Here is a 72,089-nt window from a genome sequence, read left to right as displayed (position 1 = left end):
GCCACATGTACATCCACATGCATCTCTCATTTGACATGTCAGTTAATTTAATACACATCGGGAAACACATCACCACTTAAAAAAATTTATATGTAAAATTTATGTTAAAACTGGAGGGAAAAATAAGCGGTAGTGATAAAAAAATTTCCCTCCAAACTTATTCTATAATGACCCAACTATTTCTAAGACCTTAACTCCTTGAGTTCGGTAGGTGCCATCCGGTATGGTGCCCTTAAGATAGGCTAGGTGCTCGATACTAGTTCGATTGTGAAGTCAATTTCCCGAGTTGGAGGCAATCTTGGTAAGTCGTTAGGAAATAACTCTGGAAATTCCTTTATGATGCGGACGTCTCCAACCTTTAGTGGTGTTTCCTTTACCACATCCGTGACGCTGGCTAAGAGTGTGTGACATCCTTTTTCTATCATCCTCTGAGCTTTGAGAGATGAAATAAGCAGCGTACGTAGTCCTGAAACTTTTCCCATAAAGCATAGTCTCTGTTCGTCAAGAGTCTCGAACATCACTTTCTTGCGTTTGCAGTCGATGGTTGCGCCATGCCTTGCTAGCTAATCCATACCCAGTATCACGTCGAAGTCTTTAATCTCTAATTCTATCAGGTCTCCTTCTAGTTCTACATCCTCAATTTTGATCAGTACGCCTCGTACTATCCGTGATGATAGGACTATTTCACCTGAAGGCAATTCTGTTACAAACCTAGTTCTAAATCTTTCACAAGGTTTGTCTAATTTCTCTATCATTCCTAACGAGATATATGAGTGAGTGGCTCCCAAATCAAATAATACTGAACATACATTATTGAGGATAGGAATCTGACCTGTGACCACTTTATTACTAGCTTCGGCTTCTCCCTGGGTCAAGGCAAAGACTTTGGCAGGAACCATCTTGTTGTCCCTTTTCTCCTCATGCTTGAGCTGTGGACAATCTTTCCTCCGGTGACCTTCCTGACCACAATTGTAGCATCCCTTGGTGTTTGCACGGCACTCATCAGGATGTTTCTTTTGGCACTTAGAGCACTGCGGGTATTCTACATAACCCAACCTACTACCTCCATTGTTCGTCCATGCTCTTTTATCGTTGTCAGACTGCTTATTGTCAGGATGCCTTCTCTTCTGTCCATTACTATTGTTGCTAGGCTACTGGTTGTTGTGGTTGTTGTTCTGACCATTCTGAGGTTGACTCTGCTGTTTAGGCTTAGGCTTACTGGCCTCCTCCTTAGTAACATTCGCCTGAAGCCTTTCTACTTCTATAGCCGTTTCTAGAACATCGACATATGTAGTAGTTCTAGGGTTTCCTAGCTTAACCTCTAGCTCAATATTTGGTCTAAGTCCTCTAACAAACTTGGTAACCCTCAGAAAATTGGTTTGAACCAACTCTGGTGCAAACTTGGCTAGTCGGTGAAATTGTCGAGCATATTCTGCTACCGTCAAGTTGCCCTACTTCAGACTGGTGAACTCCTCAACCCTTGTAGCGATGACTACCGAATTGTAATATTTCTTGTGGAACAACTTCAGAAATTTGGTCCATGTCATGGTGGCAACATCGTGAGTCTGCTGAACTAAGTCCCACCATATTCTAGCATCCTTCTTAAGGAGAGACGAAACGCAGGATATGCGGTCCGTGTTGCCGAGATTCATGTGTGCTAGGATCGGCTCTACATTTCTGAGCCATTCTTCCGCCTCGAAGGGGTCTATTGTCCTTTCAAAGTTTGGAGTGTGTTGCTTATGAAACTGCTTTTAGATTGGCTCCATGTACTGAGCTGGGTAGGGCGCATAGTTTGCCATTGGCCATCCCCCATACAGACCTACTTGTTGGGGTGCCATTTGCTGAGGTTGTGGTTGCGGCTGAGGCTAAGGCTGAGCCTGTTGTCGCTGTTGCTGCATCAATTCCTCCATTTGTTGTCGAAGTTTGACGATGTCTGCAGTGTTATGAACCGGCGGCGGTGGTGCATTTAGGTTAGCAGCAACAATGGTATCTCTCTATAGTAACACTAGCATCTTGGAGGCTTTGATCAAATGCTTGAAGAATGAAGAAAATGGCTGAGCACTAGGTCCTATTTATAGAGTTTAAGGAGTGAAACTAACCCCTTTTAATTTGAATAAATAAATGATTATAAAATGAAAAAGATTTGAATTTTCGTTCAACTGACGCCCAGAACTCGGTCAAAATCGTTCAAAGGCAGGTCTAGGTGGTTAAGGGTAAATTTTAAAATTCAAAAATCAAACTTTCAAAAATACATACATGGAGCCGATATATCGCCCCCCATAGGCGATATATCACCTCCCCCTGTATTCTCGAGCCTCGTTCGATCGTTCGTGCAAAGTCGACGTGTTTTCCGTATCTTTTGTAGGCGATATATCGACCCCTATGCTGCGATATATCGGCATACATTGGTATATTAAACACGTATTTGCACTTTTCAGTATAATTTAAATTGGATAAGTAGCTTTGACTGAGTCATAATACGATCTTTACAGCTGCTGGAAGGTTCTAGAACTTCTAGATATTTCTTTTATTAAAATTATTCATCAAAATACTTAATTCCTTAATAATCATGATTATGACAAGTGTCATGCTCTTAATGGTTCTACCTAAACCTTTGGTTATAATAAATATATTTCTATGACCAGCAATATTAATCAAACCTTATGTTATAATTAATATTCTTAAACTAAACTTATAAAATCCATAACTGTTGCTATGAGTTTCCAACTAAGTCCCGACTTGAACCAAAATCCACGGCAGCTAACATAATTCTAACAAATACTAACTACCACTACTACTATCCATCTAGCTAGCTAAGTAAACATTACGGGACTCTGCATATTCATAGGTAAACTCATTACCTATGAATACTAATGGTAGGTAATGATACTTTTTATATCCTTGCGCCATATCTATAAGAATTACCTACTAATAATCAGTTACAATAAATAAGCATAGGTAAAAGATATCTTTAGCTACCAATAAATATATGTAGGTAACAAATATGTGGGTAAATGTCAGATTTGTTGTAGTGTCTTTCAACTGACATGATGCATAGGCAATCACCTTCCCTGACTGCATAATAACACAACATAAACCCTGATGTGAGGCATCACAGTAAATCACAAACTTCTCTTAATCTGTCAGGAGACTCAAAACTGGAGCTGTGATCAATCTCTGCTTCAATTCCAGGAAGCTATTCTCACACTTATATGATCACACAAACTTCTGATTCTTGCATGTTAGTTCATTCAATGAAGTATCAATCCTTGAGAACCCTTCCAAAAAAACCCTGTAATACCCTGCCAACCCAAGGAATCTCCTAATCTCTGAGGCATTCCTTGGCCTTGGCCAATCTCTGACCGCCTCAATCTTGGCTGGGTCCACCTTGATCCCCTTCTTACTGACAATATGATGAAGGAAAGTTACCTGAGGTAACCAGAACTCACATTTCTTGAACTTTGCAAACAATCTGTGTTCCCTCAGTCTTTGTAGAACCAACCTCAGATGTTGCTCATGTTCTGACTCTGATTGAGAATAAACCAGATTATCATCGATGAAGACGACCACAAACTGGTTTAGGTAATCCTTGAACACTCTGTTCATCAGATCCATAAAAGCAGCTGAGGCATTAGTCAACCCAAACGACATGACTAAGAACTCATAATGCCCATATTTAGTACGAAAGGCAATCTTTGGTATATCTCCCTCCTTGATCCTCAGCTGGTGATAATCAGATCGAAGATCTATCTTTGATAATACCATTTTACCCTGCAACTGATCAAACATATTATCTATCCTTAGCAGATGATACTTGTTCTTGATTGTCAACTTCTTTAGTTCTATGCAGTCAATACACATTCTCAGAGAACCATCATTCTTTTTTACAAACAGGACCAGTGCACCCCATGGTGAGAAACTGGGTCTAATAAAACCCAAGTCTAACAGCTCCTGCAGCTGTACCTTTAGTTATTTCAACTCTGATGGGGCCATTCTGTAAGGTGCCCTAGACACTGGCTCCATCCTTGGTGCCAGTTCAATCAGAAATTCAATATCTCTGTATGATGACAACCTTAGTAAATCCTCTGGAAACACATCCAAAAGCTCACAAACTAATCTTGTCTCCTCTGGTCCCACTTGCACGACCTGAGTGGTATCTATGCTAAGAATCCTATACACCCACCTTGCAATAGATCTCTGCCCCTCAATACAGATATCATAGGTACACGGGGTCCATGAACAGTGCCAACAAATACAAAATGATCCTCACCTTCAGGCTCAAAGTTATCATTTTTCTTCTGCAATCTATGTTTTCCCCATACTTCACTAACCATTCCATACCCAGAATCATGCCAAAGTCGGTCATAACCAACTCTATCAAATCAATAGATAACTCTCTGCCCTCCACTGTCACTGGTAAAGATTTGCCCTCCTAGATACTACTAACTCTCCAGTGGGTAATAAGGTCCCGAACCCCACAGGATAATAATCACATGGTCTTCACAACTATCAATGATTCTACTAGCAACAAAAGAATGTGTAGCACCAGAATCAATCAAAACAGTATAAGAGGTTCCAGCACTAAAAAGCTGACCTGTGACTACTGAGGGACAAGCCTTAGCTTCTTCCTATGTCAATGCGAACACTCGAGTTGGGGTCAAGTTGTCCGCCTTTCTTGGTTCTTCCTTTCTTGCCTTCGAGCAATATTTCTTTAGGTGTCCCACTACCCTGCATAAGAAGCAGGCCTTTGCTCGACCCTACCCAATATGGTGCCTTTTGCATCTGGCTCACTCTGGAAAATTCCTCTAGCACTCACTACCGCCCTGGCGACCTATTATAATACCACGTGGTCTCCTGTTAGGGCCTGAAGCTGGAAAGACATCAGGAGTCTTCCTTTTCTGATCACTGGGGCCCCCGCCCCTACCTGAACTCATAAATGGAGGTCCCACCCTCCTAGTGTCTCTCTTGGCCATGGTATTGCACCAAATGTTATTCTTTGCGCTCTCAACTATGAGTGCTTTCTCAACAACCCGTGCATAGGTAGTCACTCCTGGCACAGTGGTAATACGAACATCCTGGGCTATCATAGGTTGTAGCCCCTGGAGAAACCTCTCACTTCTGGTCCCATTAGTGGGCACCAGTTCTTCGGCAAACTTTGCCAATCTATCAAATTGCAAGGCATATTCAGTCACTGACATATTCCCATGAAGCAATTTATTGAACTTTTCAGCTTTTGCAGCCCTGATAGCATCATTGTAGTAATTTTCATTAAACAGGGTCTGGAATTCTTCTCAACCCAGGGCATTAACATTTCTGGTCTAGGATATCACTTCCCACCGAATTCGGGCATCCTCCCGAAACATATACGTGGCACAGGCCACCCTCTCGTTACCAGACACCCTCATAAAGTCTAGGATGGTGGTAACCATACTCATCCACTATTCATCCTTAGCCGGATCTACACTACCCTTAAATATTGGAGGGTGTTGTTTCCTGAACCTTTCATAAAGAGGTTCCCATTTATTCCCAGCCTCTGGCGGCTACTCAATTGTTGGCACCATCACATGTGGTGCCTCTGGCAAGATGTTCCCTACTGAAACCTGTTGCTGTCTCAGGAGGCGGATTTCTTCTTCCTGCCTTAATACCCTGGCTTGCAAATCAGCAAGCAACTGCTGCTAGTTCTTAGGAGCTAGCTGAGGGGTCTGACCTTGGTTGCAATAATCAATTCGACCAGTTAGGTAGTGATAACTAAACTTCTTGCTGCTTCACGGTCCAAGATCAAGCATATAACCATTCACATTCAATAGTCATGTTAATAAGCATGTCGATTCATATTCATATCCAAGTATGGTGCTAGTAAGCACGTCCTGATATCCTTAACCAATAACAATGCTAATAAGCATTTTCTGGCATACATGTATCTATGACAGCGCTAATGAGCGTGTCCTGACTTACATGTCCACATAACAACACTAATATGTGATTCTTTGGCATTCATAAGCAAAATCAGTGCTAATAAGCACGTCCTTTTATATCATGCAGCAGTCAAGGGCCAGACCCTATCAATATATCTCATGCTACCTAATGAGACATGCAGATAAAGCATTTATATCCTATTTAAGCAGTTAAGCACATAACCACATAAATAGTTACCAAACCCTGAGTCGAGCTTGTGTTTAGTGGCGAGTGTACATGCCCAGCCTGTCTTCAAGAACCCTTAACCTTGACATGCTCTGATACTAAGTTGTAACAAGCTGGTTAGCCAAGACAGTTACACTATGTATTTTAAATAGTGCTTAACTCGCTAAATGAATCATTAGGCCATAAACATGCATTTAAGTGTGATTACTGGTCCAGGGTTAAAAATTTCGGTTAAAAGGAATGGCTGTTTCATTAAAAATGTTAAACTGTACATGGGATCCCACAATTCAAAAGTGACAACCCGTCGACCTAAGCGGCAAAAATATGGTTACACCTTAGTTCTTCGTAGACACCTTGGCCATGGTGGTCAAGCGACCACATATGTACACATCACCACCTAAGCTCTCCAACTCATGGCTGGTCCAACTTTCCTTTCCCTTTACTTACACCACGTAGCACCCATGAGCCAAGGCCCAACAAGAAAACTTAATACAAGTGCATGAACAATATATACAGATTCAGATGTATATCTAGCATGCCCAGCAGTAATAACCTACTCATGCATGCATACAGGTACAAATAAATGATTATGGAATCATTCTGGGGCTCGCAGCCCTAATTTGATGACCATAGAGTTAACCCGAGGTTCTTTGCCCTAAATAGATGACTATAGAGTCAACCTGGGGTCCTTTGCCCTGAATAGATGAGCATAAAGTCACCCTAGCTTTGAGTAACTACCCATAGAGTTAGTCAAGTGCTTTGGTTTTCTACGACCATTGGGTCGAATGAGCGTGTAAAGCTCTCTTGATTAAATCTAATCATATCGACCAACGCTCAACGCGCTATTCCCGCCCTTGACTCATAAGTCAATGCTTTACGACCAGCACTCAGCGCTATTGCCATCCTTGACTGATAAGTCAATGCTTTTCTCAAATATATAATGCAAACGAGCATTCATCATATAAAAAAAATATCTGTGTATAGAGCACTCAACATGCTTCATCAATAATCACATGCATAATCATAATCATGCGCATTTATAGGGCCAATGCCCAATTAAAACCATATTTAGTATTCGGGCCAAGCGCTAATCATGTATGTTACATAATGGGTGCAGTTTTCTTAACTCAAGTCCAAGCGTAAAATAAATAAGAACGACCCTCGAGCACGATCCTGATCCCCTAGCAATAACCTTGTGGCAATCAGAATCTTGTGATCCGCAAGGTGAAAGACCGAGTAAAAAGTTGTGCAATCCCACATCGCCTAGGGAAGGTCAAGTGTGATGATTCTAAGACTGTGTAGATATGAGACTGCACAGTTGAAGATGGCTTAAATGGATTGATGAGTGCTACCTATGCCAACAAGATGCATCTTCTTTTTGGTAGCCCATCACTTGAGAACTCCAAAGTTAAGCGTGCTTGACCTGGAGCAATCTTATGATGGGTGACCTCCTGGGAAGTTTTCCCAGGAAGCGTGCGAGTGAGGACAAAGCACGCTGGAAAGACTCGTTTTGGTTTGCCGGGCCAATCGTCATTCCAAGAAGCAGCCATAGTGACGTGGGGAGTTACAAACCTAGTCACAACCAAGTATAGAAACCCATCAATAATGAGTAAATAAAGGCTTCTGGACCAAGTCCTAGCCTACGGGACGTTGAATCCTACCAAACCGGGTAGTAGGATCGATCCCAAGCACTTAGGTTTAAGTTTCCATCACTAAAAACCCATTTTGGCCATTTTCCCCTTTTGGGCCGCGGCCCCAAAAACCTGAGTCGCAACTTGCTCAAGTCAGAGGCTTAGCCCCTTCTCTGTCTGCGCCGCAGGCAACGACACGCTTATAAGGCGTTGCAGCCCAAGGTGCCCCCAACAGCCAAATCTTCCTCCTCCTTCAAGCCTGGGCCGTGACACACAAGAAAAGGGTTGCGACCTAACCACGAACACAACCAAAAACTCCATTTTTCCCATTTTAAATCCTCCCAAAAACCTATCCAAACATACCCAAATCTTAAAAACCAAGTTCCCAATCATCTCAATGGCCCAAAACCTTCAAAACTCAAGCTTCAAATCATTCAAAAACTCCTCAAAGCGTAAAATCCAAATTCAAAACGTAGGAAATTTTAGGAAACGAAAACTCGGAAATTCAAAGCTTAAATTACCTCTGATTATGTCTTCTCTCGCTAAATCCTTCGGCTAATAAGCTTCTAATCTTTCCTAGAATTGTTATGACTCTATCCTTGCTTGCATTCGAGTCCTAAAACTCAAGTTTCCTTCGAAAATGCGACGAACGATAAAAAGGGATAACAGAAGAAAGAGAGAGAGAGAGAGAGAGAGAGAGAGAGAGAGAGAGAAAATATTTTGAACGTATATTTGTTTCTATTAGGTTGCTTCAAGCTTAAGTAACCTTAAGTAAGACCTAAGGCTTGGGGTCCCAAAAACATCCCTGGGGTAAAATAGTCAAAATTCCAAGAATTTCCTCCTGATCTCCCTAACTCCCAATATATCATCGAATATTCATTTTCATTACCCAATATCCCGGTAATGTACTAAATACCCGAAATACCCCTTAATGTCAAGTATTGGTCTCATTGTGACTTTTCTGCTAACTTGCTCCCAAGGATCGCCTCGTGCTGAGAAACCAAAATATATCCACATAATAATGTGGTCTCACACATATATCACATATATGCCAAATATACTCATAACTGGCCAAATTATTAAAATTGCCCTTCTAATAAGAAACGGGCCCACATGCTTAATTAATACACCTAAACATGCATATCAGGTCATATAATAATATAACTCACATAATCTCATAATTACACGCATATATAACACATAAACATGTAATTTCCATAATTTTTCATCCTGACCCCCTAATCAAGACCCTAAGCCTTATTAGGTAATTTTGGACGTTACACTTACGTTATATGACACTTGTCCAATTCAACTTGGGATACGATCTTACATGATTTATGTTATATTGTCTTTATTGTTATTGATTTAAATTACTGGTTAAGGTTATGGGGTTGTGTCCTACACAACTCTTTTTGCTGGGCTTTGGATGTGGTTACTACGCAATAAGTTGGAGAGCTTTGGCAGATGGCGTACATGTTAAGGATTTAACGACCATAAGGGATCGAGCCTACATTGGAAATTTACTAAGTATTTTTAGAATAATGTTTTAGTTTATTGATTGGATTTTTAAGTTGTTTATTTTATTTTATATATGAAATCTATGAAACTCCAGAGTTCACTTCTATTAAACGTTTGAGTTTTATTTACGATCAATTTCTATAAATAAAAGAGTATTTTATTTTAAATTTCAATTATGGTAATTGTCAAATTAACGCTTCAAGAAATTGGGATGTTACATTGATGGAGTCACAATTGAAGAGAAAAGACGAATGGTACATCTTGAACAATTGTACTAAAATCAAGGATTATATGATTGAGCATATGAATGAGTTGGAAAGACAGGGTGGTTCGAATCCGCAACATAAACAAGAAGCGGAGTTTCCTGAGTGGTTCAAAACATGGGTTAGTATTTCAGAAATTTCTCATAATTATATTGATTAATAAATATTTATGGTTTTAATTGTATTTTTTTATATTTTTAGATCGATCAACTACGCCAGTCAATGCCTTCAAAGGTCTCTGATGAATTATATGCTCTTTCAAACAAAGTCAATTCTACCATCTTTTCCTATCCGAGTATAATTGTGAATGGGGTGAAATATATTATTCATAGTTGGGATCTAAAGCTGAAAAGCATAGAATAGTGGTATTATGGTCCCAAGTGTGGATGATGTAACTTACTATGGGGTGTTGGATGAAATAATCAAATTTTCGTACATGATGGGTTGCCGCGCTATACTTCTTAAGTTTAAATGGCTTGACACAAGTCGAACAATAGAAGATCCAATTTTAACAAGTGTGTCCATAAATGATGAATGTTACAAGGATGATCCTTTCATACTTGCATCCCAAGCAAAATTGGTATATTGTCTAAAAGATGATAAAAACAGGACTGGTAAACACTTATATTCCAAGGAATGTGTGGGATTTTTCAAACATAGATGTCGATGAGATTGACATTTCCAATGACATACCAATATTGCAAGAAGATAATTCTTCCGGATTCAAGTTATGGGTAGAGCTTCCAATATTAGACAATGTTCAATATAACCGTGATGATGTCAATCCAACTGAAGTACGGGATTTTAATGAGTTAGGTGGCACAACCTCTAATAACTTTGTTGTTTATGATGATGAATCTAATGAAGAGGGTTTATTCGACAATGGTGATGATGAAGAACATTTACTTGTTGATAGTGATAGCGATGATGATCATGTTGTAGTCAATGATGATGATGAGGAGGATGACTTGTAATATAGAAACAAATTTTGCAACTTGTTTTTTAATCCAATGAACATCATTTCTAATTATTTATTCATTTGTTAGACAAATGACTAAAAACCAACATATTAATTTCGTAAAATTTAATGACAATATAAATATGTAGGATGTCGGCTCCAGAATCTAGCAATAGCCAGGGAAAGAAAAAAGTAAGGGGATCTTACTACGATGCTAATGTTGAGAGAGAGATTGTGATGTTGCAATCCAAGGGGATTACCCATATGAAAGTGGAGTTTGATCCAACGACTGGAAGATCCATATATAAGTATGAAAAATAGTTCAACAACACCATTGCTCAATTGGTGCGAGACATCTTATCCCTTACTTTGTTTCAGTGGACTGATGTGCCACATACAGATGTTGCGACCATTTACTAGCGATTATCTGTAAGTATCTTACTAAACTTTAACATAGCACTAAAATAATTAATAAAAATGGTCAATATATATTATCCAAGTATTTCTAATTTTAATTGTAGGAGAAGTTCACTTTTCCATTGGAGGATAAAGTTGTTAAGGACAAGATGGAAAAATAAATAATGATGAAGTATTTGTCTGACTGGCGGTATAATATGAGGCGATATATATTGGGTTGAAATTGGAGGGGAGAAGGACAACGAAGTGGCAAAGGCGAAACCATTTACATGTGTTTCTTAACTTGACAGGGCGATGTTGTGTGATTATTGGTCTTCTAAGGAACAACAGGTAAAACTATAATTATTTATACTATTTTTTATTATGCAACTACTAATTACATTATTATTATTATTTCCTGTAAAACAGAAAAGGTATCGAGCCAAAATGCCTATACCGGGGGGACACGACTCCAAATCCATTGTGGCACATATTCATGATAACATAAGTTGTACGAATTATAAATTTTTATTGTTTCATAATGAATTTATGTGTATGTTATAATATTTTTTCCTTTCTAGGTTGATGAGTCTGGCCAATTTCCGAGCTTAATCGACATGTTCGAACAACTCCACCAAAAGAAGAAAGGTTGGCTAAGCGAGGAAGCAGGGAAGGCGCATGTAAGATTTAATTATTTTAAAATTGATTAATCATTATTTATTTTTATTTTTGTCTCTTATAATCTTAATTAATTAACTTTAATATTTTTCCAGAGGAGATTACTCAAAGGCGAGCATCACAAAGTACCCATACTGCCTCGTTTGCTGCATCTTGTGTTGGTGGTTCTGATGTCCCACTACCTCCGGACTTGGACACAGTGTGTGATATTTTAGGTCCTCGATCCCGCTATGAGAAAGGATTTGGGCCATTACCTAAGTTTAAGGCAACTGGAGGACAACGAGCACAGAGTTCGTTGTCCATGTCAGGTAGTCAACCATCTGTCGATGTAGGCTATCTTCGGGAGGAAAACGAGCAACTCAAAATAAAGCAGCAACCCCTTGAACAATTTATGCTCGCTCGATTCCAATACATAATACAGCGCAAGCAATACATGACGAATTACATGTAGCAGATGCAAGCAATGGTACCGGGAATGAATTTCCCGCCCCCATTTCAGCCCCCGCCCCCACTAACATTTAATTTTAATGGTGTTTCAGCTAGACAGGCATCCTATTCAGTCCACTAGGAATACAACGACGATGATGAGGATGATTTCGCCAAATAGATGTACTTTTATTTTCACTTTTAATTTTAAGAGAATTTATTTTATTTTGTTAAGTACTTTTATGACATTTACTTAATTATGTATTATTAGTTTGTAGTTTTTTATGACATTTAAAGAAAATTATGTAGTTTTTTTTATAATATTAATAAAATTAATTAATTACCAATAATAAATTTTAAATTGATTTTATAAATATATTAAAAACTTTTCCGGCGCGTGTATTTTCCGCCGGCAAAAGTAATTTTATTTTTTAAAAAACTAATTGAAAATGCTTTTTCCGACGCGTTTTTTGCGTCAACAAAAGTTAACCTTTTTCCCAGCCAGACTTTTGTCGGCGGATAAATAACCCCCCGGTAAAAATCGTAGTTCTCCGACAAAAAGATAGTCCCTTGATTTCATGGGTCAGTTTTTTGTCGGAGCGATGTTTTTGTGCCGGCGACTTATTTTCACTGCCAAAAGCACTTTTGTCGGCGTAATTTGAACGTCGCCGACAAAAGATGGTGCAACGACCACTCTTCGTCGTTCCCTTTCATCGATGCAAAAGCGCATCGGCAAAAGTAAAATGACTTTTGCCGGCAAAAACCTCATTTTTTGTAGTGTATATATTTACATGAAAATTAACTTTATGTTAGGAGTAGTGTTATATTATATATGGTTAAAGTACTAAATTTGATACCTTAAGGTGCTCAACAATACGTAATATTTATTATATTAAAATATGTGATATCCGATATTAAATTACACCAATAACAGTATGCTAGTTTTTTTGTGGTGTTGGGCACCAACGGTGTTCCTTAGCAATTTCCATGTAAAATGTGTGTAAGAAAAAAAAAACATTAAGCAAGATATTTTGACCTGCGTACAATTCTCTTAGAAGCAGTCCTACTTTTATCTTATGTGTATAATCTATTAATTAATTTATAGTAACCGGATTACTCTGCTCACATCTTTTATTTTCACTCATTAAGTAAGAATGATTCTTCCTTGGATTGAAATTAATGAATTTAATACTAGAGCACTTTTCTTGGTTAATTAGCCCTGATGAAACCCATAATTCCCTGAATGGTTCATAATAATAATAATTCTATCACAATTATGCTTGTATGATATGCCATATGTAAAGATCATTAACTTGGAATGAAAGAAATGAATACAATAATAATCATTTTTGGATAACTAAGCATTTTTTGGTGTCGTGCACGTACCAAATAATAATTCTTATATAGCAGCACGTATACTAAACTTAAACTTCAGAAAAATTAAGAATATGTGACTTTTACTACTAATTAGTAAGTCCAACAAAATTATATATATAGAAGATTAAAAACACATATATATTTATAAATATGCAAAGCCATATAAACCAATAATATAACACACACATATATATTACATAATAGAGTCATATTTGTCTTAAATTGTCATTAACAATATGAGTGAAAACGAGGTCATGGTGTCTGTAGAAGAGCTCACCCAGAGGAAGACAATCAAAAACATTCCAGCTGGGCAAAGCCATGAAGCAGCTGATCAAAGTTCTGTGATGGCCATTTCGGAGACTCGGAAGAAGGTTACTACTTTCGTCAACAATAATGGAATAGACGTATGCTTAAAGTTGGACGAAATAGAAGAAAAATCGAGAACAGAAGTAGTACCAGATGATCAAAAACCAAAACCAAAACCAAAGATACAGAAGGTGCCCGTGGCTGATCTCCAAGGTCATGGAGAGATCAATTTCATGAACAAGTACTTTCAGCCCAAGGTGGTGTCGATTGGCCCCATTCATCATGGTAATCCGAAGCTGGAGCAAGGGGAGAAGTACAAGACTGAGTTGACAGCCGAATTTGCCAGAAGCAGTAAGAAATCAATCCACCATTTCTTTGATATCATTAAACAAAATATTACCAGTTTGAAGGCACTGTTCGATGAGGAGTTGCTAAAAGACTATGATGATGATACTCTGAGCTTGATGTTGGTCGTGGATGGATGTTTCATACTTCAGTTCATAATCAGCTATTGCAAAAACGAATTGACTGAGAGGTTCAACATTAAGGTCGATCATTTACTCCTCGCTCTAAATGATTTGTTCTTGCTTGAGAACCAAATCCCTTTTGAAGTTCTCACGCTGTTGATGAACAGTGCTGCTGCTGATCCTGATGATGGCGGTCGTCTGATGGAGTCGATGAAGATTTTGCTCGTTGAATTCGTTATTAATAACGTTATCATGGCTCCGACCGAGTGCAAGAATGAAATTCAGAAGAATAATCGGATCATGAAACTCATTGGTATGCAGCCAGAAGCACCAGATCAAGATAACAATAACAAACAAGAATATTTAACTCATCTTCTTGAGCTTCTCCAAATCGTTGCTGTAACTAATGATGATGAACAAGATAAGACTACTGCAGCTGCTCATGCAATAATAAGATCAAGAGTAGAGCAAGATCTGGCAACACAAGTACAAGAAGGTCATCAGATGGTCAAACAAGTACAAGAATATCCTGCGAAATCTCAATCGGTTCGAAACATTCAGGAACTAAAAGCGGTGGGGATCGGTTTGAAACGAAGCAACAAACGCTGGTCCTTGAAAGAAATAAAGTACACTGATCTATACATCATGGGAGGTTTGCTCCAACTTCCTCGCTTAGTGGTCGACCACTTTACAGGCCATAAATTCATGAACTTGATCGCTTACGAGATGTGTCCCGACAATTTGAGGACGGACTACGGAGTCACCTCCTACGTATGCTTCATGCGTTCACTCATTGATCATCCCAACGATGTCAAGGAGCTAAGGTCAAAGAAGATTCTGGTGAGCCTTCTCGGTTGCGACGAACAAGTAACCAAACTGTTCGATGAGATAGTGAGTAGTACGTCTACTGAGTTGGTGCCTAACCCTAATATGTACAAGGATGTCAAGGATGGTATACGAAGGCAATACGATAGGAAGTGCATGATGGCGTCTATTGCCGATGCCTACGACGCTCATTTCAGTAGCCCTTGGAGTGCCATGGCTTTCGTTGCTGCAGTTTTCGCACTTGCTGTGAAAATCTGGTGTACAGTCATCAAAGCAGAATGATATATAGAAGTAACTAAACTATATATATGATTGTTGATTTGAAATAATAATGCACACTAATTTCCCATGCATCTTTTATATATATATATATAATGTTGTATCATAAATTGTACGTGTATCTTTATTTTTCATTAGTAAAATTTGATCGATGATCACGTTGATCGATCGCTATATCTATATATCTGTATGATTAATTGCTGATGACTAACGTAACGTGCTTTTTGTTTCCATACACATATTAGGTGTTTAATTTTAGGAAATAAACCATTTTAGTCTTCCCACTTCATACAAAATACTATCTTTCAGTTTCCATAAATATCAAAATGGTACTCTTATTTATTTTTTTCAAAGACTCTGTTACCCTCACCTATATATTTTATCTATAATTAAAATTAGTTTTAATTTAATAAAAAAATAAGAAAATAAAATAAATTAAATTAAATATTACATTTTATTATTATTTAATATTTAATTTTAACTTAAATAAATTTAGAGTATTATTATTTTTTTAAAATATATAAATTTATCTAAGTTTATTTAATTTATTAAATAATTATAAATAACTTTAATTATAAATAAAATATATAAGTGGGGGTAAAAGTATCTTTGAAAAAATAACTGACTATAAATAGGTCAAGGATACCATTTTGTTATGAACAACAAAACAAAGAGTACTATTTTGGTATTTTTGATAACTTGAAAACATCTCTATACTTTCCATAAACTTAAATGTTGACCACGATTTTGGCCAACGACGAATAGACGTCAAAACTACAGTAAGCATTGAATAGAAAATACGACACCAATAATTTTATAGTGGTTTCAGCCCCAATTTATTGGTTATAGCCTAATCCACTTTGAGTTGTGATATATAAAGCATACACTTAAGATCAGATGGACCTAAGCCAACTGAGTTTCTCAAATGTAAGTAGAAAAATACAGAGTTTCTCTCTCTATAAAATACAAGCTTTCTATCTCTAACCTCTCTCAGAAAATGCCCAAGAACGCCCCAAGTAACAGTCCCAAAATCTCAAAATTAGAAAGACTCCAAGTCTCCAAAGGATCTCATCCTTAAAATGGTGACATGAGCTCTTTATTTATAGGCTTATGGATCGTACATGAAAAATATCCCGTTTTGACGAGGTCCTTGGTTGTTTCAACTAACTTTAATTAATAAAATAATAAATAAATCCAAATTACAACAATATAGCTATTACTTCGGGATATCTAAGAGATTCGCGCGGTAGTTACGAGTGATTCAGGTTGAAGTTGTTACTGAGATTCTACAAAGAAGTCACCGGGCAGTTAACTCCTGAGATTCTGACACATCCGGTCGAATGAAACCCATTTCTAAGATGACTGGTTGGATGAAACCCATTTATGAGATGGCTGGTCGGCTATATCACATTACTGAAGTGACTAGTCGGCCAAAACACATTACTGGTCGGATACTACTATTTTCTGAAGTGACTGGTCGGACATAAATTTTTACTGGTCGGTCAAGAACCTTACTAGTCGGACAGAAACCTTACCTAGTCGGTCAAATTACTTCCTGATCAGATAAACCAATTTCGTGACCAGTAATATCACAACTCCGAAGATTAATTTCAAACAGTTTCACTTCTTTACTCAACACATTTATTGACTATTAATGCGTCATTTATTGACCATGCATTTTCACTTGTCCCATCCTATTTCCACGTCATCGAACGAAATTTTGGGATAACATTTGCCCCCCAAGTTTATTATATGATTTTCTCATATGATAAACTTTTTCTCTAGCTGATAGTTATTCGCGTCGTCCAAAAGCTTCCACCCGGTCAGTAACTTTCACTTTTGAAGTAAACCCACGATTGAACTTTTCTGTCCATAAAAATGGTAGTTATCAGTTTCCCATTTCCATTGCTCTTTCGGTTCATGGGTATAGGATAATCATTGATTTTATCTTGAAGCTTGTTGAACCCTTGAAATTCAACTTGTTGATCTTGTTTGCATAGCCCAAGAATAAGAAAATATGTTTATGCATTACTCTACGATCCATACCCTTTAGCCCCTCAAACTTGTTTCTTTTGTCGTTCCTAGCTGATCAGATTCCTTTGGCCCCTCGAAACCCTAGTTTCTTAGCTACTTGGACGCCTGCCTTGCCACTCGGACACCACTCCATATATATGCCCAACCTCTCAGACATGTAGCCTTGGATGTGCCAAGCTCCTCGAGAATTCCCCATCCGCTCGGCACCCCTGGCTCCTCGATATGCAATCTCTTCAAACAACAGCCATCGACATGCCTCGCCCCTCGGCACGCGGATCCTTGGATGCTTGGACACACGGAGCCCCTCGGATGCGCACCCCCTCGGCATGCCTATCTCCTCGGATGCGCACCTACAGTAGCTCCTCAGACACCTCTCGATGCCTGGCTCCTCGGATGGCCAGCCAGCAACTCCTCGGTCCCTTCTCAACTCCTCGACAATTTCTTGGCCGATCGGGACATACGCCCATCTTTTCGAACTGCTCGGACACACCATATCCGTTCGGTCACAAGCCTGGCTACTCGGACGCACGCCTAGCCACTCGGACACCATAGCCACTCGGTCGCACGCCTGGCTGCTCGGACACCACAGCCTAACTGCTCGGACGCATGCCCTTAAGTCCTCTGGCTTGTACAAAAACTTTATGGTTCATGATTTATGCACCAAAAATTTCTGATTATTATTGTTGCTCTCATACATTTTTACCTGGGTAGTAAAATATTTTTACTGCTCAGATAAAATGTTCTACTGGGTAGTAAATATTTTTTCTTTGCATTTATTTGTTTGTGTTTGTTTTTACTCCAGAGACTCATCACTATTATTCATGCTCAACGCCGAGCAGTAGACTATAAGGATCTGGTCAAGGTTTTGAATGATCAATTGGTGGAAGCCCAGGCAAAGATTAAAAATTTGACCAAATCTAAAGAAGATCTTCAATCCAAGGCCAAGCAGTCAGAGAAGACCATTTCCGGGCGGGATGGATCTCTAAGGGAGTTGGCTGATGAGAATAAGAAACAAATCCAAACCATCAAGATGTTGATTAACCAGCTAGAAAAAAATGACTCGTGAGAATGAGGAGCTGAAACAAGACAAAGAAGTTGATCCGGCCTATTATGAAGAAATTTGCTTCAACTGCTTCTATCATATTGGGAAGTTAAACAAGCCTCTCAAACTTGTTATTCTTTCTTAAGAAGCCAAGGCCGAAGAACTCCCCAACTATGAAGCCAAGGCATCTGAGGAGGCTGCTCTTCCAGCCGACATTGTGCTTGCCTCTCCTGCTCTATCATTCCGACCAGAGGAGGTTCTGGATGCTGACGATGGTGTTGACCAGCCAGGGACTAATTTACCCGACCAGTAGACACTTATAACCGACTTGAGAGCTTCCTGTCCAACAACAGAGTTTTCTACTCGACCAGTGATACATGCTCAGCCAACCAGGGAAGTTGTATCTACTCTCCCGACCAGGAAAACTTTACACCTGACTAGCTGAACTTTGTATCTGGCTAGTAGTGTACTCGTTTTTCTTATACTTTTGAGAAGACAACTGATGCTTAGCAGCTTTGATATTTTTCTCGTAACGCCGAGCTATTGGCATTTATACTTTACTTTTCTTTGCTAACTTGAAACATTCTAAGTCTTTTTAGACTTAAAACATTATAAGTTTTTTTGTAAATAGTAAAGTCACTCTGATGTATACCTTATATTTTCGCATGAGTAATTAGTTTTCTAACTTAGAAATTCTAAACATTTCATAAGTCCCTACTAAGTATACTTTCTCACACTCTTATTGCTCTAACATTTTATGAGCATAATTTTTATTGTCACACGAATATTTGCTTCTAACTTGAAATTTTGAAAAATTCCAAGTTACTTAAGCTTTGTCAAACAAGTTAGCTTAATGGCCTTTTTTTACTTCAAAAATGTATAAGTCAGCCTAAAAACAGATATCTTAACTCGTGCTCTTATTGCCTGTGTTAAATTATATACCAGTATACCCTATGTGCCCCCCAAATGATCGAGGGTTGAAAGATCCTTGGTCACTTGCTACTTGACCGAATCTATTCGAGCAGTTAATTAATTGAGAAACACATAGAATATATGGAAAACATTCGAGCAGTTGAACACTGCTTGAACATACCGACCAGTTGAACATTGTTCGAAAAATTAACACACATGCATATTTGTATCAAGAATCGACCACGCTGCGCGTAGTCTCTTTTATTACTCGTAAATTAAAAAAAGACAAAACGTGTTTAATAACGAGTCTTAAACAACAAAAATTGTTCAAAAATAAATAAATGACTGGTTAGCAAATAACCAGCTCATAAACCAAACTCAAATAACAAGTTAAATAACTTGAAATTAAGCTACCACTCTAAAAGCGGTATTTTAGTGATAATATATCCTCAGATCCTCGCCATTCCAGTGGTTCCTAATCAGGCTCCGTTCACCAAATCTGATCCTAGCACTCCCGCTCATGTCGAAGTGTCTGGGCATACCTCTCCCTTGCTTTGTTACTATCATCAGCCAAGTGTGGACCTCCACATATAGTGTCTAAGGTAAAGTCCACAGGCCCCGGTTGCAAGGGTGGAGATCTCTGTCGTTTGAACCCAGGATTGCTGCTGCCTCCTTCTCTTTGGGATGTCTCTGCCCAGTACTTTTTCAATTGGCCTGATCAGAGAAGAAATTATATCTCATCTTTGAGGTGATTGCATTCATTCGTGTTGTGACCATAATCTCCATGGAAACGACAAAACTTATTCATGTCTCTCTTACTCATCTCTTTCTTGATGGGTGGAGGTTTCTTGTAGGGAACCTCTTCATGACTAGCAACATATATTTTTGCCCGGCTGGCCGAGAGAGTGGTGTAATTAGTGAACTGAGGCTTATACTTGGTTGGCTGTTCGTTTGAACTGGACTTAGCCTTCTTTTCTTCATGGCGGTCAGACCCGTTATTCCCACGTTTCTTTCCACCATTCTGATCGTTTCCACCATTCTTAAGAGGGTCAGCTGATCCGTCCAGATTGTTTATGCCATTCTCCTCTTTCTCGATTGCATCATCCATTTTCATATACTTGTCCGCTCGGTCAAGAAATTGTTGAAGTGTTGAAATTGGATTTCTATGTATACTATCCCACAAAGGGCTCCGGTAAGTGATTCCAGAGGATATGTCAACCATCTTCCCCTCGTCTCCTATGGAAGTTGCTCTGTTGGCCTCTCTCATGAATCTCTATATATAATTCTTTAGAGATTCATCTTTTCCTTGTTTGATATCTGCCAAGTGGTTGGCATAAACTGGTGGAGTCTGAGCAGGACTGATTTGTCTACAAAACTCCTTCCTGAATGCTTCCCAAGAGGTAATGGAATTCGGTTTAAACATCCAATACCACTCCTGGGCAGTATCTGAAAATGTGGTTGGGAAAACTCTACAACGATAATCGTTACTTACCCCAAGTAGCTCCATTTGGTCTTCAAATTTCGCAACATATCTTATGGGATCTGCCTTTTCTGTATATACTGGCAGCACCGGTGCTTTATATTTTTCCGGTGACTGGGCTGCTCTGATTTGGGCACAAAACGGACTGCCACTCCTATGGTCTACCGCATCCATTCTGGAAGGTCGTTTGATAAACCTTGCACCGCAGCTGTTAGCGTGTCAAGCTGGGCTTGGATGGCTGGTGCAACCGATGACGTTCCAAGGTTTTGACCTCCTGGTCGGGCGTTTCCATCTGGAGCACTGTTGTCAAGTATTTCTATTTGACTGGCAGGGTGGGTCAGATCTTGCCCTTCGACCGGGACAATTTTCCTCGTGTTGGTGACAGCTTCATCCTTCTAGGAAGCATGTTCTCCTAGCCGATCGAACACCATACTTTTTTATTTTTCAGAGGGATTACTACGCGGGACCTGCTCTCTCCCACTACGCTACTGGCCAAAATGTAGTGGCGGCTTTTCGGTACGTCCTGGCCAGTCTTTTTCTTTTGACCGGTCGGTCTGATGACTGTCACCCTCGTCTCAACCATGTCCATCTTTGTAGCTAGGAGTTTTTTTATCTTGAGGAGCTTTGGTTTGGTTGTTTTCGGACAGAGTGTGCTTACTATCCGATCGGTAACTCTCTGATCGGGAGGTTTCTGACCGGTGACCTCTAGATTGGGTTCTAGAGTTCTCCCTTTGTGTTGATGCAGTTCTAGAGCGGACCCCATCATCCTTCCAACCAGGGGGGTACTCTCACTTCTATCCGGTCCTCGAGAATTGGCTCTACCAGCAGTCCTCCGACCAGCATTATTATTCCTTGCTCCCTGGGTGGCTGCTTGTGCCGCGACTTGAGCATTGGCTTGGACCAATTGGGTAGCCGCTTCTAGAGCAAGTGCTGCTTCATGATGTCTCCAGTCGGCCTCCTCCTGTCGTCGCCTAATATCTTCACTCCTGGCATCCATCTCCTGTTTTTGTTGCTCGAATGCAGCCTTCTACCTGGCCATTTCCTCAGCGAAAGACTCATTCCTAGCATTGAATTACATCATCTTCTCTTGGAAAGCGCCTATTGCTTCCTGGAGTTGTTCAACTTCTGGAGTGGTCTCCTCGAGAAAGACCCTAGGCTCAGTCTCTGGGTTCTGCGGTCCAGGACCTTCTGATCTAGCAGGCTCTTTTGACGTGCCTGACTTTTTGGATGCCACATTGGTATTCTTGGGCGCCATAATGATATGATAGTAGTGTGTTTCTTCTCTTCAAGCTCTCAATGAAAGCACCAAAAATGTTGACCACGATTTTGGCCAACAACAAATAGACGTCAAAACTACAGTAAGCCTTGAATATTAAATACGACACCAATAATTTTATAGTGGTTCAACCCCAATTTATTGGTTGTACGCCCTAATTCTCCACGGGCTATTAGCAGGCTGAGGTATGGCATAATTATGTATCAGCCACGTGGATGACATGTACCCGGAGCTGCTGCTCCCAAGTCCCACCTCTTTAGTTCGAGGTAACCAAAGGTTCACTGAGGTTACTAAGGAGTCGGGTCAGGAGTATGGACACCGCGGACTAAGAAGACATCCAGCTCGAGGTACGAGCCTGAGTTGGCGTATGTGACCCCTTGTAAAGTCAACCACGCAATGTAAATGTGCATATATCAGACATCACGTGTCTGATATAATCCTAAATTCTCGGACACGCAGCATAAATGTGCATGTTCAGGCTCCCACGCCTGGGTTGGGCCGTGCGCCCCATTATCCCCCTTACCTATTGATTAGACCACACTTCATTTGTCAGGTTTTAGGAATTAATCATGAATGTCACAAAGATGACATGATGGGTAAGGAGGTCACGAGATGCCCACCCTTGCCAACCCCTAGCGCCCTCTCCTATAAATATGGAGACCCTGGGAGTTGCAAGGGGTTGGATTCCATTGTGTAAAGAAATACCCTGTAAAGAATACCAGAAAACTAGCAATAATATTGGCTGGTGGAGTAGAAGGATTTTAACCTTTGAACCACCTAAAGAAAGTACTCGTATCACCATTTTATTTTAAGATCATTCACCTGTTACGGTTCATTACTTAGCACTAATCCCACTCTCTTATTCTATTAATTACCTGTTGGCGAAGAACCGCGTCAACAGTTTGGTGCTTTCGTTGAGAGCCTGTTAGATTGGTGCTATTCCAAATACCCACCCATGGTGGTCACTCGCTCAAGACATGGTAACAAGGCGGACCAACGTGATGGGCAGGAGGCCCATCATGCCGCCATCTCCAATGATCAGAACCCTGAGGTTCAACAGCGGCCGGGCAAGCAGCCAATAGGCCAAGATGATACTGGAAGTTCGACTCCCCAGCCACCTAATCCGAACCTAGATTTCTACACAGCGGTGGAAATGGAGAATGCACAGCTGAGGAGCCAGCTGGCGAAAGCTAACCTGCAGATTCAAGAGGTTCTAGCCCGGTAACCCCTTTTTACAACTGATGCTAACGTCAGAAAGAGGCAAGGCGAGACTCATAAGTCCCGCCGGGGTAATCGGTCCAGGCCTAGCTGGTCAGTCAGACCCTAGACGTCAAACTCTACTCCCACCTCGCACCACCGGGAGACCACTTTTGAAGAACTACCCAGGGCCGAGCAGCAGTACAGCCGATCGGTCCAAACTTCGACTCCCAGCTTGCTTCCGCCCTCAAACGCACCCAGGAGGGCTCGAGGGAGTTCGCGAAGGAGATCTGGGGAGGGCTCACAGCGACAGCCCGTCCTGGCCAGCCGTCCTGCACCCCGCTCAGACCATAGAGCGCAGGACCAGGAGGATGGTAGAGCGCAACGGCCCCAACCTAACCTATTATGCCCTGACGGGACCAGGATTTCATCCCCGGTCAGGCATCCTCCTTCACCAATAAGGTATCCGTCTCCTCCCCAGCCAGTCCGAGACATTCCGGCTCATGGGAGCAGTAGGAGAAATCCTCCTTCCCACGGACCGACGAATCGTAGCAGAGCACCCAGAGAAGTCCCGGCTTCTCCTCCCCAGAGGCGAGCTCCAAGTTTCTCAAACGAGAGCTATTGGACCAGAAGCCATCGAAGTGACCTTTCTGGTGGAGACCTGCATCAGCGTTTGAGCTCGGCACAAAGTCCCCAGGCCGCCTCGAGAGGCGACCTCCGAGATCATCTTAACTCTCAAAGGAGAGACCCAGTGAGAAACGGCAGCCGTGCTCGCCAGAGGGATGACCTGTCTAAGGTACGGGACAGCGGGAATATCCCATATAGCCTATCTCAAGATAGGAGGGACAGTAACCCGCCAAACGTGTACAATGGATCCGGAGCTGTTGAACAACCTTGGAACAACCAGGGAAATCAGGACAAAACCCTTGAGCGCCTGGCTCAGATGGAGGAGTTGATGAGCAAGCTCCTATCAGAAAAAGAAAAGGATGAATATGATTCAGGGGACGAGCTCGAGCTCTTTGCCCCAAGCATAACAGCAACAGCATATCCGCCCAATTTCTGCATGCCGCACTTGTCCAAATTCAACGGAGACGGAGATCCATCAGATCATCTGGGCATGTTCAATACTTTGATGATGGCCCACAACATTGGTCCCAAGCTGAGGTGCCTAATATTTCCATCCACCTTGCCTGGGCCGGCCAGACAGTGGTTCAAACAGAGCAAGAAACAGTCAATCAGCTCGTGGAAAACCTTCTGTTGACTTCAAGAGAGCATTTCGAGCTTCCTAGGCTGCCCGCGTCAAGGCCGACACCCTGGAAAACGTCAGGCAGCAACCCGACGAGCCTCTGAAGGCTTACCTGAGCAGATTCGTGAACATCGCTGCTCGGGCCAGAGACGTCGATGACAGCTCCAAGCTCATGGCTTTGAGGACTGGAATCCTCGTCGGAGGGGGACTCTGGAATGAGATACAAAGGAAGGGGGTCAGCACTGTAAATGAATTTCTAAATAGGGCCTAGGGGTGGATCAACCTGGAGGAGGCGCAAGCCTCAGCCGCAAGAATCAGCCAGGCCCCTGAGCAGCCCGCTGGAGTGGGAACGGAGGTCGTGACAGCGACCCAGACCGTTACACAGAGTAACCAGTTTGGTTGAGGCAAGAGAAAGGGGAGCAGCGAGGGCAACCAGCATGGCCCAAAGAAGAACAAGTTCGTAGAAAATTTAAGTCGGTCTACGCAACTTATACGGAGCTCACCCACTCTAGGGAGAACATCTTCCTAGCAAATTCTGCTCGCCTCCCCTGGAAGAAGCCAGAGCCGTTAAAGCACCAGAAGGGAAAGCGAGACCCTTCCAAGTTTTTTCGGTTCCACAACGACGTTGGCCACAATACCGATGATTGTAGGCACCTCAAGGATGAGATTGAAACTCTCATCAGAGCCGGACCCTTGGCTCAGTACACACAGAACAGAGCTCCCGCAGGCCGTCCAGCCCCGGAAGTCCCAGTCAATCAGCCCGGGTCACGGGTGGATCAAGACGTCCCTCCTCCAGTGATAGGAGGAGAGATCTCCACAATCTCTGGAGGTCTTCATTTTGCTTGCACGAGCAGAGGTGCCCAAAAGAGGTACGTCAACAAACTTAAGGCTCATAATGGAGTGGAGTTCGTCCCCGAGCAGCATCTGCCAAAGCAGCAGCGATTGGAGAGGCAACCAATCATATTTACTGAAGAAAATGCCAGCGACGTCCAGTTCCCTCATAACGACCCTCTGGTCGTAGCAGTGCAGCTCGCTAATCGGAGGGTTAGGAGAGTGCTGATCGATAACGGGAGCTCGGTAAACTTACTGTTCCGGTCCACGCTGGAAAAGATGGGTTTATCTGTCACCGAGCTAAAAGCCACCTCCATGATGCTTTACGGATTTTCTGGAGAAGGATCGGCAGCAATAGGGACGATCGAGCTAGTGATCACCTTAAGAGAGGGACCTCGGACAGTCTCAAAACTCCTCGAGTTCGTGGTCATCGACTGTCCCGCCACGTACAATGCCATTTTGGGTCGACCTACGCTTATAGCTTTTGAAGTCGTTACCTCCATCTGCCACCTCGCGCTGAAACTCCCATCTTCCACGGGGATATGCACAGTCTGTGGCGATTAACTTGCTGCCAGGGAATGCTACAACATTTCTATGAAGGGAAAATTAAAACCCGAACAGTTAACGATGACCATCCAAGGTGGAAATGAGGAATCTCAGGAACTTTTGCCTAATCCTGAGATTGAAAAACCTCAGAGCGCCGAAGGGGAAAATATCGTCCTAAGTGGATATATTGACCCCAGGATAGGTGAGGATAAATCCGAGCTCCAAGCTATCGAAGAGCTCGAGGAAGTAAATATCGATCCACAGAATCCCTCACAAATGGTGAAGCTCAAGAAAAACCTTTGTGGCGAGAGGAAGGCGGAGCTGATTAAGTTCCTGCAGGAGAACCTGGATGTGTTCGCATGGTCTCATGAGGACATGGTGGGAATCAGTCCAAGCGTCATCATGCACACCCTCCATTTGGATAGGAGCGTGCCTGGGAAGTCCCAGAAACAAAGGCGCCTAGGAACAACCCGAGCTGAAGCCCTAGAAGAGGAAGTAGCCTGACTCAAGAAGTGCGGCTTTATTAGCGAAGCTAAGTTCCCGGTCTGGGTCGCCAATCCTGTGTTGGTCCCAAAGCCCAACGGGAAATGGCGGACCTGCGTCGATTTCCCCGATCTGAACAAAGCTTGCCCCAAAGACTGTTTCCCCTTGCCTAGGATCGACCAATTGGTAGACGCCACAGCGGGGCATAAGCTCATGTCCTTTATGGATGCGTACTCGGGCTATAATCAGATCGCCATGAATCCAGTGGACCAGGAGCACACTAGCTTCATGACCCCAACTAACGTCTATTGTTACAAGGTCATGCCGTTCGGGCTAAAGAACGCCGGTGCTACATACCAAAGATTGGTGAACAGGATGATTGCCAACCAGATCGGGAAAAACATGGAAGTGTACGTTGACGACATGATGGTCAAGTAAAAAACTGCCGATAACCATGTTTCCGACCTGGGAGAATGCTTCAAGATCCTGAGAGAATACGGCATGAGGCTTAACCCGCAGAAGTGCACTTTCGGAGTCGCCTCGTGAAAATTCCTAGGTTTCATTGTCAATACCAGAGGAATCGAGACAAACCCCGATAAGATCAGGTCGTTGCTCGAGCTGCCCTCACCTCGGTCGCGAAAAGACGTTCAGGGCCTGACAGGAAGGGTGGCAGCCCTTAATCGGTTTATCTCTAAATCCACCGACAAGTGTCTGCTATTCTACAACCTGCTTCGGGGGAATAAGAAGTTCGAGTGGACCGAGGAGTGCAAACGTGCCTTCCTCGACCTGAAAGCACATCTGACCGAGCTGCCCGTGTTGTCCAAACCAATGGCAGGAGAGCCTCTTTTCCTTTACTTAGCTGTCACAGAAGATGCAGCTAGTGTCGTATTGGTCCGAGAAGAAGACCGGGTTCAAAAACCAATCTATTACATCAGCAAGAGGTTTCTCGGAGCTGAGTCCCGATTGATATCTGTTGATGGAAAAGGTGGCATTCTGCCTCATCACGGCCTCTCGAAAGCTCAGGCCGTATTTACAATCCCACTCAATACATGTCATGACCAATCAACCTTTAAGGCAGGTTTTGCAAAAACCTAAAGCATCGGGATGTCTGTTGAAGTGGGTTATTGAGCTTAGCCAGTTCGATATTTTATACACTCCACGAACTGCAATAAAAAGCCAGGCCCTGGCTGATTTTATGGAAGAATGCACAGGTTTCCAAGAAGATCCTGTGGAAGATTCACCCCAGGCCTCCTTCGTCCAGGCCCCATGGAAGGTCTTCGTAGATGGCTCATCTAACGAGAACGGCTCCGGGGCTGGAATCATTTTGATATCCCCAGAAGATTCCACTCGGCGTTGAGGTTCAGATTCAAGGCTTCCAACAATGAGGCTGAATACAAAGCTTTACTGGCTGGACTAAGGATGGCCCAGGAGCTGAAGGCCAGCTCCGTTCAGTGTTTCAGCGATTCCCAGCTCGTGGTGAACCAAGTACTAGGCGAATACCAAGCGCGGGGAACCAAGATGGCTACTTACCTGGCCAAGGTAAAAGTCGAGTTGTCTTCATTTGAACGGGGCTTAATCGAGCAGATACCTCGAGAGCAGAATGCCAACGCAGACGCCCTCGCAAAGCTCGCCACCTCCGGGGAGACGGAGACTTTGGGGTTAGTACTGGTAGAATTCTTGGAGAAACCAAGCATAGAAGAGGTCGGGGCGGAGGTCGAGATGATCGACGCCAGACCGATCTGGATGACCCCCATCTTCGAATATCTCACCAAAGGAAAGCTACCTGAAAAGCGTAATGACGCAAGGCGGATACTTTACCAAGCTCTGAGGTATGCAATGGTAGATGGGGTGCTATACTGACGTGGGCACTCTCTACCCCTGCTTCGATGCGTTCTGCCAAGCGAAGCGAAGACCATTTTGCAAGAAGTGCATGAGGGTTTTTGCGGAGATCACACTGGGGGGCAAAGCTTGGCTCTGAAGATCTTAAGGCAAGGATATTACTGGCCCACTCTATTAAAGGACTCGATCTCCTACGTCAAGAAATGTGACAAGTACCAGCAATTCGCCTCAGTTGCCCGAGCTCCCCCAGTCGAGCTGAAGATGATCTCGTCCTCGTGGCCATTCACGGTCTGGGGAATCGACCGGGTTGGCGCCCTCCCTACTGGAAAGGGAGGGGTCCATTACGCAGTGGTGGCTATTGACTACTTCACCAAGTGGGCTGAGGCAGAACCATTGGCAACAATCACTTCCAAGAGAATCCTTGACTTCGTGGTCAAAATCATTATCTGCCAGTTCAGGCTGCCAAAGAAGATCGTATCAGACAATGGAACACAGTTTGACAGCGACCTCTTCACAGAATTCTGTGAGAGGTACGACATCGTGAAGAGCTTCTCCTCCGTGGCCTATCCCCAGGAAAATGGGCAGGTCGAGGCCATCAATAAGACACTGAAGGCGAGCCTTAAGAAGATACTGGACGAAGCCAAGGGAGTATGGCCAGAACAGCTCCCCCAGGTACTGTGGGCATACCGGACCTCACATCGAACTCCACGGGTCATAATCCTTTCTCCCTAGCTTTCGGAAGTGAGGTAGTCCTTCCTGTCGAGATAAAGGTATTTTCGGATAGAGTCCAGGCGTATGACCAGGATCGTAATCATGAACTGCTCTGCGTGTCCCTCGACCTGATTGGTGAAAGATGAGAAGATTCACAGCTCCAGCTCGCGCATTATCAGCAAAAAATCACTTGTTACTTCAACTCAAAGGTCAAAAAGCGTGCCTTTAGCATCAGCGATCTGGTCCTCTAGAGAGTCTTTCTAGCCAGTAAAGATCCCAAAGATGGAGTATTGGGGTTGAACTGGGAAGGGCCATATCAAGTAACCGAGGTCATAAAGGAAGGAACCTACAAATTAGCTCGACTTAATGGAGAAGCAGTCCCACGAACTTGGAACGCCATCCATTTGAAGAAATATTATCAGTAATACCCTTTGTAAGGCTTAAGCAGAAAGGCCATCTTTTGTTTATTAAGCAATGGGAATTAAATCTTTTTTCATTATTATATATATTTGCGGATGTAATCTCAAGTAACCACGAAAGACCCTTTCCTAATTACTTGGGGGGGGGGGGGGATATGGTGTCTGGATAACAACCAGGTCGCTCTAAAGACTTAGAAGTTGATTCAAATCGATTGATCGATGTTTTTCTTAAAAAACACGAGATATTGATAAAGGATTAACGCGAACTAAGTCGTATCCTGGATGTAACCAGGTCCTAAAACTTAGAAGTTAGTTCAAATTGATTGATCGGTGTTTTTCTTAAAAAGCACAAGATATTAATAAAGAATTAACGTGAACTAAGTTTTCAAATTAACGTCCTGTATATAACCAGGTCCTAAAACTTAGAAGTTAATTCAAATTGATTGGTCGGTGTTTTTCTTAAAAAGCACAAGATATTAATCAAGAATTAACGCGAACTAAGTTTTCAAATTAACGTCCTGGATATAACCAGGTCCTAAAACTTAGAAGTTAATTCAAATTGATTGATTGTTGTTTTTCTTAAAAAGCACGAGATATTAATCGAAAATTAACGCGAACTGAGTTTTTTTAAAATTAATGTCCAGGATGCAACCAGGACTTGTCTTAGAAGTTGGTTCAAAATTGGTTAACTTGTTTTTTCCTAGAAAAGCATAAAGTATCAATCCCAGCACCAACAAAAACTAAGACTATTACCAAAATGCATAGAGGCAAAAGGAGGTAAATCAATTAGAAACAAAAAGTTGATAAAGCCAAATTGTCTCGAGGTTAGAAAACCTCATACAAAGTTACACAAAAAAAATGTGTGTTCAAATGGTAAAAAGAAGGGAAGTTCTAGGCCCCACCAGGTTGCTCCGATGAGGTCACCACCTCGCCCTCCTGCTCGGCGACTGTGTAGGTCTCCCCGGTCTCAGAGGGCACCTCTTGCTGAAGGCGAGCTTTGAACCTCTCCCGGAATGACTCCCATGTATCCGTCCCTAGAAAGGAGAAGTCACCATCCGGGTTGAAGACCCAGCAGTGGTACAACATATCCTCCATGGAAGAGCTGGAAGCTGCCCTCTCTGTCGCCAGGGCAGCCTTAGCCTCCTCGGCCTCGACTTTCGCGGCGTCCAGTGTGGCCCGAGCAGCCCTAGCCTCCTCGAGCTCAGCCATCGCAGCGGCTAGCGCGGCCTTGGTAGCCTCGGCCTCCTGCAGCTTAGGTCGAGACGCATCCAACTCAGCCTGCGCGGTCGCCAGGCCATCCTTGGCATCCTGTTCCTACTTTTGGGCAGTCTTAAGGGCGACCAAAGAAGTCTGGTGCTTGCCCCTCATGTCCTCGAGCTGAGCCTTGGATCGGGATATGCTCCGGTGAAGAGCCAAAGCACCCTGCAAAACCAAGAGGCAATAAGGCAACTGCCTTAGAAAAAAAAAGGGGGGGAAACATGAGATACATATGAGCAAGGAATACCAGTGGCGAGGCCAACTTACCGTCAGAGCCATCCCCAGTGAAGACTCCATCACGCTATCCGGGCTCCTTGTCTCAATCGCCTGCAGGTCCCTTTCGGTGGCGTTATAGTAATGGTCCACGGTGTAGCTCGCCATCTCGTAGACTGTCCCCCAAAAGACATCGGGGATCTTCTCCAGAGCCCGGGGATCCACCGAAACGCACACCTCGGGGGCTGTGGTCGACAAGGTCCCGGGGTCCACCTCCATTTCCCAAGCAGAGGCGGGAGCTCGCGGAGGAGGCGGGGGCATCTTCTCCATTGCAGGAGGGGGTGGAGGCACCTTTTCCTGGGTAGCCGGGGTCTGGTCCTTCCCTTTTGCAGGGGACTTGGAGGTTGTCCCGATGGCCTTCTTCGCCATCCGGAGCTTCTTCACCATGGGCCCGGAAGCCCCGGCAGAAGGGTTCCCTCCGGGGAACATAGCTCTCAAGTCTTTGCTCCCGGGCTAAGACATCTCCTCTGGTAAAACAAAGACAAAGCATTAGTATACAAGTGAGAATATTGATGCAAGAACAACAAAAATAAAAGGAAATACAGAACTCAAGTATATATTGAAAGGGATCCTACCCTCCGAGCTAGAGGAAGAATTTATGGTCACGACCACCGGCCCCGGAGCTTCCGCAGGGGAGTCTAAGATAACGACTTCGCGGACTGGAAGAGGCTCTGGGTCCGAATCTAGCTCGGGACTAGACTCTTCTACGTCTGCCTAAGACCCGGAGCTACTATACCCTCCCAAAGGGAGGGCCACGACCGTAGGTTGGTCCCGTACTCCTCAAAAAAGGCCGACCTAAAGGCTAGGGTGTTATCTACGACTAAAGTACCCCTAGGGCGGCTACTTTCGTAATCCAGCATGAGCTGGTCGACGCATTGGAGTAGGGTTATGTCGAGGTCTGGGTCATTTCGATGGCGTTGAATGGGCTGGTTGGGATTAAACCTAGCTAGCCACAGATCTGCGGTGGCCCTATCTAAGCCCCTAAACAGATAAGGGTTACCTTGGCCGGAGGGGCCGGCTGCTACCCCGGACTGGGCCCTCTCCACGTTCACTTCTTGGGCGACCTCCAACGCCCGCTTCCACCGTACGAGGGGCACCTCGTCCTCCTCGTCCTCTTCTTCTCCCTTAGCCTCCTCATCCTCTTCTTCTCCCTTAGCCTCCTCCTCGGGGATGGGTCTCATCTCGCGAGCTGGAGGGAGGCCCCGCGGTCTCCTCAAGCTTAGAGTCTGGCCCAGGGAGATTAGCTTGCAAGCCAGCATCGTTTAGTCGGACACGAGCTGACGATAGTCCTTCTCGCTGGAGAGCAGCCCCGCCAATGTTTCATATTGGCCTCCGAGGGTTACAGACTTGCCCGTCCTCGCGAAAATGGCTGCATGATTATTTCTATGTCAGGAACTAATAAAGGAAGCTGATCAATACTTAATTTACGAGCTAAGAGTGAAGGGTACTTACGAGGGTGGTTGAAATAGTGGTGTTCGCAATTGCGAAACCCCTTGGACATGAAGAAATTGTCTTTAAAGTCATTGGGGTGGCTGGGAAACTTGATGACCGCAGCCGTGTTTGGAAAACGGGTCAAATAATAGAACCCGTCGCCTCGCCCCTTCTGCTCCGGGCTGGCCTTGAGGCAGAAAAAGTAAAGGATGTCTGCCGACGTGGGGACCTCCATTCCTGCTTCAGGAATAAGTATCTCAACCCTACTAACAAACGGTATGAGTTAGGGGGGAGCTAGAAAGGAGCTAGCTTCACGTAGTTGAGAAAATTCGCGAAGTACTGGTCCAGTGGAAGGAAGGCCTCAGCCTTGAAGTGCTCATCGCTCCAGGCCGCATACTCCTCATCGAGCGGCGAGCGGCTCTGCTCGCCTTCTAGGGGAGGTCGGGCATCTAGGGCGCCCCCCCAATCTTGATGTTGTGAGAAAGGAATATCTTATTCACTCTCCCCTGACTGGTGATCTTCGAGACGATCCTCTCAGCCTCGAAGAAAGCATCAGGTCCCACCTCGAGCTCCTGCTCCACGGCTGGACCGAAAACGGGGATGGGAGATTCCGGGACCACCTCTTTCCCTTTGGCTTGTTGAGAAGACGAGCTGCCAGCAGTCTTCTTGGGGGCGTTCTTCTTTGGTCCCATCTGGTCGCCTAACAAACAAAAGAAGAGAATTCAGAAAAGGCGACCTAAGCATAAGAAAGAATCTGACACGAAGTGTTTCCTTTACACGGGCTGAGATGGAGAGTGAGACCACGCAGTTCTATGAACACGCACCTGTGCTCCCAACGGGTCCCCGATTACTCGGAATCCGTGTGTCAGGAAGGTCAGAATAAAAAATTTTGCCTTGGAAGGAAAGTTTCAGTAGGCAAACAGTGCAAAACCGCCTGTGAAGCGTGTCCCCTAAGCTACCCGGTTTTTGCACCCTAAAAACTGGTTCTTTCAAACAGACATGCAAAAGTTCTACCCAGAAAATTTCCCCAAAAAGTGTACCCTTTGAGTCGTTCTCCTAAGCGATTTTCCTACGGTCGATGCCCTAGAATAAAAATCTACGCCTATCATACCCATAAAAACCAGCAGAATACTGCATGCGGCTACAGAAGCAATTTACCCTAGTAACAGTGAAAAGGAAATTTAAAGCATGCATAAGCGGAGAACTTACAGAATGTTTTGCTGTGAGGGGACTGAAATGGTCGTCTGGGTTGGAGTCCGGCTGAAACTGTTGGTGCCAAAGCCTCAAAGGAACTCTCACGCCTGAACTTCTGGAGCGCTGGGAATGGTAACCGGAAGAGAGAGAGAGTTTTTGAGACTGAGAAGAGAGAAGAAAATAAGGAAATTTTTCGAATGAACGGGTGGCCCATGCGTAGGGTGGTCACCCCTTTTATATACGTAAGAGGCCAAGTGAAGGGGGCCGTTGGATTGCCCTGATGTAGGATTCGAGGATCACTATTCGAGAGGCGAAACGACGGCCGAGTATAGGCTAGGCCACTTAATGCGGTTCTCGGAAGACGTACCGTCACCAACCACGATGCTCCACATACTCAACGCCTGCATAATGGGCGGAATGTGAAAGTCCACAAAGAAGCCTAAAAGCCCCCACTGTGGCCCCAGGTGACATCATGTGCCACGAGCAGGGGCTTGGGGGTCAAATGTACGCCCTAATTCTCCACGGGCTATTAGCAGGCTGAGGTATGGCATAATTGTGTATCAGCCACGTGGATGACATGTACCCGGAGCTACTGCTCCCAAGTCCCACCTCTTTAGCTCGAGGTAACCAAGGTTCACTGAGGTTACTAAGGAGTCGGGTCAAGAGTATGGACACTGCGGACTAAGAAGACATCCAGGTCGAGGTACGAGCCTGAGTTGGCATCTGTGACCCCTTGTAAAGTCAACCACGCAATGTAAATGTGCATATATCAGACATCAAGTGTCTGATATATCCCTGAATTCTCGGACACACAGCATAAACGTGCGTGTTCAGGCTCCCACACCTGGGTTGGGCCGTGCGGCCCATTATCCCCCTTACCTATTGATAACTCTATGATATAGAGTTATTTATTTGACTTTTACACTTAATTATGCATAAAAAGACTGATGATTTTGGTGTTTGTTTGTTAATTTTAAGTTGTTATCTAGCTATATAATTAGTTGATCTAACATTGGAGTCTTACAATATTTTGGGTTTAAATTGGAATTAAATAACTAATCTTGTTCTAGTTTTCTGTGTAAAAAGGGAATCAAGTGATCCATGGAAGGATTGAAGAAGAAAAATTGGAAGCTTGGTTTGGAAGCAAAAGCTGAACTTTCTAGATTGCTAAAATTCATGTTGCAGCATGCTGGAGCTCACTTGCTGACGTGGAAATTAAAGGCAGCTGTGTCATTTCCTTCTAATTCATGGCCAGGTGGCATGGGTCCATAAATGGCGCCAGCTGGAGTTATTTTGGGCAGAAAAGTGGTCCAATTAAGTGGGCCTAAGTGGAGGAAAAGAAGGTGGGCTTTCCAATTGGAGACATGAGGTTTTTTGTACCCTAATTTTGGAAAATAGGGGTACCAGCCGTATCACCTTAGTGGCAGCCATTGAAGGACTATCACTAGAAGAAAAAGTACAGAAAAATAGAGAGAAAAAAGGGAAGTACAATTGTTGAAGGGGAACGAGAAGGATAAGGAGGATTCACACACCAACTATATCGGATTTGTCCCGTTTACTCTTCTTCTTTTATTTTTGTATTTCCTAATTTAGAATAGCTATTTTAGAACTCATGGATATCAATTTTCCATTTCAGATTTTGGATACTAATTTAGCTATGAGCTAAGCTTTTTGAGACTTGAATGGTTAAAGAACCCTATGTCATAGTTATTAAAGTTTAAATGCATATTTACGTAAATTCACCATTGTTCATTCAAGTGTTGTTTATGATTATTGTTTGTTGTTGTTTGGCCAACAATGGCAGATTATTAAACTAGATTTAATTCTGGAAAGGTTGAATATAGTAGTTTGTACTTGAATGATGCAAGAGCATAACCATTGTTAGGTTGTTCTTAGTGAGTAGAATAGGAATATTTTACTTACCTTGCATAACTTTTGAGAATTAGTGCTGTTATTTGTGTTCTAAGTCTGATTTGATATAGGAATATATTTAATTGGATGGTAGAACTATATTCACGAGTTTTGGAAAAATCTGGTTAGCATATTGGGAATTCTAGTTAACTCTGGTGCGATTTGCTAAATTTAATGCTATAGCATTCTGGGCAGTTTCTGACATAGGGGGATTTAGCTATTCAAGTCCAATTTTTCCATTGATAATTCTTCTTGTTGTTATTTCTCTAGAACTTGTGGTTAATTTTAAGCATATTTTAATTTCTTTCATTTTATTTTAGTTTCAACAACCACTCAATTCAGTTTCTTAAATTTCTAAACTGTAATTAATTGGTGTTTACATTGAACTTTTTAATACCAATCCCTGTGGAGACGATTCCCTTATCATTATATTACTTGTGTTGGACTGTGTACACTTGCACATATAATTTTCACAACACCTATTGATTAGACCACACTTCATTTGTCAAGTTTTAGGAATTAATCATGAATGTCATAGAGATGAAATGATGGGTAAGGAGGTCACGGGATGCCCACCCTTGCCAACCCCTAGGTGCCCTCTCCTATAAATATGGAGACCCTGGGAGTTGCAAGGGGTTGGATTCTATTGTGTAAAGAAATACCCTGTAAAGAATACCAGAAAACTAGCAATAATATTGGCTAGTGGAGTAGAAGGATTTTAACCTTTGAACCACCTAAAAAATATATTCGTATCACCATTTTATTTTAAGATCATTCATCTGTTACGGTTCATTACTTAGCACTAATCTCACTCTCTTATTTTATTAATTACCTGTTGGCGAAGAACCGCGTCAACATTGGTAATAGCCTAATCTACTTGGAGTTGTGATATATAAAGCCTACACTTAAGATCAGATGGACCTAAGCCAACTGAGTTTCTCAAGTGTAAGTAGAAAAATACAAGAACAAAGTGTAAATATGTGCTAACAATCCAAAATACATGATAGTTAAGATGAAAGAAGATATTTGAAGAAGAAAATTCCATAAACTTTGTGTTGACGCCGTTTTTCGTCAACAGGTAAAAGAATAGAGCACGTAAACAATTTAAGACAATGGCCAAAAATAAACAAACGAATCAAACACGGTTTTTTACGTGGTTCAGCAGTTAAATCTGCCTAGTCCACGAGTCTCTGTTATTAATCTCAAGATTCTCTCTAAACAATTCTTTAGCAAGAATTCTCCAGAGTTTTCTCTCAAGAATTAGGATTTCCATCCCTTACAATGGTGCATGCCTTCTCTATTTATAGAGAAGGACGCAGAATACTATCCCACATATTTTGGGTAGTTACTCTTTTGTGAATACAAATAAATGGCTTTAAATGCCAATAATCAGATATTAAAGGAAACGTCCCCCAAAGATCAGGGGGCGTATAACCGTATTAAATAATATCCCACAATTCTTGGGGATTTACATCAATTAATGAGGACTACATCTCATGGTTATTACACTTGTAGATACTCAAGGTGGTTATGGCGTATCTTCAAGTCTCCAGCATTTCTGGTCTCATGTCATTGTGCGAGCCACTGACATCTCCCGAGCTACCGTTTCTTTCGAGATGGGAGATCGAGCTCAAGAACCATGCTCCGAAGTTCCTGAAGATGAAGGTGTTTTCGGAGCTACCTTTCGAGATCGGGGTCATTTCGAGATCACCGCATTCGAAATCATACATCATACTTTGCAGGCTCGACTTACAACCCTAGATCACTAATCCTCACGAGACCATTTGTTGCGAACTCAGCTTTCGAGGTCATATTTACTATGGCTCGAAATCTGGGTATAACATTTTGCCCCCTCAAAAGTATTTGTTCGAATCCTAAGAGAAGGAAACTTTTGAACTACTCTTTTCGGGAACCATACCGTCACACTCTTGAAAATGGACACGTGCCAGATGGGTATTGCTCACTTTAGGTACTTGAGTACCTTGGGAACACGCCCACGATCGCTCGTCTGACAACTTTTTGGCGCCATCATGTCACCGATTCCCATCCATTCGATCTGTTGAGGAATTTAATCAACGCTCCTGATTAGTTTAGTTTTCCCACCTATATATACAAGACTCCCTCTTCATCTTCTTCACATTTTTTCATCACAAGCCAGAAAAAAGAAAAACACCCCCCCTAAACTTCTTTCCACAGCTTATCCTCATTGCATGTTTTCTAGGCCGAAAAAACAAAAGAATCCTGGTTTGTACGAGTCAGTGAGTTCTTTCTTGCAACCTCTTCTCCACTCGACGATTTCGCTGCAATCACCATCACTGTGTAAGTACGCCATTTTTGTTGTTCTTTTTATACTGTTTTTGCTGTGTATGTTAGTATATGTTCTTAGCATGATGCGATAGGAGGTTTTGAACCGATAGGCTTTTAGGCTTTCTGGACTTCCACTCTGGATGTTCGTCTCTGGTTTATACCCAGTTTCGACGTTTGAATGTGGTTCCCATTTTCTGGGTTTTGAAGTTCTTAGGCAGCGTTTCTTGTACATTAAGCTTTCGGATAAAAACATGGGTCTTGACAAATACACGAAATCCAAAAACGCTTTTCCTGGCTAACCGCCACTCTCCTTTCCCTTGAATTTCGGGACTTTCAAAAAAAAACAAAAAAAAAAAATCATCCACGCTGCTTTTCCTTTCCTGTGGAACCCACGCTCTGACTCTTTAGTAAGGGTCTAAATACTTAGTTTCTTGTCCTTAGATCTCCGAGCTCATCCATCGAGCTCGTGATTCTTGCATGCATGGCCCTCACCATTTTTTCTTTCTCGTTAGATGTCACAGAATTCGGAAAGACGATGGTGGTCATTACGAGCAATTCCTTACGAGCCCAAATCTCCGAGCCCGGAACCAGCGTCGGATTAAAGAATACGAGATCGCACACGAGCAAGAAGACATTCGAGCCCACTATCGTCGCCAGATAGACGAGGTCATCGAAAAGAAGAGAAGGGTCCTTCGGGAAGCCATCTATCCGGAGCCTAACCCCGGACCTAGGCCAGTTCCCCTCGACCCCGCGTTAAAAGTCACGGTAGCATACCACCCAGGGGAACTTCAGTTTTCCTTAATGGCGGAGCCTTCGTCTTCGCAGCCTAGGAGGGAGATGTTTGAAGCCGAATTCTACCAGAGCTCGGTTACCACCTCCGACCAGATAACTGACATCCTGGCCATTCATGGCCTTAGCTCGTTGGACACACTGAAGTGTCGAGCTCCGACAAGGCATGAACGGAGCTGTTTCGCTCCTGGGGGCCGCGATTCCAGTGTGAAATACGCGGCCTGGAGCCAGGAACATATAAGGGCAGGAGCTTTGCTACCCCTGAAGTCCTTTTTCAGAGACTTCATCGATTTCGTTGGGTTAGCTCCATTCCAACTCAACACCAACTCATACAGGGTGCTGTCTGCCCTGAGGTCCTTATTCCACGAGCTGGGGTGGATAGGACCTTCACCCCAAGAGATTTTATATCTCTTTTGTTTGAAGAGTAATCCCTCCCGAGCTCGGGGAGGAGATGGTTTCTACTATCTTTCGAGCTACCCCAAAGAGACAAAGATCTTTGAAGACCTTCCGAACCACCCCCCTGACTTCAAGAAGGCTTTTTTCTGGACAGACGGTCTGTTCCCGTCTCGACATCGTTCGTTTAGGCGGATTCGTAAGTATTCTCGTTACTTTCTATTTTTGAGCTCGAATTTTTAGCCCTTGAATCCATGTTTAGTTGAAGTGTATCTCGCCTTTCAGCTAACTTTCAGCGTCCCACCCCTGACGAGACAATGAAGGAGCACAAAGAGAGCCTGCTCCGACTCCCTTACGGCAGGAGGTCTCTCTCATTTCTGCTACATGAGGACAAGCTGCGAGCTTGTGGGTTATTGGGACAGGGCCAGTCAACCTCTGACTGGTCCAGTAAAAAATATGAACGCTGGGAGGAAGTGCCTCTGCCCACAGGCATCCTTCCTCCGAGGAGAGAAAGGAAAGCATCTCTCCCAATTCGCTCGAGAAGTCCGCGGTCGAGAAATGAGGCCAATGACGAAGCCTCGAGCTCGGACTCCGGAGGAGGTAAAACCCTTCCTACTTCGCGAATGTGGTCCCCCACTCTGTTAAAACACAGGCCCAATAGACTAGTCTCGTGCCCACAGGATAGATACCACTTCTACATATGGAGTTGGGTAGATGACTGCGTCCATAGGTTTGATAGTGGGCTCGGGAAATATGATACCATGTACACCACGGACGAGGTGTGGAATGGGATAGCGGTGCAGTATGGGACCAATGTCTATAGGGACCTCTCGAGGTTGTCACCAACTTATAGGGAAGGCACTCCCCCCGCCTCTTCTGAAGACGGGGGAATTTCATGGTCCCCAAGCTCGAGCTCGGGGAAGAGTCCCAGTTAGGTTTTTTCTTTGACTGGTTTACATCTTTTCCCAAAGTTATTATCATTGTTTAACTCATTGTCATTATGCAGGTGCCATGAATCCCGACCTCGACGCCGTGCTCTTTAGTGATGGGGGAGCTGGCGCCCAGAAGAGCAAACGCCCGAGGATACCAAAGAGGCCCGACCGACAGTCCAAGGTGTCTAAACGTCACGAGACGACTCCCACGGCCCAGATCACTGCGGACACCTCCAAGGAGCCGACTGCCCAGGTCGATGGGTCAGGCTCTACTGCATCCATCTCGCAGCTTCCCACCGAGACCCGGTTAATAATTGCTCGGCCTCCGAAGAAACCTTCTACCTCAACGGTTCAGCTGCCAACGGCCCGAACTCATACTGAGGAATATGTACTTGATGGCGCCGCTGGGGCAGAAGGGGCACTTCTCAGCTCGGACGTCCTTTCTCGGGTGGGTCAGAGCTTTTCTGGCTTTGGTGCCGACCACTGGGACCTCGTGCGCAAGGCCTCGGACTGCAATACTCTTTATGAGAAAAGTATCGAACTCTCCGCCGCGGTAGCCTTCTCAATTTTGTTTAGCGTATTCATGTCTTAGAGTATTTATGTCTCTGATTATAATTCTGATTCATTCTTTGTGTTTCAGGCCCTTGTTGTTTCAGCGCAACTTAACTACAAGCTGACCAACGAGGTGCAAAGGAGCTTATCTCTGGCTCAAAAGTCGAAGGATCTCGAGCTGAAGATGATTGACGAGCTCAAAGACTCGAAGTCTGAAATTGAAAGATTGAAGACCCGTCTCGAGGAGCTTGAAAAGTCAAACGCTGAGCTCGAGAAGGCCAAAGCCAAGCTCGAAGAGGAGAAGTCTGCCACCTTCGATTTCATGGAGAGCGAGAAGACCCGCCTCCTGAATGAGTCTAAGGAGCAGAGGGAGAAAGCGGTCGACTAGGCCATGTACAAACTTTGGGCCGACAATGACGATCTTGACACCAGCTTCCTGGGTCCTCTCGAAGCCACATATGTTGAGCGGTGGAATGCCCGTCTTTTGGCAAGTACAGCTGCTCGAGAGGTGGCCCAGCAGGATAGTCATGCTATTCGTCCTGGAGGGTTTGGTGATATTGATGCTGAGAAGGCCAAGGATACTCCTCTTCCTTAAATCCGATCTCGGAGAGATCAGTTATCGGGGCTGCGTCCCCTCATTCTTGTAACTATTTAAATTTGTGCCCACGGGGCTGACACAATTTCTTTAACTTTTTCTATTATATGCTTTACATTTCTTGGCTTGAAATATTTTACATTTTTCTTGCATTGATGAGTTATGTTTATTTAATTCATACAAACATAGTTTAGATTTAGGCTCGAAATTCGATGCATTCATGCATAGTTTATTCGAATTATCTGCTTCCAACCTCGTTATTTATCAAGGTCGGATATTACTTTAACCATGAACTGAAAAGTACTTATATGGCATGTAATATGAATGATTTGGTTATATCTGTCACTTTTCCTCATCCTCAGTATCTTGGCTCCGAGGTTATGAGTTCGAAACTATTTTTCTAAGATATTCCAGCCTCGATTTCGACATATTTCGCAATAGGTTTATGTTCCCACTTATCATTGATCGATAATTTGGCTGGTTTGTTCCAAATCTATTGTTTGCACATCTGGTTAACTCCAAATATTTAGGTTTTTTTGATGGTTCGGTTATGTCCGACCTATCTAAGCTCGCGTATTTGGTCATGTCCAAATACTATGTTTTTGATGGTTCGGTTATGTCCGAACTATCTAAGATCGCGTACTTGGTTATGTCCAAATACTTTGTACGTTTTTGATAACTCGGTTAAGTCTGAACTATCTGAGCTCGCGTATTTGGTTATGTCCAAATACTTTGTACGTTTTTGATAACTCGGTTAAGTCCGAACTATCTGAGCTCGCGTATTTGGTTATGTCCAAATACTTTGTACGTTTTTGATAACTCGGTTAAGTCCGAACTATCTGAGCTCGCGTATTTGGTTATGTCCAAATACTTTATGTTTTATTTATTACTTTTTATTTTTTAAGCTGGTGGTATGTATGCTAATGATGCCCCCTTAATATCCTATGAGTGTGACCATAGGTTATTAACTTAAGAGAGATTGCAAAAATAAAAAATAAATTACATGCGGAACAAAGTAGACATGTCATTCAAAAATAAAGAAACATAGATAGAAAATCATGGTTACAGGCAACACTTTTCCTATACTATTGATAATAAGGTCTAAGGTGTTCGTCATTCCATGCTCGTGGTATCAGGCTCCCATCTTTATTCTGTATGACAACGAGTGCTTGCGCGCTCGTTTGTTTCTTTCCCCTTAAGGAAATGCTGTAACACTCCCTTCCTGCCAATTGATCTCCCTTCAATGTTCCGACTCCACTTGGAGTTGGGAACTTAAGGGCTAGATGCCTTACAAATGAAACTGCCCCCAGCCCGACCAGGGCGGGTCTCCCGAGCAATACATTGTAGGCAGATGGTAACTCTACTACCACGAACTCCATCATCTTGGTCACCGAGACTGGATAGTCTCCCAAGGTCACAGGGAGTTCGATGGACCCCATACAGGCGGTTCCTTCTCCAGAAAAGTCGTACAACGTGGTTGCACAAGCCTTCAGGTCGCGAAGGGAGAGTCCCATTTTTTCTAGTGTTGCTTTATAAAGAATGTTAACTGAGCTCCCATTGTCTATGAGAACTCGGCGCACTCTTTTGTTGGCAAGCTGTAGGGTGATGACGAGTGGATCATAATGAGGGAACTAGACATGGGAGGCATCTTCCTCGGTGAAGGTTATAGGCTGAGTCTCAACCCTTTGGCTTTTTGGTGCCCTTGGTTCGGGTTCATAAGGAGACCCGTCCCCTGTCTTCAGCTCATTCACATATCGTTTTTGAGCATTTCTGCCCCCTCCTGCGAGATGAGGACCTCCCGAGATGGTTATTACGTCCTCTCCATCTATCGGCGGAGGCCTATCTTCATCCCGAGATCGGGAGTTATTATTCTGTGCTGCCGGAAGCGCGGCTACTCTCTGGCTGGCAGTAGCCTATCCAGTATTCTGGTTTTTGATATACTGCCGGAAATAACCTCTCGAGATCAACCCTTCGATCTCGTCCTTCAGCTGTCGGCACTCATCAGTTGTGTGGCCGGTGTCCCTATGAAATCGACAATACTTGCTGGAATCCCTCTTGGACTTTTGATTCCTCATAGGGTCCGGACGCCTGAAGGGGACCTGGTTTTCATTAGCCAGGTATATGTTTTCCCGAGACTCGTTGAGCTCGGTGTGCACTTTATATACGGAGAAATACCTTTCTCCTTTTTTCTTCTTTCCTCCATCAGCCTCGGGATTATTTCCCTCGCTCTTTTTCCTCTTGGAGGGATTCTCCGAGGTAGGCTGTGTAGCTGCTGGGTCAACCGAGGTTGAGGCGGAGTTAATGTTTATCGTTGTAGTTTCGGTCTGCGAGGTCGCCTTGAGTGTTGACCTCGCCTCCTCTACATTGACAAATCTCTGCGCCCGTCTGTTAAACTCGGTTATCGACCTCACCGGTTTCCCTTGCATGTCATCCCAAAGGGCACTCCCGGGTAAAACACCAGCTCGGATGGCCATCAAGTGCCCACTGTCATCCACGTCACGAGCTCGGGCGACCTCTAGATTAAATCTTGTCAGGTAGCTCTTCAGTGTTTCGCCCGGTTGTTGTCGGACGTTAGTCAAAGTGGATGCTTCGAGTCTGACTCCCATCATAGCTCGGAACTGCTTCTTGAAGTCTCTAGACAATTGATCCCACGAAGTTATAGAATGTCTCTTGTACTTCTCGAACCAACTCTTGGCAGGTCCGGCCAATGATGTCGGAAACAACATGCATCTGAGCTCGTAACCCACGTTACTAGCTCTCATGATAGTGTTGAATGTACTCAGGTGGCTGCATGGGTCGGTTTTTCCTTCAAACGCTGGGACGTGAGGAATCCGGAACCCTTGAGGGAACTGAGTGTTAGAAATATTGGGAGCAAACGGCTCGAGCTCCTCATCAGAGTCCTCATATCGACCGTTCCCTCGTTCATTCTTCAAAAGCCTAAAGGCTTTTTCGAGCTGATCAATCCTTTCTTGTACTGGTCCTTAGGCGGTGTCTGGAATTGCCGATCATTAATCGCGATCCCAGGCTCGCGTCTCCGTGAGGGATCTCTACGCCCATTTAGGTGATTCCTTAGGTCCGGATTCGTCTGATCTCCCTTCCCCCTGCTCTGATTCAGATGATTCCGCAGGTCGGGATGGGTCTTGCGGCTTCCAGTATTTTTACGACCTCGGTCGCGTTTACTGACGGACCTGATTTCTCCGGACTCGTCACTGGTGAAACTTATTGATCGGTCATTTCGTGGTGAATCCTTTCTATGTCGCCTTGTCTCCGCAGTGCGAGACCGGGACGTCTGACTTCTCTCAGATTGTGCGCCTCTCCGCTCCTGGAAAGTCTCCCTGTGTCCTTGCCTATCCTCCGTACGCCCTTGACCCTGATTTTGAACAGGTTGAGCGTTTCTACGGGGAGGTGAAGGATATCTTATGGGAGACGGTGGGAACCGTATAGGTGACAGTGGTTGTCTTCCTTGTTTCGGCCTAGAGGGCCCAGAATTTGCCTGAGATGGGCCAGTTGCGTTCGGTGCACTACCAGGAACCTGAGTCCGAGCCTCGGTTGGAGCTCGGTTATTCTCAGTTCCTGCAGGTGCTTCCGCAGGTGTATTAGGCGGGACCCGAGCCCGGGTATTCCTCTGAAGCCTAGAAGGGGCGGATGGCTCTGCTGGTGTTGGAGGTTGTGCCGGCCTCCTTGTGGCAGCATTTTTTCGTGGACGTCCACGGGGCCTCCGGGGAGGAACGTGCACGTCCCTTGGAGGAGGGACTTGGTCTTCGCGCGGAGGTGGGGGCTGAGCCACCTGCGCCTCTGCGGCTATCCTAGTCAACTCCTCGTTACGTTTGTTGGCTTCTGCCAACAACTGTTTCAGCTGCCGATTCTCCAATTCTACAATAGGGACATAACGTTCAGGGTTATAGTACATGTCCTCATCCCTTGGTTGTGGAGGTGGCCCCCGGGAATCGGAGGACCCACTCCTCTCATCAGCGTCCGGGTTCTCCATTGGCTGTTTTCCAGGACGCCTTGGGTAATTTTCTTCAGGATTGTTCTGATTGTTTGTAGCCATGAATCTCTCAGGGATGAATGCTTAAGGCTCTCAATGAAAGCACCAAACTGTTGACGCCGTTTTTCGTCAACAGGTAAAAGAATAGAGCACGTAAACAATTTAAGACAATGGCCAAAAATAAACAAACGAATCAAACACGGTTTTTTACGTGGTTCAGCAGTTAAATCTACCTAGTCCACGAGTCTCTGTTATTAATCTCAAGATTCTCTCTAAACAATTCTTTAGCAAGAATTCTCCAGAGTTTTCTCTCAAGAATTAGGATTTCCATCCCTTACAATGGTGCATGCCTTCTCTATTTATAGAGAAGGATGCAGAATACTATCCCACATATTTTGGGTAGTTACTCTTTTGTGAATACAAATAAATGGCTTTAAATGCCAATAATCAGATATTAAAGGAAACGTTCCCCAAAGATCAGGGGGCGTATAACCGTATTAAATAATATCCCACAATTCTTGGGGATTTACATCAATTAATGAGGACTACATCTCATGGTTATTACACTTGTAGATACTCAAGGTGGTTATGGCGTATCTTCAAGTCTCCAGCATTTCTGGTCTCATGTCATTGTGCGAGCCACTGACATCTCCCGAGCTAACGTTTCTTTCGAGATGGGATATCGAGCTCAAGAACCATGCTCCGAAGTTCCTGAAGTTGAAGGTGTTTTCGGAGCTACCTTTCGAGATCGGGGTCATTTCGAGATCACCGCATTCGAAATCATACATCATACTTTGCAGGCTCGACTTACAACCCTAGATCACTAATCCTCACGAGACCATTTGTTGCGAACTCAGCTTTCGAGGTCATATTTACTATGGCTCGAAATCTGGGTATAACACTTTGTTGCACAAAATGGGAAATCAACATACAAAATAAACACTATCTAGTTACAAATTGTTTCATCATCACCTTAATAATCTTAAAAAGATTAGAAACACATAACTAGAATAACAAATACAAACTAAAAATTACAAACATAAATAAGAAAATTTGGAGGGGAAACCCCCAAAATTTTCCTCTAAAAATACATAGAAAATAACAAAAAAGAAGAAAAAGATGAAGAGAATGGAGAGGTTTTGAAATGTGTAGAGTTTTTGGTATGGTAACCTCCCTCTTAAAATGGACACCCTAAATGGTCTTCAAAACTCCCTATTTATAGCCAAAAAATGAGTTTAAAATAATCAATTTAAATTGATTAAATTAAATTTGAAATGATGAATAATATGACATATAGGGGTAAATTTATAGGAGTGATGATGAGTTTGGGTAAAATGTGTAGAAAGTAGGGTAAAAATGTGGCATTTTTGACAATAGAGACAAGGGGACAAATGGTACTTTGTGATATTTTTTGTGGGCTCAAAATGTTGGAAAAAGGAGGTTGCAAGCTTTGGTGGAGATAGGCGCAGGAAAGTGGAGAGAATGGCAGGCTTTTGGTGTTGTTGGAAGGAGCTGAAGGAAGTTAGTGAGGTGAGCCAAAGGATTGGGTTGGTGGGCCAAAGAGCTTGGCAGGCACAAAAAGATGTTGAAGCAGGGAGTTGGCGGCTTGGTGATACGTGGAGGGAGCTTGGTGCTGGGATGGTGCATGGCTGTGAGATTTCAGCAAGAGGCTATGTGGTGTTGGAGACAGGTGGCGGCAGGAGAGGAAGGCAGGCGTGAAGGAGAAGTTGCTGACTTCAGGAGGGTGCTGTAGCAGGCGGGCCTGGGCAGGTGGCCAGCCGAATTGGGCCTTGGTGGCATTGGCTATTTGCCACTTTTCTTCTTTTCTTTCTTGAAAATGCCACTTTTGATTTCTTTACTTTTTCCAAAAAAATACAACATAATTCCTACAAGATAAAAATAAATTAAATAACAATCAAATATTTTCAAATATAAATAAATCATATTAATCATTTGAAAATATTGATTATAACTTAATTTAATATAGCATTTTAAGTTCAAAAGAATTACACTTTTAACTTCTAACTTAACAATACAAATTTCATATAATTAAATTACAACATATTATAATAAAATATCTATAAAAACATACAAAAATCTAGAGAACTACAATAAGCCTAATAAATTAAAAATTACTTAAAAACTTAATAAATCAATTAAAAACTCAAGAATTAAGCAACAATTAGCACATAAAAAGTGGTAAAATAACTCTATTTTGTAGAGTTATCACTTGCATCTAGAGATATTAAGCCTATTCCTTTGTGTTTTGTAGCCATCCCCTCATTTATACGCGAACCCCTTTTCGCTTCCGGGACGAGGTCTCATAGCCAGTGACGGCCCGTCCGGCATACCCCCGAGGGTTGAATTTATTGACCTGTCCTCAGACTCAGAGTCCCCTGAGGGCAATCCTCACCAAGACTATGACTCCTTAAGGCAGGCCCGCATCCGCCACCTTGAGTACATGGCTGAACTTAGGCGTAAAATTTGGGTAGTGGAGAGCGAAATTGACTCGGTGTCGAGAGGAGACGGAGGACCTTCACCCCCAGACCTTAGTGACCATATAGCGAGCCTTAGGATGACCCTTTTTGAATTGCAGTGGGAGTTAGATTTTATGGAGGAACACCTTCCGCCCGAACCTCCCAACCCATCCTCGCCTGATGACGGTCATGGGGCTGCTACCGCTTCTCCTCAGCCCCTAGTCTCAGTTCTTCCTAGCTTAGCGCTTCCGCCATCGCTCCCTCGATGGAAAACTCTTGCTAGAAAGAAAAAATGGAGGGTCAAGTGTTCTGTCTCTTCCTCACATTTTTCTATTGATTTTGCAGATATGCCGAAGGCATGCCGACAGGTATCTATCCAAGAGCAAGACGACGCCCCTTTACTGGCGTCCGGGCTGGTGTTGCATGTGTCCGCGAACAAATTGAAGGAAATCGTGAAGGGCTATCGTGTTCCCCCGGAATACGCCTTATATGCTCCTCAGGAGGCATGCCGGGCCGACCGCCCTAGGAAGGGTCTTGTGGCTTTGAGCGAACACATTTTGAAGGCGGGTGGCACCATTCCCTTGCACCTGTTTTTCGTAGCGGTTCTCAACTATTTCGATCTGGCCCCGCTTCAGCTGTCACTCAACAGTTGGTTGAACCTAAGTTGCATTTTTGTTTGGTTCAAGGAACGAGCTGAACGCGCCCCAACGACGCAAGAGGTGCACTTCCTGTACAACCTCATGGGATCCCCCAAGTCCAAGGGCTTCTACTACCTGCAGAAGGCCAATAACGAGCCCCCCTTGATAGAGGGCTCAGTGTCCAATACAGGGTCTTGGAAGCAAGACTTTTTCTTCGTAGAGGGCCCTCTCTCTGTTCGTGAACACTTTCGCGCCACCCCCAGTAAGTACCCTGGTCCTTCTTTTCTTCTTATAAGAACTTACTGTTTTGTACTCACGCTTGTACTGACACTGGCGTGGATCATGCAGAGCAATTTGCTGTTCCTTCGGTCATTGGGTCGGAGGCGAAGGCCGTGAATGACCTCATTAATGCTAACTCCGCGATGAAGAAGGCGGCATTCTTATTTACTATGGCAAATCTCAACCGCCACCAGTTATCCCCGGTCTCTGACCCCAAGCTCTTGTGGTCGATTCCTGGGTCTAAGAAAACAATGGCTGCGTAGGCTGAACCTTTCCCAGATGGTGATGAGGCAAGGGAGGAGCCGGAGGAAGCCCCCCTTGAATGTGGGGGATCTCACCAGCGACCCCTGTCCCCCGGGGATGCCCCCCTTATGAAGCCTACGACCAGGACATGGCCTTCCAACCTCAGGACCAGCATGTCGCGCTGGGGTGTTATGCTTCCCCTGGCCCTGATGGCTGCGACGCCTTCCCTCAGGTTCCTCTTAACACTGGATCACCGGGGGCTGATTACGTCGACCTTGCGGAGCCCCCCTCTGATCTGCCGGAGCCTCAGTTTTTCACCTTCACTGCGCCCCCTCCCGCTTCGGCAAGCGGGTCGTCTATCCCTATCCCGCTAGGTGCCCCTAGTACGGAGGGGGATCCTTGGGTGACTCGGATTGCAACGTCTTATGGACAGCGATACACTCAAATTTCCTCGAGCCTCCCTGTATCTGACTGGAATGATCTTGGGAACGTTTCCCAAACGGACCTTGGGGAAACCCTGAGGCGTGCCACGGCCTGGGTGAGTCCATGCACCTTGCGTCGGCATTATTATGTATAGATGTACATGCGTTTTTCTTTTTGTTACTTATTGTTGATGCCGTTAACTTTCTTGTGCAGGCCTATACCGTGGCTCTACGGTATGCTGATTCGTCCAGCAACCTCTCCGCGTCTACTGCTGAGAGGGGCTGCCTTGCAGCCCGGGTCTAGGAGCACGAGAAAAAGCTCAATAAAACTAAGGCTAAGTTGTCAAAGGCCCGAACCAAATTTTCCAACTTGTTTTCAAAGAGGAAGGAAGTAAAGGCCAAGACCAAGGGGCTACAGGACAAGGTTACCGGCTTGGAGCGTGAACTCCAGGAGGCTCAAGCCATCGCGGTCATTTCACAGCAGAGAGTTACCCAGTTGGAGGCCGAATTCGAGGCCCTCAGGGCCGAACATCAGTCGGCGCAGGAGAGGAATGCTTCCTTGGAGGCGGAGAGGGCTACCACCGAGCGCAGGTCCATAGACCGTGCCCTTTACAATGTATGGAGGCAGGATCCTAATTTCGACTTCTCTTCTTTTGGTGAACAGGCCGTTGCTCGAGCGGCCATGTGGAGCGCCCACGTTAAGAGGCCCTGAAGTAGTTACTTCATAACATTTGTCGGTTAGCCCTCCATGGGTGTATGCTTTCTTCCTTTTTTTTTTTTGTACTTCGGGCCTTTGTAATATGACTGTCATTATTATTTTTCTAGCGTGACTCTTGTACTGTCTTTGAAGCTTTATTTTTCAATGTATAAATACATGTGCTGCTGTTTATTTCTTGTTCTACTGCATTTGAGGCCCTTTTGAGCCCGTATGATGGGGCTTGGTTGGTTCCCCTCTTTTATTTACCAGGCTGGAGGTCCTTTGGAGCCCATGTGACAGGGTTCACTGGGACCTCTTTTGGTGCCTCTTGATTACTTTTATAAGGATATTTTGAGCCCTTGGGTCCTAACTATCCTTTTATATATTCTTGCGCGCGCTTGTTATTTGTTGCGAGAAGCGTCCTTCTCGTCGTTATTCATAGTACTATTTTTGCAAGGGTCTCTTTTGGGACCCTTTTTGGCTAGGCGGCTTGGTGGCCGCTCTAGACTTATTATTGTCGTTACCATATATTGGCTAGACTTATTATTGGCTAGACGGCTTGGTGGCCGCTCTAGACTTATTATTGTCGTTACCATATATATATTTTTTTAAGTCCTTATGGCCTCCTTGATGTTCACAAGGGTAGCTAATCCTTGTGATCCCATGAGATGCCTTGTAAGGATTCCGCTTAAGGCCCTGATATAGGGGGTCCCTCTGGGATCTCCGCTAAAGGATCCTCCAGATGGAGGGTTGTTTTTAGGATCCTCCTGGTAGAGAGTCCCTTTTAGGAGTCTCCTTCTTAGGAGGGCGAGGGGTCCTTTTTAGGGTCCTCCGTTAGAGGGCCCTTTTTAGGTTCCCTTTGCTAGCCGCACGTTGTTGCCTCCTGTCCTACTTCCTCCTGATGGAGGGCCCTTTTTAGGATCCTCCTGACAGGGGGTCGTTTTTAGGGTCCTCTTGGTAGAGGGTCCCTTTTAGGGGCCTCCTTTTTAGGAGGGCGAGGGGTCCTTTTTAGGATCCTTCGTAAGAGGGCCCTTTTTAGGTTCCCCTCGCTAGCCGCATGTTATTGCCTCCTGTCCTGCCCCCCAAGTGTTTGGTGAAATTTATTTCGGCAGGCACTTTGGCTGATGCCCACGTAGCGAAGAAAAATAACACATGAAGTTGCGAATAGTTTCATTCATAACACGCGGTTTACAACCGACTTTGTAAATAAAAAGGGGGTTACATCTAACAAGGAGGTTACCTAGGTAGCCTCTTTGATTCTTACTCGCTTAAGCTAAAATAACGAAGAACAAACTAAACATAGGTTCTTTTGGCACTGAGAGCCGAAGCCTTGCTGGTAGCACTTCTCGAGTGGCTCTGTAACCCGTGGGTCCAATCTTGTGCGGATCTAACTTGTGTGGGTCGCTTCTTCATACACAGCTGTTGTCATTGGCATAGATGGTTTGGTGGCTGCGCGGAGGGACATGTTATAGCATTCCCTCGCTTCCTTCTGCTCCCCTTTCACGCATGCTACTCCCCCAGGGGTAGGGAATTTCATAGCTAGGTGATACACAGAAGTTATCGCCTTCAATTCTCTCAGAGAGGGTCTCCCTAATACCGCATTGAAGGCTGAGGTGCAATCTACCACGAAAAAGTTAGCCATTATGGTGGTTTGCCTAGGTTGCTCCCCCATGGTGAGGACTAATTCGATTATCCCTAGGGGTTGCATCGAATCTCCCGTAAACCCATACAAAGTCGTAGTGCAAGGCTTTAGGTGACGGAGGCTCAATCCCATCTTTTCCAGCGCCTGTCGATACAAGATGTCCACAGAGCTCCCGTTATCCACCATGACCCTATGTACCCTCATGTTAGCAAGCTGGGCGGTTAGCACCAGGGGGTCATTATGAGGGAAATGCACCCCCTGCACATCTTCTTCAGCGAAAGTTATTGAGTCATTCTCGCCCTTGAAGCTCTTTGGGGGGCGTTGCTCCAAACTTAAAATGCAATGTGGTGGACTTCGTCGAGCCTCCTTGGCATACCTGTCTCGCCCTTTCCTAGAATCGCCTCCGAATCCTGGTCCTCCAAAGATGGTCCTAACCTCTCCTTGCACTTCCGGGGCCACCTCACGTGCCTGCGATGGGGACACTCCTCCTTCTGTCCTCTAGTTATCCTTGCGCACATACCTGCCCAAATGTCCCCTACGAATGAGTTCCTCAATTTCTTCCTTCAAATGGATACACTCTGCCGTGGTGTGACCGGTATCCTTGTGGTACTGGTAGTATCTACTAGGATCCCTTTTGGACCGGTCCTTTCTCATTGGTGGGGGCCTTTTGAAAGGAACTCGATCTTCGTTGGTGAGGTAAATGTGCTCCCTAGTATCTGTGAGGTTCGTGTAGTAAGTATAAGCCGCTTGCCTATGATCATTCCCCTGTTTGGTTTTCCTCTGCTGGTCATCTCTTGATCCATCGTATGCCCTTCTCTTCTTTGTTACATTCGACCCGTCGTTAGCTGGGGGCTTCGCGTGGGGCTCCTCCTTTCCTGCCTTTAGGTTTGTGTGGCCATCCTCTACACGAATATACTTTTGCGCTCTCTCGTAGAAGTCATCTAAGTCGGTTACTTCCCTCTTCAACATGTTGTCCCACAGCTTTCTTCCTGGGAGCACTCCAGCTGTAATGGCCATTTTTAACTCTCTGCGGGTTAGGCTCCCCACTTTCGCGGCCTCCATATTGAATCGGTGAATGTAGCTCTTCAGGCTTTCATTCTCCCCTTGCTTCATGTTGGCTAGGCTGGTACCTGGCATCGTGTAGTCCTGCACGGCATGGTGCTGCTAGAGGAATTCATCAGAAAACTGTTGCCAGGACTTGATGGACCCCGGCCTTAACCTTTTGAACCATTTGTAGGCGAGTCCCTTCAAGGTGACAGCGAAGCAATGGCACCTGGCACCGCTTCCAATCCCTCTCAGTTTCATCAGATCGTTAAACGCATCCAGGTGGTACTTTGGATCCGTGTTTCCTTCGTAGGGGGTCATATTGGGCTCCTTAAAGTTTGCAGGGAGCCGGACGGCCTGAATCTCCCTCACAAAGGGTGACTCATGGTCGAATTCTTCCTCAAATGCCTGGCCGCCTGATGCGGTGACGATCTTGCTTCGCAGGCTCCTCATTTCCGTATCCAGGTCCTGCCTCCTCTTGTTTAGAGAGTCCTTCAAAGCGGATGGGCCAAGATCCGCCTTTCCCTTGCCTTCCCGAGGCGCCATAGGGGGCGTGGTCCCTTTGCCCGCCCTCTTTTTATTGAGCTCCTCCCGTAAATCTGAGGGTGCTCTTTTAGAGGTGACCTCGTCCTCCTTGCGAGGGGCAGCGTTGGTCCTTGGCGCTGGTTTTTGGGCCTGCTTAGGTGATTCAGGGGGCTCGCGTGGCTTCGCTCGGGGGGTGTTACTGGTAGAGTGTTGAGTTCTCCCATCATCTACTGGTATGGTGGTCTCCACCCCATCCTTGCCTTTCTCCTTCCTCTTAGGCAAGGTCACGCTCGATTTGCCCTGCAACAGGCCATTCAGGACCTCTTGCATGTTCTCCAAGGTGGTTTCCAACCTTTGGTTCTTTCGGTGGAGCTCACGTATTTCCTTTTCATAGAACCGAGATTTTGAACTTGAGCTCACGGAATGGACCCGGGGATGTTTATCATGCCTACGGGTAGAGGGGCCCGGGTCCTGCCGGCCGGAGTTCGGTACCAGCGGTGGTTTTGGGAGAGGGATCTCATTAGCATTTCCCAGTGGTGCTCTTGGAGGACTTTCTCCAGGCGAAGCGGCCGGTGACGAGGCCACTCTATCACCTCCGTGAACCTCAGGGTCCTTCGGGGGCTCCACGTCTCTGGGTGGAGGAGCGTCCTTCATGGAGGCCTTCAGCTGGACTCCGTTCAAGTGAACCTCTACCTCTCGTGGCTCCCTGAGTCGCTTTGAACGTCTTGGCATCTCTTTTTGCTGGAAACAATGGTGGAACACTAGCTTGAAACTAACGTTCCCACAGACGGTGCCAAACTGTTGACGGTGAGAACTCGTCAACTAAGTTGAGTTGGAAAAAATTATCAAGTAAGGATCGTCAATAAAAAAGCTGTAGAAATCTAAATAATAACTCAAGAACAATGACAGAATAAGTATGGAGAAATCAATCTTTCATTCACTCTCAAGCCTTTGCTACAGTAAATTTCCCAACCCCCCTTCAGGTGGGGTTAGAATTCATTTTATAGTAGGCTCTAATGGCCCTAGGTACATGGTGGTCCTGGGGACCAAGTGGTACATAAGTACTCTGTCAAGAGAGTGGCTTTAGAGGTTGTGGTCGTACATCCAGTACAGGGGCAGGTGTCAGGAGGATGCCTCCACTACTTGTCCGTACCCATGTCTGATGAGTGGTGACAGGCATAGTGGCGCAGGTGGTAGTGGTGTCGACTCTGACACCTGGCCGTAGACGTACGGGCCATAACTCTTATTCCAACACTCCCACTCTCCCACTGGTATAGGTGTCCATACTCAACATACAATGTCTTAACGGCCGTACTCCGTACTAGATCGTACAAGTATGTTCCATTCGACTCGTACTGGAGCCTCTAAGTATTGGGGTCTCAAGGTGTAAGGAATGGGACCCTTGGTGCGTGTAATGGTCGTGGCGTGAGGTGGGGGTCTCGGGTCCTTGGCACGAGATGCCTGTAACACCCCGAGGTCACCCACGAGCCTAGGCGATAGGCATGTGGCCTTGACGGATGTCTAAGGATGCGTGGCGAGATGCCTTCCTTGCGACCCCCATGGTGGTGTGGCTCCCTTAGTGCATGGCTTCATACGCGTGGCCAACAGGTGGCGTGGCTCCTATTCCTTCGTGAGGCCCTCTTGGAAGGCCTATTGATGACGCGGCTCCCTAGCTGCTCACGAGGCCCTCCTCCTCTCGCGTGGCCATGTGATGGTGTGGCTCGCTCGGGGCGCGAGCCCGAACGTCTGCTGAGGTGCGAGGCTACGGTGCCGGGGCGCGACGCCGAGGGTGCTCCAGCGAGGCCACGCGGGCTTGGACGCGAGGCGACCCGCGCATCAGGGGCCTCGCTCGGACGCGAGGCGGGGCGCGCATCAGGAGCCTCGCTCGGACGCGAGGCGGGGGTGTGCATCAGGGGCCTCGCTCGGACGCGAGGCGGGGGGCGCATCAGGGGCCTCACTCGGATGCGAGGCGGGGGCTTGCATCAGGAGCCTCGCTCGGACGCGAGGCGGGGCGCGCATCAGGAGGAGGTGGGGCCCGCTCAGACGCGAGGTCGAGGCTGCTTCGGACGTGAGGCCACGCGAGGCCGATGCTGCTGGGGTGTGAGCTTGGGCACGCGGGGCCGTCTCGCGGTGCTTGGTTCTGAGCATGCGAGGCCTGCCAACAAGACTTCCCCTGGGTCACACGAGGCTCCCTTATGCGTCACGCACCTAGGCACGGGAGGTCACCTCGCGGGGCACAGTCTTAGGCATGCGAGGCCGTTGTGAGAGGGTCGCGCCCCGAGCGTCTCGTGGCTCAAGCACGCATGTAGGCCTATAAGGGACCTCACCACACGACTTGGTTCTTTTATGGGCGCGGAATACTGAGCGTTTACATATATATGTATATATACTTATTATAAGCAAGCACAACAAAAAATCCAGACCAGACCCCAGTACCATTTTTAAGCAAAGTATATATAGATATGATGGATGATCATATATCTATCTTAATTATCTGGGATTAATTGTGAACCAGGTCTGAACACCTGTAAGAGCAAGAACAATGAGAGTAGCTATAAGAGCCAAAACAAACCAGGGACTACTGAAATGGTCACGGTACGCTTGAGCAACCCAAACCGTCAACTTACTGTCACAGTGGTTCTGTATTTTCTTCTTTACATCGACATAAGCAGGAGATGGAACCAATTCGGTTCCAATATCATTAAAGAACTTAGCAACGTCATCGTCGTTGTTCAGCCTGTTCCGGAATATGTTGGCCATCCTCATATCCTTAGCGTCTTCTCCATTATCAATGAGCGAATTAAGGAAGTAAAGGCAGCAGGTGACTCCTCGTCCGGTTGAAAAGTTGTCTGGACACATCTCGTACGCGACTAAGTTAAAAAAATTTCGTTTGGTCGAATCATCGATGATCAGTGGAGGTAGCTTGAGGTATCCGTTGAAGCAGAAACTGCTGAAACTCACGTCTCTTAGAGAGCAACTGTTGCTCGGCTCCACCATTACTCCGGCTGCTTTTACATCCTGGAGGTTGCGGAAAGTTCGAGTGTACTCTGGATCGGGATCACGATGCCCTTCTGCGCGTCCTTGGAGCAGCGCTGATCGGAGAAGGTCCAGAAGGTGCAACGGTTTATTATCCAAGTCTATTTTTATGTTCTCTGAGTACTTGCTTGGGGACATAACATTCATCTGAATGAACTTCTTGACAGATTTCTTCATCTCCTCATTATTATCGACTTTGCTTGATGGAGTAGATTCCATCAAAGTTTCAAGCACTTCATAAGGAATTTGATTCTCCAACAAGAACAGATCCTGTTTAATCAAGGCCACTTGTCCGCTGTTGATGTTGGCGATTTCCGAATCATCATCTTCCGGTTTGCTGTACATTTTGATGAACTGAAGTATGAAACATCCATCCACGACCAACATCAAGCTCAGAGTATCATCATCATAGTCTTTGAGAACCTGCTCATTGAATTTCGTCTTCAAATGGGCAATTTTGTTTTTGATGGAATCGAACAAATCTTGCGCTGCTTTTTTACTTTCTCCGATGAATTTCGCAGCCAATTCATTCTTGGACTCTTCCTCCAGCTTCTCATTTCGGTGATGAATGGGGCCAATCGATACCACCCTCGGCACAAAGTAATTGAAATCCTTGTCATTCTTGCGACCTTGGAGAAGCTTGGGCACCTTCTGTATCTTTGGCTTTGATTTTTTTTTTCTCCATCTACCTTGCTCGGTTGTTGAGCTGCTACTGTTTTCGATTTCTCATCTAGTTTTTGGAGCTTCGAGACTACTTGATGACTTTGCCCTGCTGGAATGTTTTTGACATTTTCATGGTTGTTGACGCCGGCAGTGACATCATTAACCTCCTTCGGCATGTCGGAAATGGGCACCACAAAACTTTGATTATCAGCTTCATGGCTTTGCTGCCCTACTACCTTTTTGACAGTCCTCCTGTGGCAGAGCTCTTCTACGGACAACACTAACTCCTTTTCACTCATAGTGTTAACGAAACAATAATATTACTATTGTATGTGTGCTGTGTTATATGAGTATATATATATATTAGAATCTGTACATAATATTATAGCCATAATATCAGGCTCTTACACGTGAATATAGCTAAAAGTTTAACTTGTATATCAGGCTTTACAAAGAAATATGATTTTTCCCGTGTGGATTTTCCTGATTCTCATTCAATATATATACAAAATATACAAGTTAAACTTTTGGCTATATTCACGTGTAGAGCTTGATATTATAGCTATAATATAGTTATAAAGTTGACCCTATTATAAACATAAATGTAGAATATATATATTTAAAATAGAATATTATGTACAGATTCTAATAATATATACAGGTTTGCATGTGTGTTTAAAATATATATAAAATTGCTGGACTTATTGATTGATAGTAAAAGATACAGATTCTTAAAGTTTCGTAAATTAAGTTTATATTCTGTGCAGCTTACAAGTTTAGTATAATGCGTTTCTAGCATGGAGCTTTTACGTACTAGAAGATGAATATATGCGGCCAGTTTTGTGGAAAGTATTCTAGTATTATATTCATTTATTTCGATCCAAGTTAATGATAGTACATCTTTATTACAAGGTTAGATTTGCATAAGAGAAACTCTCTTTTCTTTTTTAAGAGAGAGAGAGATTAAAATTCTACTTAATAGTGTTAATGAAGAGATCGACACCGAAAGGAAATGATGTACGATGAAGATGGGCATGGGGCATCATGTTGGTAGAATAGTAAACTTTTGTCTAAATTACTAGTTTTAAGTGTGATGATTATTCTTCTACAGTACAGGAATATGTGACTGTGGCATATCCTAATACAATGTGCAGGTAAACATTTACATTCTATTTAAGCAGTTAAGTACATAACTACAGAAATAGTTACCATTCCCTGAGTGAAGCTATCTTCAGTGACGAGTGTACATGCCTAACTTGTCTTCAGGAACCATAAACCTTGGCTCACTCTGATACCAAGTTTTAACGTCGTAAACTCCAGGGACCGTTACGGTGTGCCTTGTAAACAATGTTAAACTCGCTAATCGAATCATTTGGCCAAAATCGTGTAATTAAGTATGATTAGCGGTTTAGGGATTAAAAATTTTGGTTAAGATATAACGTTTCATTAGAACATTTATTATATACATTGGGATCCCAAAAAATTTAATTTAAAGGTCTATTACAAGAAAATATTTACAACCAGCCGATCTAGGATGCAAAACAGGGTTAAACCCTAGTTCCTCTTCAAACCTCGGCCGTGGTGGTCGAGTAGCTGCATATGTACACATCGTTACCTAAGCTTTCCAACTCAAGGATGCTCCAGCTTTCTTTTGCCTTTACCTGCACCACATAGCACCTGTGAGCCGAAGCTCAGCAAGAAAACTCAATATGCTCATGAACAGTCATATAATGACATCAAATCATAAGGCACACGCCTAGAAAATATAGCCCTATTCAAGCAGGCAAAGAGATTCACGAAATGATGGGTATCCAGGATAGAGAATCCTGCCCTCCTGAATGGATGACTATCAAGTAAATCTCAATCAGATAAGTGATAACACTGGTGGTTCCGGTAACCATACCGGGCTTATAGCCCTGAGTAGAAGAGTGACAGTTGTAATAGTCACTAAGGTGGGTTCCGTTCCCAATAGTCATGTGACGATAGGGTCACCGGAGCTTTACAAATAAGTGAACCTTTCACTGGCTTAAACAGGATAGGTGCATGATGACTAGTAACATAACCTACCTCATGACCATAGAGTCATAACCATGGGATTTCGCTCCCTAGCCATGTGACAAGCAGTCACCTAGGCCTTTGGCCCTGGCTCTGAGTAACTAGCCTAGACTAGTCAAGCGCTTTTGATGTTCATCGACCTTAGGGTCGGTCCAACATCAATGCTCCCAGAGTCATTCAATGTTGATATCGATTAGATCTAATCTTTTATCAGCCCTGCGTTCATGATGCTTATGCCGTTTTCGGCTCTTAGGTCAGTGATGCGCGACCAGTGCCGTCCCTGACTAGTCAGTGCCATACACAAGTAAGCAATGCTACCAAACATATATCATATGTCAAATATTCGAATACAGGGCATTCAACATGCTTACTTAACAATTACTAGCATAATTAGGACCATGCATAAACACAGAGGCTCAAGCTCTGAACAATCTCATATTATCACATGTTTCTCGTGCAACACATGCATCACATTTAATCACTTGACATGCCTCAACAATAACCATGCATGCCACATTTAAACATCCAACATGCATCAAGAATAACCATGCATGTCATATAGACACAGGGTGCAGTTTTCTTACCTTTTGTCCAAGCACAGGCTACCAATAAACGAGCCACAAGCATGACCCCGATTCCAAGCCTCTAGTGATAACCTAGTCATAACAACAAATGGTGATCCAATGAGTTCAAGTTCTAAAACCAATCCTGGAACCAAGACCTAGCCTCCAAGACATCAAACCCTACCAATCCGGGTAGTAGGAATGATCCCGAGGCCTAAAACCATGTTCCCGAGGTCAAAACGCTCAAACGGACTCAACACCCAACCTGAGTTGCGGCCCTAGCACCTTGAGCCGTGGCCCCCAACCATCCCATGAGCAAGGGCCGCGGCGCCCCTTACATAGGGCCGTGGCACCTAGCAAGGCCAAAATGCCTCCACCTGCTTCTTTGAGCTAAGGTCGCGGCGCCCAAGAACAAGGTCGCGGCCCCCCACCCAGAATCAGCCATAAACCTGATTTTAACCTTTTAAAACCTTTCAAAAACATATCCAAACATCTCCAAACACAAAAATCAAATTTCCCAAACATCCCCATGATCCAAAACCCATAAAACCCAAGCTTTAAGTCAATCAAAAACTCATCAAAATACAAAGTCCAATTCGAGCTTAAAACCTTTAAAAACTTAAAACTTGAATTACCTCCAATTGAGTTGTTTCCAACTAAATCCTTCGGCTAATAAGCTTCTAATCTTTCCTAGGATCGCTATGCCTTGATCCTTGCTTGAATCCGAGTCCTAGAACCCAAGTTACCTTCAAAAATGCGATCGGGAGACGAAAATGGAACTTTGAGGGAGAGAGAACATACAGAACGTTCTTTTATTCTTTCAAAAGGTTACTTCAAGCTTAAGTAGCCTCAACCAAATCCTAATGCTCGGGGTCCCGAAAACACTCCCGGGGACAAAATAGTCAAAACCTCCAGAATTTCCCCCTGATCTTACTAACTCCCAATTTATCACCAAATATTAATTCTCATTACCCAATAACCTGGTAATGCTCTAAATACCCCTCGACTCACTCCGAGTCAAGAATAAATCTCGTTGTGACTTTCCCACTAGCTTACCTCCTAGGATCGTCTTGTGCTGAGTAACCCTGGCATAACCAAATAATAATAAAGCACCACACACATACCACATATATGCCAAATATGCCCGAAATGGCCAAAATATGAAAGTCACTCAATTACTCAGAAAAGGGTTCACATGCATATTTAATACACATAAACATGCATATTATCATTTAATAACATAATAAATCAATTATGGCCCTCCCGGCCTCGTAATCAAGGTCCTAAACTTTATTAGGAAATTTGGAGCATTACACTAAAGCCAAAGATCGAGACTCGGACTCAGTTGAAGATCGAGCTACTACATGCTACTTTTTCGAGCTCCAACTGACCAGATTTCCTCTAATGAAGATCCAGTATCCCGAAGTAGAGCGCCTATCATCAATGGAGCTTGTCCAATCAGCATCGGTAAAGCCATTGATGAAGAGATTGTCAGATGGCTGGAAACATAACCCATAGTGTATAGTTCCATCCAAGTATCTCAGCACTCTTTTGCAGGCATTCCAGTGATCAGTGGTGGGGGCCTTCAAAAATTGAATCAACTTATTGATAGAGAAGGCAATATCTGGTCTTGTATGTCAGATATTGGAGAGCACCAATGACACTTCTGTAAAGTGAAGGATCTGCTAGGGGAGCACCTCGATCAAGAGACAAATGTGATGTTGTACACATGGAAGTAGAGATCTGCTTAGCATCATACATGTTGGTTTTATCAAGAGGATCTCTTGTGTATTTTCTTTGAGTTAGATAAAGTCCAAACTCATTTCTGAAAACTTCGAAACCCAAGAAGTTGTTGACTGGCCCAAGTACTTTAAGAGCATACTGAAGGTGAAACCCCACTGCAACAAGGAACTTTTTCAGCTCTTGAACTTTTCTGAAGGTGAGGATTTGGAGTTAAGACTTTATTCTTTGGTGATTATTCAATATTGTTTGTGTTATGAATTTTGGAAAGAACAACATGGTTTGGCACACACACAAGGCTCTTGAATTACAACTTTGATAGTTTTAAATAACATTTTCTAAATTCAAACTAAACAATTTGTTACATGATTTTGCATGATTTGATTCACTATTTCAATTTGGTAACATTTTTATCCACTTGAATTGCTAGGGACTAGCAGTAAGTTAGTTGGGGGTTGTGATTAGTGCAAAAAAATGCACATTTATTGATTTTAATAGTCAAAATAAATTAAGTTTAATTAATATTTTCATGGAATTAATATCATTTAGTTTATAAATAAAAATATTTGATTATGATTAGGAATTAAAGTTATATTTTGGCATAAAGAAAAATAAAGAAGAAATAAATAAATAAAATTGAAGAAAGGAGGAAAAGTTGGCATTTTTGCAACCTGAAGCCCAGAAATTCGGCCCAAAGCAGCACCAGGCCTGCTGATTCTCTTTTCCCCCAGCGCGCCACCTGACGAAACCTCCATGTGACATGCGTCCAGCCACCCCATCCTGACCCGTGAGTGACCTGCACCCCTGCCTGATCGCTAACCCGCGCCCCGACCAGCCTGCTACCTACCCTCTCCTCTGTTGTTGAGCATCCTGTTAGGAACGAGTTTCCTAATACGCAGCGGAAAAGTGATGTGGTTGGCCCAGTGTACAACAAAAATTTTGTAACATATTTAAACTACCTTTAAATATGTGGATCCATTAATATACATACATTAATCATAAGCAAGATAGTGATAGAAATCATACCTCTTGAAGCCTATCAAGTGTCCTTGCTATCTTCTCGTATTTAGAACGATCTTCCTATCCAAGCCGCTCCACGTACTCACACCAAGATCTTCCAAAGCGTTCTCTACACCTCAAGAAATGTGTGGGCACTTAGAGAATGAAGGATAGTTTATTTGTGATTCTACTTGATGTACTCAACACATGAGATCAAGAGAATAGGCCTGAGAATTGGTTCTTTATTTTCAGGGAGAGAAAACTATCGTTCTATTTTCACAGAGCGAATTTTCAGAGTAGTCTCACTCTCTTCACTTATCTTATCTGAATAATTTTCTGATCAGTCATACTTAACAGAAAAAATTCAAAATTTAAAAATTAAATCTGTAACCATTTTACAATTTAATTTTTAATTAATTAATTATTCCATTAATGAAAAAATCCAAAAACCAATTTTTGAATTATCCATTAATTAATTAATTAATTAAATAAAATTAAAAATCCCATCTCTGAAAAACACTGGTGCTACACGCCACACACAGTCCTAGACTGTGTGTGAACGTGTAGCTTCCTAATTTCTAGGGATATTTGTTTTTCAAATTTTATTTAATTATTTATTCAAATTACTTTGTCAGATAAGATCTAACAACCTGATAACTAATTCAAATTAATTATCCATTTTAATTAATTATCAAATATAATTAATTATTTGAATAAATATTAATCTTTTAAATTTAAATCCAATTTGAACTTATCAGATTATTTTCTCCCACTCAAATAAAGATATTTAATTAATTCTACTAATTAATTAAACCCAAATTTTCGAAAATAAATATTTAATTAATCATAATTTCGAAAATTACAATTAATTAATTATTTAATTAAATTTCGAAATTCAATTTAATTATTTAGTATAATTTCAAAAATTATACAATAATTAAATATTAATTAATTTTGTTAACTACAACTAATTTGTAATTAATTAATTAATCACTATTATCATATGATTGCATATTTGGCCTGAAGAACAAGTTTCTTCTTAAATATGTCTTTAAACTATTTTCCCTTCATATCAACTCTTACCTTAAACAGTGTTGATAGAGCCGCTATGGGGACCTATGGACCTATAATTCCAAGCTCCAATAAATTTGAGATTATTAATTAAATAATCTTAATTTATTAATCTCATGATTATTCCACTATAAATATGAGACTGCACTCTTGTAATTATAGACATTTCATTTACTGAGTACTTTATAATCATAAAGCGTCCATTGATTTAATCATTGCATACAACTTGACCCTCTAATAATGATTCATAATTAATCGAGAATAAAATTACCGTTTTACCCTTTTAATTATGTCTTGTTTCCTTAAGTACCATTGACTCTACTAGTGAAGGTTAATTCATAACTAAATTATGAATTTGAGCTCAATAACCTTTCAGTCCCAAAAGTCAACCCTTAAGAGAACCATCATTCAATCTCTTGCGAGAAGGTATAGATTCCATATCTGTATACTATGTCCCCAGCCATCTATATTAATGAGTTCCCAAAACAAAAGTTTTTAGCCTGATCATTCTGGCAAACCCTAACAAGTGAATCAAAGAACTCATATAACATAAACAGGAGTTCATAGTAACCTCAGGATTAAGATCTATTTGTATATGATCATCAGTTGATATATTTAATTAATACTTTGAAACGGTATTTAACTAAGTATTAATAAACATATCTGGTCCAGTTCTATATATTCTCTAATATATAAAGCACCTCCACTAAAGTGTCCTACCACACTAGTGATCCGGATCTAGATCACATGTATTCATAATACTAGTGGACCGTACTTGCAGTAATTAATCTAAAGATTCCATAACTTTATTTTACTGCGAACTATTCAAGTTCATTTATCTCAAACACAATTCTCTCGTACTAATACGTGTTTGAGATTACATACATGAACTTAGGAATTTTCCTGATATTTACATAATATTATCATAGAATAATATAGTCCATAAAATATATGCATAACAAATTCAATTTATTTATTTATTTCAAAAACAATGTCTACTACATATGCTTTCAGGGCACATTTCCAACACATCCACATGGTGCTTTTCTATTGGCCACGACTGGATCAAACCCACCAGTTGCCACCAGCCCACTTTGTGTGCTCTTTGGGTCATGAACCCTCCATTTTGAGCTTTAAAGTTCACATTTTGTGGTGATTTAGAAAAATAGGTAAAATGACCATTCACTAAAATAGTTAGGTTAATATTAATAATAAGATTTGATTTTTCAAAATCATATTTTGTTATTAATATTTCAGATTTATTTTGTAAACTCCATTTGTAGTTTAATTTCTTTGTAGTCATTTTCTTTTTCTATAAATAGGGATTCTTCTTTCACATTTGGTACGTAATTTTTAGGTAACAAAACTCTACCAAATTTTAGTCTCATTTCTCATATTTTCTCTCTAGAATTTTATAAGAATATCTAGAATAATAGGCTAACCTTCTTAGGAAGGTTAGGATGATCTTTTATGCACTATGATTTTGTTAGGTATATATATTTGAGTAATTTATTCACCATGTGCTCAAATGTTTATATATTTGAGTAATTTATTTTCTTTCATCTCTATTTTTTCATCTTGTTATCTTTATTTATGTAATAGCACGTAGATTTTGTCAAACACTTTCTATGTATTATCAAATTAGTGAAAATAATATAGATAATATATTTATCATTTTCTCCTTCTCATTCATATATATTTACTTTTGCTAAATCTATATAGAATTAGTGATGCTCTTGCTATGTATTTTATAAATAGTAAAAGTAATATTTGTGTCAGGTTTTATTCCTAATCTTTTATTGCATTATTGACAATGGTATAATGTCATTTTTATATTTCTCATCAGATTTGTTATCCAAAAAATAGGCGTGGATGACGTGGCAGACATTTTTAACACGTGGCTGACACCTTACAAAGGTTCTGTTCGACTATCGACCAGGGAGGTTCCCCTGGCATAACATTTGGATTTTATATATGACCAGCTTGGTCGTATACTCCGTATATTTTGAGAAGATCTTATGTGATTGTAATTATATCCAAGATTATCTCCCATAATTCTTGAGTATCCAATTATTTAGGAAAGAATATCTGTAACAAATTTATGTAATCCTCCTTGAGCCTATAAATAGAGAGAAAATAGCTCAAGGAAGGGATTTTTGATCTTTTGGCTAATTATGAGTTTATGCTTTACAAGAGAATTATAGCTATTATCTTCTTATTGTATTGTTTATCCCTCTAAGACTTGTGAAACTCGGAGAACCCTAGTTCTTTGATCACTCCTTTGAGAATCAATATCAATAATAGCTTAAGTGGACATAGGTCATTACCATTTCGTGGGACCGAACCACTATAATTTGTTGTGTTGTTTATTGTTCTTTCCATTAGATCTATTTCAATACCTTCTATCACATCGAACATTTGACTCCGTGTCAGTTGACCAAAACAAGGATCAACAAGATTTATCTCATTCTTCCATGGTAAAGAATATTAATCACTTGAATGCATTTTTGTGAAATATATTTGTGTTTCAGTACTAAATCTTCCAAATGAATAGTTGGGATGTGAACTATTCATTTGTATAATTTTTATGAATCAAAGATCAAAATAAATGGAATAAGGCAAGGTTATTTGCTACAAGGAAGCAAAGAATAGTGTTGAATGGAGTAAATGGAATAAGGCTATGAAAGAAGAGATAGAGTCTTTATCCAAGAATGGGACATGGATTCTGGTGGATAAACCTAAGAATAAAAGAGTAATAGGGTGCAAATGGGTTTACAAGAGAAAACCAGGGATTGAAGGAGTTGAGCTACCTCGATTCAAGGCAAGGTTGGTGGCAAAAGGCTTTTCTCAAGTTGAAGGGATAGAATATCATGAAGTGTTTTCTCCTATTGTCAAACACACTTCTATAAGAATTATATTGGCTATCACTGCAATTAAGAATTTAGAATGGGATCAACTTGATGTGAAGACAGCATTTCTTCATGGTAATCTTGATGAATAAATACACATGCAACAACCTGAAGGACTCATACAGACAGGGATGGAAGAAAAGGTGTGCTTGCTGAAGAAATCTCTATATGGTTTGAAACAGTCACCAAGACTATGGTACTTCAGATTTGATGATTTTATGCTAAGACAGAAATTTCAAAGATCAAAGTTTGATAGTTGTGTTTACTTCAAAGTTCTTGAAGATGGAAGCTACATCTACTTGTTAATCTATGTGGATGACATGCTTATAGCATGTAAACACAGATCTGAAATGGAAAGGCTCAAGGAGATGCTAAGTCAAGAATTTCATACGAAGCAATTGGGGGCAACTGTCAAGATTTTGGGAATAGAGATATCTAGAGACATAAATGAGGGCATGTTGAGATTGTCTCAAGAAGGATATGTTGTAGGAAAAACTCATTGCATGATCTTTGTTTATTTTCATGCAATTTACATATTATCAAACAAACATGCAAATTCCTAGAACATGCTCCTATGAAATTGAGACAAATACAGAGTAAAGTAAAAACTTACATTACGCAACGGAACTAGAACAACTCCATCCTTCAATCTCTCTAACCCTTGATTCCTTTCTGTAGCAGAGTATTATCAAGAGATTGAACAAGATCAGCAACACAGTCTTCCTCACCAAGCCTTTGATCAACCTAGAACTAGTGTAGGTTGGTTCTCAACACATGAGATAGAGATCTTGAAGAGAAGAAGAAGAGAGAGGCCAAGAAAGGTTAGACTGTCTAGGTTTTCACTTACCAATCAACTGAAACTCACTTGCTTATGAAAACCCTAGATATCATATTCCTTATATAGGCAACTTAATGGGATTTATTTAAATTTAAATTAATTAAAAATAATAAACAAAAATAAAAGCCTTGGGCTGCCATAAATGGACTTGGGCTCAATCTCTTTGTTTTGAATTTAAATCCCAACTGGACCTAAATTCAAAACCTTTTATTGATTTATTTTTAATTAATTAATTAAATCCTTATTCAAATTAACTAATTATAATTTGAAACTTGTTTTAATATTATTTATTTATATTGATACCAATTTATCAATATTAATAAATTTACCCAAAGATTCTCTTTTATTCTCTAAATCTCATATATTTGTAAATTTTCCAAAATTGACCTATTCAACTTTAAGAATCCTAATTGATAATTAAATCAATTAATTGAGACATTCTAGATGATTTACTCAAAGGTGATGCGGGGACCATGGATCCATGAAATCAAGCTCCAACAAGTTACCGTGAATTTATTTACGAATAATTTCACTACCTTATTAATTCCTCGTGACTCCATTATAGACTCGGAATTGAACTCTTGAATTTATAGAACGTATTTTCAAAACCATAAATACGTTATCCATTGTTATAACCATTACAATCAGTCAATCCTCTATCGATGACTTACTAACGAGCTGGGTGCAAATTACCGTTTTACCCCTCATCAGTATTTTATCCTTAACTTCCACTAAGTTCCTTATAAATGATATTTCCGTGAACTTAATCACAGAAATGAGATCTCAATCATTTAACCTTTTGAACAAAGCAATTAAGGAAATCATCTTCTAACTTCTCATACAGAAGTTATAGATTTCGTATCTATGAATAATACTCCCACTCAATTACACTAATAAATCTCCAAGATGTAAGTATGGGCTAGACCGTAGGGTAAGCTGGTAACGAACAAGTCAAAAGATTTAAATAATATAATTAGCAGAATATTATCACTCAGAATTAAGATCGACTTAATATACGGTCAACGTTGTGACATTGATTAGATTTGATAACAACGATACTTATTTATCAATCAATAATCAATATCGGTCCTAGTCCGATGTAACTAAATACATCCGATCTTATCTACTTGGTCGATGCCTTGGACAAGACATCACACCCTGAATGTGTAAGTAGATCATATCATAGATTTCCTAATCAGTGAAAATCCAATGCACTGATCTAATTATAGGACTCGTTCTTTTGAACATATAATTACAACTATAATCCACTGTGACCTATTCACTATAATTGTAACTATCCATATGTTTGGGATTTTATAAATGTTTGTATTATTTCAATAATCATGTAATAAAACAAGCAAGCAACACGGTTGTCAAACTAAATGATTTCTACTACTTTTATTGATAATATGAAATCGTGCTACATGTCCGACATGGTTTTATAAGGGCATAATACCCAAGAAACTCCCACTTGCCCTTTTAAAACAAATGGGACATGTTTCTCAAAACCATGCATTCTACATGCTTCACAATTATGTTTTTTGCTTATATCTTTGTAAAGAGATATGAAAGATTGCCTTACAATGCTATCTTCATCACCTTCACTTCACACCTTCGCCACACATCCTCGATAATGTGGTACTTTCTCTCTATATGCTTTGCTCTTTTGTAGCTTTGAGGTTCTTTCGAATTCGCTATTGCCTCATTACTGTCATTAGAAAAAAATGAGTGGTTTATCCATTTCTGGAATAACACCGAGATCCGTATAGAACTTCCTTAGCCAGACTATTTCCTTAGCCGCCATAGACGCAGCTATGTACTCAGCCTCCAAAATGGATTCTAAAATGGCAGATACCTTAACGCTTCTCCAAATCATAGCTCCACCCCCAAGAGTAAACATATTTTTCAGAAGTAGACTTCTTGTCATCAACATCAGTCTAAAATCTGAATATGTGTAGCCTAACAGGTACAAAGATCCACCTGAAAAAACTAACATATAGTCTCTAGTCCATCAAAGATATTGACTTCCATCTATTGTTTATTTCAAAGGTTTTACTGACACTTGCTCACCACTCCCACTGCATAGAAGATCTTCGATCACAACACACAACATAGCATGCGTTAGACTTCTAATTTTAAATGCATAAGGAATTCGTTACATCTTTTCTTTCTCTTAAGGAGTCTGTGAAGATTGCTGCTTAGAAAAATAAATTCCATGTCAAGACACTAAACATCCTTTCTCGGAATTTGTTACAGAGTAATGACCAAGCACCTCACTAAAGTAGGTCGCTTGAGTTAGAGCTAAAGTTCAGTTATTTATTTCCCTGATGTTCTGGATACCAAGAACACGACTTGCTACAACGAAATTTGGAATTTCGTTTCTAGCCAGTTATTTATGTTTGATAATTTCTTGACATTGTTTCCAATGAATAAGATATCATCTACGTAAAGATTCAAAACACCACAATGCCTTTTTCCCTAAGTTGTCAAACACAAGGATCAACTACATTTTGTTCAAAAACTCAGGTCTTAATGTTTCCATTTAACCTTAAGTTCCAGGAGCGCGAAGCTTGTTTAAGTCCATAGATTGACTTACTCAGCTTGCCGAATTTCTTGTCCAACTACTTTAAATCCTTCTGATTGATGCATGTTAATTGTCTCATCAAGATAGCCATTAAAAATGCTTCTTTTATGTCCATTTGCCTTATCTCTTAATCAAGAGTTGTGGCTATGGATAAGAGTATACTTAATGAATTTTAACATGGCTACTGGAGAAAAAGTTTTCTCTAAGTCAAATTTCTCTCTCTGCCACGAGTCGAGCCTTTAATGTCTCGACCTTTCTATCAGCTCCTCTCTTCTTCTTATAGATCATCTTGCACCCCATGTGCCTAAAGTCCAATGGCACATCTACAAGATCTCAGACAAATTAAGAGTACTTAGACTTTATTACCTGGTACTTGGCTTTGAGTCAAAAATCCCTTTCAGACCTACCCATTTCCTATTTAAAGGCCAACGAATCATTGTTACTTGTGTTCCCAACCAACTTGTGGGTTTCACTATCCATATCATAGGTACCGGATTCTGAGAAATCCTCCCACTATGACAAGGCATCGTAACTTTCTGACTTGGATTAGTGGTTTCTAAATGTACCTTGTTTTCATCAACTTGCGTCGGTAAGGATGGAACAATAGTTTATCATTTTTCCATCTAATACTATTTTTCTATGAAACTTGAAATTCATTATGTAGTCGTTATCCAAAAAAGTAGCATTTGTAGAGCCAAACACTTTCTTCTCTACTGGACTATGAAACAGACCACCCTGAGTACCTTTAGAATAGCCATCAAACAAGCAAACCCTCAGCTCATTGTTCTAGCTTTCTACCTTTTTCCTCATGTCAAAAACATGACACCACCAAATTCCATAATGGCGTAAACCAAGTTCACAACCATTTCATAATTCTAGTGGTGTCTTGGAGACAACTTTTGAGACGGCACAACATTTAAAAAAAATATCACATGCGATCTAGGTAGTATGTCTCCAGAAATGATCTAGGTAAGAAGTTGGTAGAGTTTAATAGCTTATCATAGAACACACTGTTATCCCAAAAAAATTGGAGATCGATGACGTGGCAATAAAAATAACAAGTGGCAAGGAATGATGGGGAGATCTGGCTTAGCAGTAGCCCAATTCATCAGTGAAGAATTTGGACTGCTTGAGAGATGTCATAGTCAAGCCAAATATGCCCGAGGACCCCAAGTGTTTGGTTCAAACCCAAGTCCAAGGAGCTTAAGAGATGGGCTTGGACTTTGGCCCGAGGGAAAGTCACAACAGGTCCGATCGGACCTTAGTTTGAGGAGCTAAATGCTTGGCTCGGACCATGTCCGAGGAGAGCCCTAAGTGATGGGCTCGGACCCTAGTCCGAGGAGAGGCCAAGAATTCCGGTCGGACCACCTTGGTCCGAGGAGAGCCAAGCATGTAACCTTGGTCCGAGGAGAGCCAAGGTGTGGCTCGGACCATGTCCGAGGAGAGCTATGCATGTGTGCCAAGGGATTGGCTCGGACCCTAGTCCGAGGAGAAGCCAAGGAGATTGGCTCGGACCACCTTGGTCCGAGGAGAAGCCACGGAGATTGGCTCGGACCACCTTGGTCCGAGGAGAAGCCAAGGAGTTGGCTCGGACCACCTTGGTCCGAGGAGAGCCAAGCATGCATGACCTTGGTCTGAGGAGAGCCAAGGTGTGGCTCGGACCATGATCTGAGGAGAGCCATGCATGCATAACCTTGAGCCAAGGAAAGCCTAGAGGAGTATGTTCGACCATCACTTGCATGTATCCAACATGCATGTGTTCGACCAGGAGACTACGTCAAAATCCCCGAAACGACTTCAGCAAGCATCGGTCTAGGCACCCGGGAATCTCTCATTCCTCACTCAAATTGAGGAATCTGTTGTATTTTAAATATTTCTTGTAATTTAAATATAATGTGAATAATAAAATATCCCTATCTGAAGGGGATATCAGTTGAGGATCCCAAGCCTATAAATAGAGGGTTGATGGGATCGTAAGAGGACTTTTGGCAAATTGAGAGTTGGTCTGAGTTCTAGAGAGAGAAAGTGTGTTTTTCTTGAGAGAACCCTTTTTTGTATTCTTGAATATTTACGCTTAAGAAACTCAGTTGACACTGGTTCATCTGATCTTGAGTGTGAATAGAGTAATAAAATCTCTAAGTGGATTAGGCTATTACCGACTGATCGGGGCTGAACCACTATAAAATTTCTTGTGTTATTTACTTTCATTGATTAAACTATATGTTGTCGTTTACATTCTCTTGAAGGCTTGTCGTTATTGACGTTCTCACGTCGTTGGCTAAAAACACAGTCAACACACACATTTTCATAAACGTGCAATTCACACCACTCAACAACATTGTTCTGTTGCGGAGTCCTTGGGACAGTTGTTTTAAACAAATCTTCAAGTTCAATTAAATAATCTTGGTCTGATTATCCAAATATCCTCCACCCCTATTAGATCGTAAGATCTTTAACGTTTTACCTAATTTGGTTTTAAATCCATAGCAATGAATTCTTTGAACTTCTTAACAAATTCGCAGAATTCCTATGCTTTAGGTACTTACATGAGTCTCTAGAGCAATCGTCGATGAAGGAGACGAAATACTCATAACCACCCCTCGCTTGAACATTCATATGTCCCCAGACATTTGAACATACTAGTCATAGTGGTTCTTTGGCCCTTTCTCCTATCACAGAGAATGGACGCTTTGTCATTCTGCCCTCGAGACTAGATTCACAAACAGGTAGGTCACCCTAGGTGAGTTCCCTCAAAGAACCA

The 72,089-nt window shown here is 42.8% G+C and overlaps 2 protein-coding genes across 2 annotated transcripts; one reads left to right on the top strand and one right to left on the bottom strand.

Annotated features, from left to right (window-relative positions):
* The first annotated feature begins 13,624 nt into the window (after positions 1 to 13,624).
* On the top strand, positions 13,625 to 15,268 carry LOC133825760 (UPF0481 protein At3g47200-like). The gene has a single exon (XM_062258662.1). The coding sequence runs from the start codon at positions 13,625 to 13,627 to the stop codon at positions 15,266 to 15,268; it is 1,644 nt and encodes a 547-aa protein (XP_062114646.1).
* Positions 15,269 to 55,360: 40,092 nt separating this feature from the next.
* LOC133825759 (UPF0481 protein At3g47200-like) lies at positions 55,361 to 56,868 on the bottom strand. Its single transcript, XM_062258661.1, has 2 exons — positions 56,675 to 56,868; positions 55,361 to 56,618 (listed from the first exon to the last, which is right to left on the bottom strand). Exons 1-2 carry the CDS (start codon positions 56,866 to 56,868, stop codon positions 55,361 to 55,363), a joined length of 1,452 nt encoding a protein of 483 aa, XP_062114645.1.
* Positions 56,869 to 72,089: the final 15,221 nt, after the last annotated feature.

Source organism: Humulus lupulus, chromosome 3 (genome assembly GCF_963169125.1).
Source record: "Humulus lupulus chromosome 3, drHumLupu1.1, whole genome shotgun sequence".
NCBI lineage: Eukaryota > Viridiplantae > Streptophyta > Magnoliopsida > Rosales > Cannabaceae > Humulus > Humulus lupulus.
The sequence above is the reverse complement of the archived record's forward strand: the minus strand, read 5'-3'. Positions and strand labels throughout refer to the sequence as shown.

Coding starts and splice junctions, on each gene's coding strand:
- LOC133825760 (XM_062258662.1), top strand. CDS start 13,625: ATGAGTGAAAACGAGGTCATGGTGTCTGTAGAAGAGCTCACCCAGAGG.
- LOC133825759 (XM_062258661.1), bottom strand. CDS start 56,868: ATGAGTGAAAAGGAGTTAGTGTTGTCCGTAGAAGAGCTCTGCCACAGG. Junction 56,619..56,674: donor GTCAAAAACATTCCAGCAGG/GCAAAGTCATCA, acceptor AATCGAAAACAG/TAGCAGCTCAACAACCGAGC.